The 72,089-nt window shown below is 37.8% G+C and overlaps 1 protein-coding gene across 1 annotated transcript; it reads left to right on the top strand.

The window, feature by feature from the left end:
• Window positions 1–39,588: 39,588 nt before the first annotated feature.
• Window positions 39,589–44,637, top strand: LOC107812580 (wall-associated receptor kinase-like 14). Its single transcript, XM_016637728.2, has 3 exons — window positions 39,589–40,416; window positions 43,047–43,124; window positions 43,247–44,637. Exons 1-3 carry the CDS (start codon window positions 39,693–39,695, stop codon window positions 44,491–44,493), a joined length of 2,049 nt encoding a protein of 682 aa, XP_016493214.1. The 5' UTR covers window positions 39,589–39,692; the 3' UTR covers window positions 44,494–44,637.
• Window positions 44,638–72,089: the final 27,452 nt, after the last annotated feature.

The following is a 72,089-nucleotide window of genomic DNA, read 5'->3' as shown; positions in this document are numbered from 1 at the left end:
TGTATATTAAAAGTAATTTGTGTGAAAAAATAAAATTAAAAGGAATATGAAAAACAAAACTAAAGAATTGAGTCGCCGGTGTTGGCAAATTAAGGCCCAGTTAATGGTTCTACCGGACTTTAAAAATGAGAAAAAATGATATTGTATAGTTGCTTCTTAAAATAATAGCCGAAATATATATATATACATGTTATATACAAAAAAAATATATAAAATTTATATACTTTTTCGGCTATTGAATGTAAATAGTTTTGACTGGGGCTAAAACTGATCTTTGTCCTATACATGAAGCATTGAGCCCAAAAATGCAAAACTGTCAGCTATACGAGCACCTAGGAAGAACCCGAAATTGTGCGAGATAGGTTATCATTAAAAAGATTGTCAAAAAAGAAAAATAAAGAAGAATTAACCTAAATAGTAGTTCATTCATATATAATATGTGTATAATTAAATATAATATATTTATATCAGCTAGGAAAAATAAGCAATGAATCCACCCTGTTATATATGTAAAGATCCAAAAAATATTACGGGACTAAAAAAACATCTTCGTGTTGAATATGGTATTTTAGTTAATATTATTTGAAACGAGTACTAGTTTTGAAATGATGCTGAAGTATAATTAACTCATAGCACCTAATTAATGTGAACGTAACAATCTCTTTAATCTCAGCATTCCGGAATTTAGGCTTCCAATATGGACAAATACATGAATTTATTCCATTTAGCACTGTTCTTCTTGTGGTCAAAGTATCAAAATATTTTGCTAATCACCAAATGTGAGTATGTGACGGTGGAATAAAATATTACGACGAATTTCAGACTTTGGATTACTAGGTAAACCCATTCAATAATGTAATTTACAATTGAAAGTCTCCATACTATCAATGTAATTTAACTTGTTGTACTCAATTGCCTACTTTATCAAATATTTAGTTTCATTTATTTATAGTTATGTTTTAGATAACTTAATAGTGCAAAAATTCTTTCATATGTCAATATATATAGGTGTTTAACACTTATAGTCACTTTTCTTTTCCTTTTTTTCTCCTTTTTGAAATCATTGCTTATTTTTACTGAAAACTAAAGTAAAGGCTAGAGATCTAATTAGATTATTCAACCACATCATTGTTTTCATGACTACTTCCAAGAAAAGTCCAACATAAAATAAACGCCAATAAAAGAACAAAAGAAATCAATGAGATTACATTTGTTGAGATATTTGTCCCCTTACGTTGATTGCTTTCAAGACGTGCTTCCCACGCAAGTTATGAAAATGAAAGGGTTTGTTAAGATTTGATTTAAAATACACTATACAGTAATAGGAGTAATTGTTAATTATAAGTTGAAAGACATAATATATACTAATACAAGAGTAGCAACATTATTGTTCCCATGCAAACGATACAAAAAATCACCACTGCCTATTTCTCTGTGTCTTTATCCAGTCAACATCATAATTTCTTCTCAATCTTGCCATCTTGGTGTTGTTAGAATTTTTTCTGCAATTATGCTAAATAGCATAAAACAAGACAGTCCATCACTTAACTTGTTAATCCAACATTTCCATTTAACCATAATGATATACTTAGAAACGAAATGGATAGTCCTGTGTTGAAGACTTAATACTGTTATAATTGACTAATCACAGTTTAACCTGGTTTGTTGTTAAGTGGGAGAAAGATTTTACAGGTAGGTGTAAATTTTCTATTGTTTTGGGGGTTTGCTAGAAAGATTCGGAGTAAGTTGGTGTTTGTATGATTTTCTATTACTTAGCATCTTTCCTGATCGCTTTTTATTGTTTTCTATTTCTGAGGTTTTCATTTTATCAATTGATAAGAAATACATTCATTCCTAATTTTTATGTTGTAATTACAGTTATAATACTCTATAACAACTATTCTCTATAACAACACATTATATAATTGTAACGACCCAACCGGTCGTTTCATAAGTTACTACTCCATTTCCTCCATTTCTGCGTCTTTATGCGTTGTTCAGTTGTATTATGAGGTATCGGGTTGGTTGGTTCGGGTTCGGAGTGGTTTTGGAAAGGAATAGGACACTTAGTCTATTTTGGGGAAGCCTTAGTTGGAAAAGTCGATCGGCAGTTGACTTGTGAGCAAATGTTCTCGGAACATGGTTTCTATGGTTCGCATAGCTTCGTGAGGTGATTTTGGACTTAGGAGCGTGTTCGAAATTTAATTTGGAGGTCCATGGTAGATTTAAGTTTGAATTGGCGAAATTAAAATTTTGGCGTTTCCGGTTGGTAGTAGAAATCTTGATATCGGGGTCGGAATGGAATTCCGAAAATTAGAGTAGGTTAGTAGTGTCATTTGTGACGTGTGTACAAAATTTCAGGTCATTCGGAGTTGATTTGATAGGTTTCGGCGTCGTTTTTGAAAATTGGAAGTTTCTAAATTCTTAGGCTTGAATCCGAGGTTGATTTGGTGTTTTAGTGTTGTTTTGAGTTATTCGAAGGCTCGACTAAGTTTGAATGATTTTATGGGATGTGTTGGCATGTTTGGTTGAGGTCCCGAGGGCCTCGGATGAGTTTTGGGAGGTTAACGGACCAAATTCTTGTTTTTGAGAGTTGCAGAATTTCTGGTTTCTGTTGCAGAGAATTGTCCTTCGCGTTCGCGAGAGGGCTCTCACATTCGCGAAGGGATGTGGAGTGAGGCAGGTGAGTTACTCTTCGCATTCGCGATATGGGTCCCGCGTTCACGAAGGGGTGAGGCAGAGTGTGCATCGCGAATGCGTGAATGGAGTCGCGTTCACGAAGAGGAGTGATGCAGTTGGGGACCCGAGGTCTTTGGTCTACGCGTTCGCGAGGTGGAGTCCGCGTTCGCGAAGGAGTGAGCTGGTTAAGCATCGCGTTCACGAAGCATTTTGTCACGTTCGCGAAGGGTTAAGCGGAGTCAGTCTGAGTTTGGCCTACGCAAACGCGAGAGGACGGTCGCGTTCCCGACGAAGAGAGCACCTGGGCAGAATGTATAAAAACCTATCTTCGCGATTTTTAGCCCATTTCTCACCATTTTTGAACGGTTTTGAAGCTTTTTGAGAGGGATTGAAGATGGAATCGAAGGGAAACACTTGGAGGTAAGGTTTTGAACTCAATACTCGATTCTTTGTGGATTTTTAACTAATTAGACATGAAATTAGTGGGATTTAAAGTCTAAAATTGGGAAATTAGAGCTTGAAATTGGAGAGTATAAATTGGGGATTTGAGGAGCTATTTGAGGTCCGATTTTTATGTTCTTGGTATATACGGACTCTTGAGAGGATAAGAATTCTAGTGGTGTGATTTTTATAGGAATTCGAGACGTGGGTCCAGGGGTCGGATTTTGCCAATTTTGGGTTTTTTGAGTTAATTTGATTATTTTCGCTTGGTCTTTGTTCCTTTAGCGCGTATTAATGGTATGATACTGAATTTGGTTAGATTTGGAGCATTCGGAGGCCGAATCGAGAAGCAAAGGCATCGCGGGCTAGAGTTTGGACCGGATTGAGGTAGGTAATGATTGTAAATGTTGTCTTGAGGGTATGAAATCCCGAATTTTACATCGTGGTGCTACTTTGAGTTGACACACACGCTAGATGATAAGCGTGGGGTACATGCTTTGCCCGAGGGGCTGTTTACGTTTCTATCCTTTTACTCACTGCTTTCATCACTCGTTTGAAACTATTGAAAGATATTTTAAAAATGTTTTTACTAAACTGAGTTGTTTTTACGAGTTAATTGATTTACTGTATTGTACTGGACATATACTGTTTTGCTATAGTGCAATGACGTGGAATTACTTGTTTTCTTACTGCTCAGCTGCTTTTACTTTTATTACTTACTAAGTTGGCGTACTCACATTACTCCGTGCACCTTGTGTGCAGATCCAGGAGTCTCAGGACGCGATAGTGAGTGTTGATTAGTCTTCAAGCAGGTCTCCGGAGTTGGCTAGGTAGCTGCTTGGCGTTTGCAGCCCTGCACTTCTCCTTCTTATCTTCTCAATTGCAGCCCTGCACTTCTCCTTCTTATCTTCTCAACTTGTCTTAGTATTTTATTTTCGGACTACTTTAGCCTTTCTTATTCCTAGAAGAGTGTGTAGTTGCTCATGAATGGTGACACCCCGATGTCGGGCTTGTGTTATACTTTTGCACTGCTTATTTAAACTTATATTATGGGATTTTAGGTTATTAATGGCTTAAAATGACTTCTTATAAATTTCTGGTTGGTTTTGGGTTTGTGTCGGGTAGCCTAGTTTCATGATAGGCGCTATCACGACTGAGTCAGTTTTAGGGTCGTGACAAGTTAGTATCAGAGCCTAGGTTACATAGGTCTCATTGGTCATAAGCGGGTTTAGTAGAGTCTCGTGGATCGGTAATGAGACGTCTGTACTTATCCTCGGGAGGTTGGAGAACCTTTTAGGAAAAAACTTCATATTTTTGAATTCCTATCGTGCGAATATGTTGATTCTGGTAACTAAACTTTTGTTATTCTATTCTCTTACAGATGGTGAGGACACGTGCTACCGATTAGGACGGACGACCACCAGTACCACCAGTTGGGTCCACCAGAGGTCGAGGACGCGGTCGAGGCTGTGGTAGGGGCAGGGTTGTAGCCCGCACAACAGCTAGGGCAACACCTGTAGATCCACCAGCCGCCCTAGTTCATGATCAAGTCCCAGTTGTGGACGCTCTAGCAACACCAGCTCAGGCACCGGCTGTGCCTATTGTTATTCCAGGCCTTCAGGAGGCCCTGGCCCAGATTTTATCAGTGTGCACTGGCCTAGCTCAGGCATTCTCAATTACTACAGCCGTAGCTACTTCTCAGGCCGGGGAATGCACTGAGACTCTCGTCGCTCGCACACCTGAACAGGTAGTGCAGGGACTTCAGACACTTGGGGAACCTCCAACCCAGCCGATTGCAGCTGCTCAGGACTATGTAGCTCCTATTATGCTAGAGGACGAGAAACGCAAATTGGAGAGGTTTGGGAGACTTCAGCCTCCGACTTTTAGTGGTGTAGAGGGCGAGGATGCCCAGGGTTTCTTGGATAAGTGTCAGAGGATGCTTCGGACCGCAGGTATTCTGGATACCAGTGAGGTCTCATTCACTACTTTCTAGTTCTTAGGGGATGCACTTAGTTTGTGGGAGGCTTACGAGAGGCGTAGGCCGGTTGGCGCAGCGCCCCTTTCATGGAAGCAGTTCTCCATTCTCTTTCTGGAGAAGTTTATACCTGAGTCCCGCCGAGAGGAGTTGCGTAGGAAGTTTGAGCAGCTTTGTTAGGTTGACAGATCTGTTACGTAGTATGAGATGCGGTTCTCCGAGTTGGCTCATCATGTGGTCTGGTTGGTTCCCACTGATCGAGAGAGGATCAGGAGGTTTATAGATGGCCTCGGTTTTCAGCTTTGATTGCTTATGACCAGAGAGAGAGAGTATTTGGTGCTACTTTTAATGAGGTTGTTGACATAGCTCGACAGATTGAGATGGTTCGTGGTCGCGAAAGGATTGAGAGGGAGGCTAAGAGGCCTCGTGGTCTGGGTGGATTCTGTGGTACTCATCAGAGAGGTCAGTTTTAGCACGACAGAGGCCGTCCATTCAGGCATGCTCAGTCACCTCGCCCAGTTTATCGAGGGGCACATCGGGCCATTGTTCTCACGGTTCTCATCGGGGTCATTCCTCACTCAGTGCCCTTCCAGCCCAGAGTTCGTCTCGTGCTCTATCAGTTCAGGGCTCTTCTATGCCAGGTTCTTCTTCTAGTTATCCCGGTGCTAGAGGTTCCCTTCTGTCCCCGTCTCCAGCACCAGAGGGTTGTTATGAGTATGGAGAGTTGGGGCATATGTGGAGACAGTGTCCTCATCGTCTTAGGGGTTCATCTCAGCAGAGGAGTCAGCCATCGACTTCAGCACCAATTACCTCACCACCTACCCACTCAGCTAGGGGTGGTTGACAGTCAGCTAGGGGTTGCCCCAGAGGGGAAGGTCGATCAAGTGGTGGTCATGCCCATTTCTATGTACTCCCAGCTAGACCCGATGATATTGCTTCAGATACTGTGATTACAAGTATTGTCTTAGTTTGCCACAGAGATGCCTCTGTGTTATTTGATCCTGGTTCCACTTTTTCATATGTGTCATCATATTTTGCTCGTTATTTGGATACGCCTCGTGAGTCTCTTTGTTTTATCTATCCGTGTATCTACTCTGGTGGGCGATACTATTATTATGGACCACGTATATCGGTCGTGTGTGGTGACTATTGGGGGTTTGGAGACCCGAGTAGACCTTCTATTACTTTGTATGATTGACTTTGATGTGATATTAGGCATGGATTGGCTATCTCCGTGTCGTGCTATTTTGGACTGTCATGCTAAGACAGTAACGTTGGCTATGCCGGATGTGCCACGGATTAAGTGGCGAGGTTTGACTGATTTTGTTCCTAGTAGAGTGATTTCATTTATGAAGGCCCAGCGGATGGTTAGGAAAGGTTGTCTTTCATACTTAAATTTTGTGAGGGATGTTAGTGCAGAGATTCTTACCATAGATTCGGTCTTGGTAGTGAGGGACTTCCCGGATGTATTTCTTGCAGACCTGTCGGGCATGCCACCGGACAGGGATATTGACTTTGGTGCCAGACACTCAGCCCATTTCTATTCCACTGTATCATATGGCACCAGTGGAGTTGAAGAAATTGAAGGAGCAGCTTCAGGAACTCCTTGATAAGGGATTTATTCGGCCTAGTGTGTCGCCTTGGGGTGCGCCTGGTCTATTTGTGAAGAAGAAGGATAGCACAATGAAGATATGCATTAATTATAGGCAGTTGAACAAAGTCACAATCAAGAACAAGTATCATTTGCCTCGTATTGATGATTTATTTGACTAGCTTCAGGGAGCGAGAGTGTTCTCCAAAATTGATCTTCGTTCAGGGTATCACCAGTTGAAGATCAGGGACTCGGATATTCTTAAGACAGCTTTCAGGACCTGATATGGTTATTATGAGTTCCTTGTGATGTCTTTTGAGCTGACCAATGCCCCAACAACATTCATGCATTTGATGAAAGTAGATAGAGGCGGTTTAGAGTTGGCCCAAACCATCCTCAGCTACAGAGATTCATAGCTTTCTTGGATTGGCAGGTTATTACCATCGGTTCATTCAGGAATTTTCATCTATTGCGTCACCCTTGACCAAATTGATTCAAAAGGGTGCTCCATTCAGGTGGTCAGATAAGTGTGAGGCGAGCTTTCAGAAGCTCAAGACTACCTTGACTATAGCTCCAGTGTTAGTTTTGCCATCAGCTTCAGGTTCATATACAGTGTATTGTAATGCTTTGAGGGTTGGTATTGGGTGTGTGATGATGTAGGAGGGTAGAGTGATTGCTTATGCTTCTCGTTAGTTGAAGCCCCGTGAGAAGAACTGCCTTGTTCATGATCTAGAGTTTGCTGCCATTGTCCACGCGTTGAAGATTTGGAGGCATTATTTATATGATGTGTCTTGTGAGGTGTTTACTGACCATCGTAGCCTCCAGCACTTGTTCAAGTAGAAGGATCTCAATTTGATGCAGTGGAGGTGGTTGGAGCTGCTGAAGGACTATGATATCACTATCTTGTATCATTCGAGGAAGGCCAATGTAGTGGCCGACACTTTGAGTAGGAAGGCGGTGAGTATGGGTAGCTTGGCGTATATTTCTGTTGGGGAGAGACCTTTTGTAGTTGATTTTCAGGCCTTAGCCAATCGGTTTGTGAGGTTGGATATTTCGGAGCTCAGTGGGTCTTAGCTTGTGTGGTTTCTCGGTCTTCCTTGTTTGATCGCATCAGAGAGTACAGTATGATGATCCCCATTTGCTTGTCCTTAAGGACAGAGTTCAACAAGACGATACCATAGATGTGACCATTGGTGATGATAGGGTGTTAAGGATGCAGGGACGGATATGTGTGCCCAATGTAGATAGGCTTCAGGAGTTGATTCTGGAGGAGGCCCATAGCTCGTGGTATTCCATTCATCCGGGTGTCACGAAGATGTATCAGGATCTAAGACAGCATTATTGGTGGAGAAGAATGAATAAGGATATTGTGGGATTTGTAGCTCGATGTCTCAATTGTCAGCAGGTGAAATATGAGCATCAGCGACCGGGTGGCTTGCTTCAGCAGATGGATATTCCAGAGTGGACGTGGGAACGGATCACCATGGATTTTGTAGTTGGACTCCCACGAACTTTGAAGAAGTTCGATGCTATTTGGGTGATTGTGGATCGGCTGACCAATTCCGCGCACTTCATTTCTGTGTGTACTGTAGATACCTGATTTTTTACCCTCCCCGAGAATTTTCACATTTTTAGCGTGAATATGTGAATTTAGGTCTAATATAGTTATTTTGACTATTTTACTTTATTTCGTTACAAAAAGAAAAATTACAAAAATATATATATAAATTTTAGTTTATATATTTCTCATAAACTTGGAAAAATACAAAAATTGTACTCTATTTTGGTACTTTATATAAATTCGAAAATTACAAAAAATAGTACCTTATTTTTTACTTTATATAATTTCGAAAATTACCAAAAAATATAGTCCTATTAATGTTTTGTTGTCATTTTAATTTTTTGAAAAAATACAAAAATATTACTTTATATTTTATCTTTATATAAAAACGAAAATTACAAAAAATAGTTTTGTTAATATTTTTGTAACTATTTTAATCTCGAAAAGTATTAAGAAAATAATAATATAGTTTTGTTTTAAATAATTAGTCTTATTTTAGTAGCTATTTTGCTTACATAATCAGTTGAGCAACGTCGTGTTCCTATTTCTCGGGTCCGGGCAAAAGAATAATATTCGGGTTCAAACTACCCGGTTTTAGGCCTAATTTTCGGACCTAGCCCATAATAAACCGAGTCCATGACACATGGGGGACACACGTGAGGGGACACGCGTGGGGAACACGGACGAAACACGATACACGGGGAACCCCACCACGCGTGGGGGACACAAGTCTCGAACCCCACCACGCGTGGGGCTCATTTTTCTTGGCAGAAGTTTACAAATGCACGGGCAAAAACATTTGGAAGGGAGGACTTTTGGAAATTTTTTAAAAAGAACCATCACTGTTCATCTCCTTCTTCCTGAAGGAGAACCTAGAAAAACCCTAGCTAGACCCTCACCCAAATCGTCCGCAACCTCCCAACGTCTGAACCACCGGTGACCATAACCACCAGCTTCCCCTCCCCCAACGCTTGAACCCAACCACCCGTCAAGCAGCAGAACTGCTACATCGTCCAAAGCCACCGACGACACCAACTCCCTCACCTTCCTTCCATCGTCACTCCTCCTCCTCTTAGCTCCATCACCCCGTCGACCACTGCCCAAATAGCCCCCTCGCATCCCCGGCAGTGAAGCAAACCACCAGCTCCCCGACTCCCTCATCGTCTCACACAACCACCAAGCAAACCCAAACCAGTCGCACCCCCGTCGCAACCAGCTCCCACCATCGTCGTCACTGTCCCGCATGCCTCACGTCCAAACACCACCACCCAAAACACCTATCCAAACTACCAGCTCAGCCCCCATCACCCTCGTCCCCACCTTCCGTCGCAACCAATACCAGTCGCACCACCCTCGTCCCCACCTTCCGTCGTAACCAAACAACCCAGCTCAACACCACCACCAAACGCCACTGCCCAAACGACTCCTTCATGCCGTGAACGACCCTCCCCTCCGTGCCATGACTGACCAGAAAACACACATACACACCAGCTGAGGCTTAACCGAAAACGTTCAAAAATAGCCCAGAAGTTCTGTCCGGGATGAGTTCCGTCGAGGTCGACTTTGGTTCGTCGAGGTCCGGTACGTCAGAGGTTGTTGCTGTCCATTTTTGGCGAGTTCGAGATGTTGAAACTCGACGTTGCTGTTAAACGTGAGTATTCATGTTATTTTTGTTGGCTCAGTGTGTTCTTTGCTTTCACGTCTTGTCTCGGTAAATTTGAGTAATAGTAATATATTTGCCATATTTTAAAGTTTATCTCGTCATGTTAGTTTATCACTGATTATTGGTGTTATGTTCTGTTGTTAATTTTATATTTTTGTTTATCACTAATTGTCAGATGTTTGCCATTTATTGTTAGATTATTAGCTTATATTTCATTAAACTAGATTAAGAGGAAAAAGAATGATAGTTTATAAATAGCGTCAAATTAGTGATTTGTGGCAATATTGTTGTTTGTATGTAATTAGATTAAAGGAACCGGGGGTGCATCTCATGTGACCCGGCTCCAATTTGGAACAAAGTTAAATAGAACTTGTCGTGAACCACTAGTGTGTTACGTATAGCATGGCTTGCAATATATTTTAATAACTTTGAATTAACTCTTTAAATAGATAAAGTAAAAATGTAGTAACTTTAAGTTTACCCTTTTAGAAACAAAAAATAATAAAAATGAGACGAGCCTCGCCAAATGAAAACGCACAGATTGCGGGGCCCTCACAAAATATATGTATTAAACACTTAGATTCCGGGACGGGCCGATTAGCAAATTTCACGGCCCTACTCAAAATAATAATGCGCTAGTTGCTTTAGGCGCGCCTTTAATTTTAATTTTCTTAAACTCGGGTGCACATTTATGTGACCCAAATCCAAATCTCAACGGAGTCGAAATGTGTCTCTAATCACGGGTACTTTGATTGTGACGTGGTTTGAGATGCATTTCCATGACGTTGCAAATTCCTTTTAAAAAATAATGAATGAGACGACCCTCGACAAACAAAAATGCACAAGCTGCGGGTCCCTCTAAATGTATATATTAAATACTTAGAATTCGGGACAGGCCGTTTAGCAAATTTCACGGCCTTTTCCCAACATAACAATACGCTAGTTGCTTTAGACGCGTATTTAATAATGTTATCTTCCTAAACTTGGGTGCACATTTATGTGACCCAAATCCCAATCTCAACAGAGTTGAAACGTAGCTCTAACCACGGGTACATTGATTGTAACGTGGTTCGAGGTGTGTTTTCCACGATGTTGCAATTTTTGATAAAAATAACATTAAATGATAAAAGCGGTTAAAAGATAAAATTGGCACATAAGTTCATATTTGTATAAAATCAGATAATCAAGCCGAATATAACAGTTGAGCGACCGTGCTAGAACCACGGAACTCGGGAATGCCTAACACCTTCTCCCGGGTTAACAGAATTCCTTATCCGGATTTCTGGTGCGCAGACTGTAATATGGAGTCATTCTTTTCCTCGATTCGGGATTAAAATTGGTGACTTGGGACACCCTAAATCTCCCAAGTGGCGAATCTGAAATAAATAAACAAATCCCGTTTCGATTGTCCTTTAATTGGAAAAAATCCCTTGTACCCCCTCGGGTGCGGAAAAAGGAGGTGTGACAGTTCTGGCGACTCTGCTGGGGATGCGAGACCCAGAACCACTGATTCAGGGTTAGAATTCGAGCTTAGACAAATTGTTATATTCGGTTTTATTTGATTTTTACATGTTGAGCCTAATGTGCTAAATGTTGCTTTTACCGCTTTGATATTACTTGAACTGTACATATAAACTGTGTTGAAACCTTTCTCTCCTTACCTCCAGGGAGAAGCTCGCTGGACGAGACTCCCTATTCTGTTAGTGTCAATACCTGAAATAAGAAAGAGGTCGGACAAGTTACAAAGTCGGACGATCTCGCGGGTCCCCGGTACGTAGCCCCCTCCTCGGCTCGAGTTGTCCGCTTGGGTACACAGTCTAGAACGTATACCCAGGTTATAAACCCAGTATGACAAAACCGCTGCTGGAAATTAAACCCAGAACCGCTGGTTCAGGGCTCAAGGATTCGAGCTTAGAATAATTGTTATATTTGGCTTTATTATCTGATATATATTACATGTGTTGACATAACATACTAAATGTTGTCTTTTACCGCTTTGATATTATCTGAACTGTATATAAACTGTGCCGAAGCCCTTCTCTTCTTACCTCGGGGGATGTGCTTACTGGTTGAGACTCCCTATTCTGTTAGTGTCATACCCTAAATAAAAGAGGCTCGGAAAGTTTCTAAGCCGGCTGGCCTTTTGGTTCCCGGAAAGGAGCTCCTTCCTCAGCTCGAGTTGTCCGCTCGGGTACACTGTCTAGAACACCGACCCAGGTTTTTGAACCTAGTATAACAAAGCCACATGCCGGATCCCTAGTAGGAACGTTTATTTGCATCATGTGCATTTGACTTAGGGGACTCAACACAGGGGTTGGGTCCGTCTAGGACAAGCAACCTGAAAATAATAGACCATCTTATGGCATCCTATGTGCTACATGTTGTATTTATTCAAGGGTGAATGGGTCATTTGGCGGACCAATGATATTTGCGGACAAATGACACTCCTTATCATGCTGATCACGTTAAATAAGAAAGTTGCACGATTTTTTTGTAGATAAGCATGCTATTATATTAATTAAGCACATGGGGAACATTGTGGAATTCAAAAAGCTTTGGTATTCCACATGTCCCCCACGCTTCATTTTTGGGAAAAGGCACATGGGGAACATTTGTAGAATCCAAGAAGTCTTGGAATTCCCTATGTCCCCCATGCTTCACATGTTGGGAAAAGCGCATGGGGAACATTTGCGAAATCCAAGATGTCTTGGAAATCCTTATGTTTCCCATGCCACATTTTTGAAAATAATAATAAATATAAAAAATAAAAATACATATAAAAACAAAGCATGAAAATTCAAAAGATTTTGTATGTTTTCATCATTTTTCCACGGATTAAAAAAAACGTGAAAAAATGAGAAAATAACAGTGTAGAGATATAACTACTTATTTTTATAAGAAAACAAAAACGAATGTCCGAATAGTATCGAAACTCTGCCGAAATTTTGAGAAAATGAAAAAAATGTCTTATTAGTTTGTTATATTAAAAGCAAAAGAAAAATAGAGGAAAAAAATCATCATTGTTCTGTCAAAAAATATAGAAAAGAAAATAGTTTGTTTTGCCATGAAAATGAAAATGAAAAAGAGTCTGGTTTTTAAAATGTTTTATTTTATTTTATTTTGTTTGTCTATGAAAATGCCAAAAATAAAATAAAAAGAGTCGGGCGTTGAACGTGATTTTATTATTTGTTCCAAAATAAATATATATATATAATCAAAAAAAAAATTCAAAAATATTTTGATTCTTCTTTAAAAATTCAAGCATTTCTTTTATTAAAGGTAAAAATTCCAAAAAAAATATATTTTCTTTTTCTTTAGAATAGGAAAAACAAATGAATAAAGAAGGAATGTTTTATGTTTTACGTTAGTTAGTTTGTTTGTTATGAATGAAAAATAATAGTTTGTTTGTTTGTTATATAAAAAAAAGAATAGAAAATGGAAAAGGGTCTTCTCAAAAATAGTTTATTGGCCCGAACTACGCGGGTTTGATTCTCACCGGATGTGAGATACGTAGGCAACCCTCATCGGGTCCAACCCCCTTTTGCTAAAAAGCCAAAAACAAACAAACAAATAAATAATAATAAAAAAATATGTCATAAATAAGTCGGGTGATGTCCAACCCCACCTTTTGCTAAAAAGCCAAAAAACAAATAAATAATAATAATAAACAAAAAAAAATATGTCAAATTTTAATTTTGTCATAAAGAAGTCGGGTGACGCCGTTTTATCAAGACATAGTCGAATGTTCCCGAAAGGGACGCCGGAAGGCTGACTTTGCATAAACAGCCACCTTTGGGTCATTTTTTAAGACTTGGTCCAATTGACCCACACAGCCTGAAAAATCTTCGTCCCCGAGACGTTGAAAGGCCGTGTTTGTAATATTGAGTTTTCTATTTTGAAAAAACGATAAAAAAGAGTCATGGATAAGGTAGGTGATGTTGTTTTGTCATAAATAGCCGAATGTTCCCGAAAGGGACGCCGGAAGGCTGAGTTTGCATAAACAGCCACCTTTTGGGTCATGTTTAGGATTTTTTGTCCAGTTGACCCACACAGCCTTAAAAAATCTTCGTCCCCGAGACGCTGAAAGGCCATGTTTGCAACACCAGGTTTCGTTTTAATTTGAAAAAAAAAAAAAGAGTCAGCGGTCAGGTGAATACCGTTTGAATTTTTAGTCAAAATAAGCCGAGCCAGCTTCGGCAGCGTCTTAAACCGTTCTTGCCGAAATAGCCTTAGAGTATCTTTCAGTTGTCGAAAGGCTATTTTCGTAAAAGAACGGACAAGTTTGTAAAGTGTTGTAAAATAATCCTCCCCGGCCTCAAAATTCATGTGAAAGTTGGAAGGGGCTACATTTGCAAAAACAACCATTTGGTTAAAATTAGCAAACGGGGAAAGGAAGCTGGCCTTTTTGTTTTGAGGTTATAAATCTTTTAACTAGAATATGTGGGTTGTTTGATTTTTGAGTTTGTTGGTCATCTTTCAACCCTTGAAACCCAGTTTGTTTTATTATGAAAATTGATAAAGAAAAAAATGTTTCATTGCTGTTACCTTTCATTTTGTCCGAACTACGCAAGGTCTGATTCATGCGGGGTCATGATACGTAGGCAATCTCCATAAGATTCGACCACGACAAAAAAAAAGAGCAAAATGAAAAAGCAAAAAAAAAAAGAATGAAAATGAAAAAAAATGAAAAGAAAAAATGGAAAAAGAAAAAAAGAAGAAAAACATCAGAAAAAAAAAGAAAAAGAAAAAATATGTTGTTAATAATGAGGACCGACTGAGTCCATTCTAACCTGTTTTGTTTTGAATCACAAAGAAAGAAGGTGGTTGGTTTGTGGTAAGCCGGAAATACAAAATCCAAAAGCACGCTTTGCGGGGATCAGACGTGATGACAGAAGCATTTGAGTCCTATTGGGAACTTGTTGACTAAGGGTAATGATATTGAAGTTGGCAATGGTCTGGCAATACTAATGCAAAGCTCAGTGGCTACGATGCCAAGTTTGATAAAATGGGAGGACGCTCCGTTCCTTGGTTAACAAGAAAGAAGCAGTTGGTGGCTTATTTTGTTGTCATTTCTGTTGTCCGGATTATTAAGGTTGTAATTTGGATTTTGTCCTGTGTCAAACCTTCTTATCTTTCCATTTTGTCATAGCAGTTTGTTTAAATTTTGTCCAGTTTGTGTTAGGATTTTATTCTGGTTGTTTTGTTTGTTTTATTATTCAAACCATTTCGCTGGTAGTCTAATACAAAACCGGTCTTTTGTTATTTCCAATCGTCTTTTTGTTTAGTCCTTTTATCATTTCGTTCAATGCCGATTCTAGGGACATGACATGCGCACCCAGTTTGGGCCTAATCTTAAAAGTTAATCATAAAACCCCGAAAAGGCGATCAGACCACTTAAAGGAAATGAGGACGGTTGAGATTATTCAGAGCTCGAGTCATATGGAACTGGGGCAAGTAAAATGTGAAGAAAACCGTTAAAAGCAAGATTCGCCAAATTGGCATGAGGGTCATTCATGATAATGAGAGTGTCGCCCAACGGTGCTTTAGAAATGACAAATGAACAAACAAATGTTGAATATAATTGTCAAGTCCAGCACCATCAGAAGATACTACAAATTTAAATTGTGTTGTTTGCACTTGGCATGTTTTGAAGACTGGAATGACGAAGGCATTTTGTTCTGCTACCTAAACACTTTATCCTTTGTTACCCCTTTTGAGCCTTATTTTTTTTTCATACCCCTCGTTCGGAATCAGTAGCAATGAAAAAAAAAAAAACAAAACGAAAAAAAAAGGAAGAGGAAAAGAAAAGAAAATTGATAACAAAGAAAAAAAAAAGAAAATCAAATGAAAACAGAGGAATTGGGAACTACGTTTGACCTGATTCCTCAAAGAGGATACGTAGGCTCTTCACGGCTCGGTCATAGTTTTGAAAAATGAAAAAAAAAATCAATTAAAATATCCCCAAGCAAGAAACTGGGGCAAAGGTTGCGTTTGTTGTAAATAAATCTAATTCCGAAGGTTGTAACTAATAACCCTAAAATTAATGTATTTTTGAGCCTTTTATACCCTTTCTTTCTAGCCTATCCAAAACCCACATTACGGTCCAAAGAAAGACCTTCTGATCAGTCTTCAAAAGATGTCAAGTCAGACAAATGAAGAGTCTTACTGGCGAACATAACATTCTGTTCCACAGCAGAAAGGACTCTAATCTCCAACAGAAAGAGTCATACCGGCAACACTCCATATCCCCCAGCTGGAGAGAGATATAAAACGAGAGAGTCTTATTGGTGAAAATCTTCACAGGCACCATAAGGCGATGGAAGCTGAGAGAAGAACCAAAAAATGAGAGAGACTTGATAGTGAAAACCCTTCGGGCACTACAAGTCGAATAGGATTGAGAATCAGATGGGGAATTTCCAATTGAAGATCTTGAAAGATGATTGACGGCGGAGGATAGGCCACATATGCATGTCATGACCATTAAAGTCGGTATCTGCATTTGATAGGTTTTTATTTATAGTTTCTTTTGTTAAAGAGTCATCTTTTTCCTTTGTCCTTTTATTCTGGTCCCTTTTATCTTTTTCTTTCATAGGAAAATCCCCAATAGAGTCTGTCTGGTCAGAACAAGTATGAAATGACTTCAAAATATGCCATCAGCTTTCCAAGATGAGATCTGACTAGTACATCCAAATGGTATAGTCAGCGAGGAACAAGCGCGAGGCCAGTGTCAAAAAAAGATATCCCCAGCAAAGGGAATTGACAAAAGGATTGACGAGCGTCAAGAGAGATATCCTTGCCAAAACCAAGGTTATAAACCTCAAGGCCAAGGCCCATGAATAGAGCAAGGAGAGCAGTGAGCATGATTTGGCGAAATCCATACTAGACTAAAAGGTCGGAAAAATGCCAGTTTCCGAGCTATACCACAAAATAAGAGGGATAGCCCCAGCAGAAAGGGATTATCCCCAGCAAATAATATCATCCCCAACAAGTTGTGGAGCACAGAGAAAGGAAGGAGAAAGGAAAAGTCATCCCAATAGGAGTATCACAGCCAACCACCATGTTTTAAACTAACAAATTTTGTTTGATTTGAAGCAGGTAAAGGAAATGACATTGATGCCAGAACTGCATGCCACAAGGGATATTATCAAACTGGGGCAGAAAATTTTCCTTCCATTTAGAAAATTTTCTGGAAGTCAGGTACCCCCAGCTGATAACATTTTACCCAATAGTGTTATCCCTAGCAGGTAAGTAAATAATTCCCCAACAATGTTATCCTTAGCAGTTGCGAGGAGTCCAACACAAGGTTGGAAAATCGGTATCCTCAGCGGTTACTTTCGGGGAAAGGCAAAACGACTCTCAAGGGAGGTAGTCTTCGAAGGAAGAAGCTATGCAAAAACAAAACAAAAAAAAAAGAATAAAAAAAAAGAAGAATAAAAAGATAATAATGAAAAAAAAGAAAAAAAGGGGAAAAGTCATCCCCATCTAAATAATCCCCAACAGTTTCGAGGAAAGACAACACAGGTAAGTAAATAATTCCAAAAAAAAAGCGAAGGTTTCATTAGTAGGAGACGCACTTCCTAGTTTGAAATCATTAGAGTTCTACCCATAGGAGATGTATTTCCTCCTAAGTTCGTTTTAGTTTCACCCATAGGAGATGCATTTCCTCCTAAGTTTAAGTTTTACCCATAGGAGACGCATTTCCTCCTAAGTTTGTTTTAGTTTCACCCATAGGAGATTCATTTCCTCCTAAGTTTGTTTTAGTTTCACCCATAGGAGATGCATTTCCTCCTAAGTTTAGTTTTTACCCGTAGGAGACGCATTTCCTCCTAAGTTTAGTTTACCCATAGGAGATGCATTTCCTCCTAAGTTTATTTTACCCATAGGAGATGCATTTCCTCCTAAGTTGTTGTTAAAAAAAAAGAGTAAGACCTAGTCTGACGAACCTTCTCCTAGGATAGAAATCTTAGTCTGATGAATTTTTCTCCTAAGATAGAGACCTAGTCTGACGAACCTTCTCCTAGGATCAAAATCTTAGTCTGATGAATCTTTCTCCTAAGATACCAAAAAAGAAAAGACCTAGTCTGATGAACCTTCTCCTAGGATCAAAATCTTAGTCTGACGAATTTTTCTCCTAAGATAGAGACCTAGTCTGATGAACCTTCTCATAGGATCAAAATCTTAGTCTGATGAATCTTTCTCCTAAGATACCAAAAAAACAAGACCTAGTCCGATGAACCTTCTCCTAGGATCAAAATCTTAGTCTGACGAATTTTTCTCCTAAGATAGAGACCTAGTCTGATGAACCTTCTCCTAGGATCAAAATCTTAGTCTGATGAATCTTTCTCCTAAGATACCAAAAAACAAGACCTAGTCTGATGAACCTTCTCCTAGGATCAAAATCTTAGTCTGATGAATTTTTCTCCTAAGATAGAGACCTAGTCTGACGAACCTTCTCCTAGGATCAAAATCTTAGTCTGACGAATTTTTCTCCTAAGATAGAGACCTAGTCTGATGAACCTTCTCCTAGGATCAAAATCTTAGTCTGATGAATCTTTCTCCTAAGATACCAAAAAAAAAACAAAAACAAAAAACAAAAAAAACAAAAAAACAACGTCTGATAAGATAGAGACCTAGTCCGATGAACCTTCTCCTAGGATCCAAATCTTAGTCTGATGAATCTTTCTCCTAAGATACAAAAAAAAAGACCTAGTCTGATGAACCTTCTCCTAGGATCAAAATCTTAGTTTGACGAATTTTTCTCCTAAGATAGAGACCTAGTCCGATGAACCTTCTCCTAGGATCCAAATTTTAGTCTGATGAATCTTTCTCCTAAGATACCAAAAAGAAAAGACCTAGTCTGATGAACCTTCTCCTAGGATCAAAATCTTAGTCTGACGAATTTTTCTCCTAAGATAGAGACCTAGTCTGATGAACCTTCTCCTAGGATCAAAATCTTAGTCCGATGAATCTTTCTCCTAAGATACCAAAAACAACGTCTGAATTTGAAAGAAAAATAAACAACGATTGAAAAAACAAAAGAAAAAAAAGAGAGTCATTTTTAGTTTTCTTAAGACTATCAATGTTTAGTTTTCCTAAAACCAGGCGCCCACCTATATAATGAGAGGAATACTTTCAGTCTTTAAATTTCTTACCAGGAGCCCACCTCTATAACGAGTGGAATACTTTCAGTCTTTAAATTTCTTGTCAGGCGCCCACCTACATAACGAGTGGAATACTTTTCAGTTTTTAAATTTCTTGTCAGGCGCCCACCTACATAACGAGTGGAATACATTTCAGTCTTTTTATTTCAAGTGTTGAAGCCAGGCGCCCACCTGTATAACGAGAGGAATACATTTCAGTCTTTTCATTTCAAGTGTTAAAGCCAGGCGCCCACCTGTATAACAAGGGAATACGTTCCATGTTTTACCAATAGGAGGCGCGCTTCCTAGCTTGGCTTTTTCAGGTTATATTTTATTTTAGGAGACTCACTTCCTAAATTGAGATTTTACTCATAGGAGATGCACATCCTAGTCTAGTCTTTAGTTCACTCTCAGCATTGCATCAGTAGTGTCGGTGGGTTACGATTTTGCTAACGACTCACAAACCTTGCCAGTGCAAACTGGGTTAGGAAATTTCACTTGTGTTGTTTATTTTGGTTGTCAGGAGCCTGCCTGTAGAGCGGAGGTTGTTATATGTCAAAGATTGAAGAAGTTAGGGGTCCGCCTGTAGAATAGAGGTACATCGTTCAAGGTCAAGCCGTAACCCATTGGGAGGCAGAAGGCTACAACAAAAATCCCCAGCATTTAATCCAAGTTAGAAACAACAAGAAGCTCGCCTCAAGAATGCGAGTCAACAGTCTGAGATAGTCAACAAAAGCTAGTCACAAAAAAAAAAGAAAAAAAAGAAAAAAAAGAGAAAAATAATCCAAAGTACGGAAGTGGAGAACATATGTGGTCTGCTCAAGAACTAGCACCTACAACTCGCAAGTATCAAGGTTCAAATCCAAAGTCTGTATGAAGCACCATTCAAGACTCAAGATCAAGTTTCAGAAGACTTAAAGATTAGGAATCCTTGTAACTAGTAGCTGATAGGCTTAGTTAGTCTTTTGCAGTTTTCATTTTGTTGTAATGACAGGACCACGGACCGGAACCTCAACGGAACGGCACCTCGATTGGCTCTTCACCTCGGTACACTTTACCATCTCTCTCTCATTTCCGAACTACACGTGGCCTGATTCCTGTATAACCAAGGATATGTAGGCAGCTCAGATACCAGGGCTCGGTCACATTCCCTTCCTTTCCTTAGTGTAGTCCGTCCAAGTAATGGTCGGGTCAAAAACATGTCTAGTCGTTCTTTGTCGGAAAACTCTTCGTGTTTCCAGTCAAAGAGGGGCAGTTGTAGACACCTGATTTTTGACCCTCCCCGAGAATTTTCACATTTTTAGCGTGAATATGTGAATTTAGGTCTAATATAGTTATTTTGACTATTTTACTTTATTTCGTTGTAAAAAGAAAAATTACAAAAATATATATATAAATTCTAGTTTATGTATTTCTCATAAACTTGGAAAAATACAAAAATTGTACTCTATTTTGGTACTTTATATAAATTCAAAAATTACAAAAAATAGTACCTTATTTTTTACTTTATATAATTTCGAAAATTACCAAAAATTATAGTCCTATTAATGTTTTGTAGTCATTTTAATTTTTTGAAAAAATACAAAAATATTACTTTATATTTTATCTTTATATAAAAACGAAAATTACAAAAAATAGTTTTGTTAATATTTTTGTAGCTATTTTAATCTCGAAAAATATTAAGAAAATAATAATATAGTTTTGTTTTAAATAATTAGTCTTATTTTAGTAGCTATTTTGCTTACATAATCAGTTGAGCAACGTCGTGTTCCTATTTCTCGGGTCCGGACAAAAGAATAATATTCAGGTTCAAACTACCCGTTTTTAGGCCTAATTTTCGGACCTAGCCCATAATAATCCGAGTCCACCACACATGGGGTACACGCGTGGGGAACACGGACGAAACACGATACACGGGGAACCCCACCACGCGTGGGGGACACAAGTCTCGAACCCCACCACGCGTGGGGCTCATTTTTCTTGGCAGAAGTTTACAAATGCACGGGCAAAAACATTTGGAAGGGAGGACTTTTGGAAAATTTTTAAAAAGAACCATCACTGTTCGTCTCCTTCTTCCTGAAGGAGAACCTAGAAAAACCCTAGCAAGACCCTCACCCAAACCGTCCGCAACCTCCCAACGTCTGAACCACCGGTGACCATAACCACCAGCTTCCCCCCCCCAACGCTTGAACCCAACCACCCGTCAAGTAGCAGAACTACTGCATCGTCCAAAGCCACCGACGATACCAACTCCCTCACCTTCCTTCCATCGTCACTCCTCTTCCTCTTAGCTCCATCACCCCGTCAACCACTGTCCAAACAGCCCCTCGCATCCCCGGCAGTGAATCAAACCACCAGCTCCCCAACTCCCTCATCGTCTCACACAACCACCAAGCAAACCCAAACCAGTCGCACCCTCGTCGCAACCAGCTCCCACCATCGTCGTCACTGTCCCGCATGCCTCACGTCTAAACACCACCACCCAAAACACCTATCCAAACTACCAGCTCAGCCCCCATCACCCTCGTCCCCACCTTCCGTCGCAACCAAAACCAGTCGCACCACCCTCGTCCCCACCTTCCGTCGTAACCAAACAACCCAGCTCAACACCACCACCAAACGCCACTGCCCAAACGACTCCCTCATGCCGTGAACGACCCTCCCCTCCGTGCCATGACTGACCGGAAAACACACATACACACCAGCTGAGGCTTAACCGAAAACGTTCAAAAATAGCCCAGAAGTTCTGTCCAGGATGAGTTCCGTCGAGGTCGACTTTGGTTCGTCGAGGTCTGGTACGTCAGAGGTTGTTGCTGTCCATTTTTGGCGAGTTCGAGATGTTGAAACTCGACGTTGCTGTTAAACGTGAGTATTCATGTTATTTTTGTTGGCTCAGTGTGTTCTTTACTTTCACGTCTTGTCTCGGTAAATTTGAGTAATAGTAATATATTTGCCATATTTTAAAGTTTATCTCGTCATGTTAGTTTATCACTGATTGTTAGTGTTATGTTCTGTTGTTAATTTTATATTTTTGTTTATCACTAATTGTCAGATGTTTGCCATTTATTGTTAGATTATTAGCTTATATTTCATTAAACTAGATTAAGAGGAAAAAGAATGATAGTTTATAAATAGCGTCAAATTAGTGATTTGTGGCAATATTGTTGTTTGTATGTAATTAGATTAAAGGAACCGGGGGTGCATCTCATGTGACCCGGCTCCAATTTGGAACAAAGTTAAATAGAACTTGTCGTGAACCACTAGTGCGTTACGTATAGCATGGCTTGCAATATATTTTAATAACTTTGAATTAACTCTTTAAATAGATAAAGTAAAAATGTAGTAACTTTAAGTTTACCCTTTTAAAAACAAAAAATAATAAAAATGAGACGAGCCTCGCCAAATGAAAACGCACAGATTGCGGGGCCCTCACAAAATATATGTATTAAACACTTAGATTCCGGGACGGGCCGATTAGCAAATTTCACGGCCCTACTCAAAATAATAATGCGCTAGTTGCTTTAGGCGCGCCTTTAATAATTTAATTTTCTTAAACTCGGGTGCACATTTATGTGACCCATATCCAAATCTCAACGGAGTAGAAATGTGCCTCTAATCACGGGTACATTGATTGTGACGTGGTTTGAGATGCATTTCCATGACGTTGCAAATTCCTTTTAAAAAATAATGAATGAGACGAGCCTCGACAAACAAAAATGCACAAGCTGCGGGGCCCTCTAAATGTATATATTAAATACTTAGAATTCGGGACAGGCCGTTTAGCAAATTTCACGGCCTTTTCCCAACATAACAATACGCTAGTTGCTTTAGACGCGTATTTAATAATGTTATCTTCCTAAACTTGGGTGCACATTTATGTGACCCAAATCCCAATCTCAACAGAGTTGAAACGTAGCTCTAACCACGGGTACATTGATTGTAACGTGGTTCGAGGTGTGTTTTCCACGATGTTGCAATTTTTGATAAAAATAACATTAAATGATAAAAGCGGTTAAAAGATAAAATTGGCACATAAGTTCATATTTGTATAAAATCAGATAATCAAGCCGAATATAACAGTTGAGCGACCGTGCTAGAACCACGGAACTCGGGAATGCCTAACACCTTCTCCCGGGTTAACAGAATTCCTTATCCGGATTTCTGGTGCGCAGACTGTAATATGGAGTCATTCTTTTCCTTGATTTGGGATTAAAATTGGTGACTTGGGACACCTTAAATCTCCCAAGTGGCGACTCTGAAATAAATAAACAAATCCCGTTTCGATTGTCCTTTAATTGGAAAAAACTCCCTTGTACCCCCTTGGGTGCGGAAAAAGGAGGTGCGGCGTGTACTACCTATTCTTCAGAGTGGTTGCCAGAGATCTATATCAGAGAGATTGTTCGCTTGCATGGTGTCCCAGTCTCCATCATTTCAGATAGAGGTACCTAGTTTACTTCGCAGTTTTGGAGAGTCGTGCAGAGAGAGTTGGGTACTACGGTTGAGTTAAGCACAACTTTTCACCCTCAGACAGACGGGTAGTCCGAGCGCACTATTTAGATATTGGAGGACATGTTGCGCGCTTGTGTCATTGATTTTGGTGGTTCTTAGGATCAGTTTCTACCACTCGTGGCGTTTGCATATAACAATAGTTATCAGTCGATCATTCGGATGGCTCCATATGAAACTTTATATGGGAGACGGTGCAGATCTCCAGTTGGTTGGTTTGAGCTCGGTGAGGCTAGGCTTTTGGGTACAGACTTGGTGTAGGATGCTCTAGACAAGGTGAAGGTGATTCGGGAGCGGTTTCGTATAGTGCAGTCGAGACGAAAGAGTTATGTTGACACGAAGGTTCGTGATGTGTCCTACATGGTTGGGGAGAAGGTCTTATTGAAGGTTTCACCCATGAAGGTTGTTATGAGATTTGGGAAGAAGGGTAAATTGAGTCCTCGGTTCATTGGGCCGTTTGAGGTGCTTCGGAGGATTGGGGAGGTGGCTTATGAGCTTGCTTTGCCACCCAGCTTATCGAGTGTGCATCCGATATTCCATGTTTCTATGTTTCGGAAGTATATTGGTGATCCGTCACATGTTTTGGATTTCAGCACGGTTCAGTTAGATGGTGATTTGACTTATGATGTGGAGCTAGTAGCTATTTTGGAGCGGCAGGTCCAAAAGTTGAGATCAAAGGATATAGCTTTGGTGAAAGTGTAGTGGAGAGGCTGGCCTGTGGAGGAGGCTACCTGGGAGATCTAGCGGGAGGTGCGGAGCAGATATCCTCACTTATTTGAGGCTTCATGTATGTTTTTTGACTCGTTCGAGGACGAACGCTTGTTTAAGAGGGGGAAGATGTAACGACTCGACCGGTCGTTTCATGAATTACCGCTCCGTTTCCCCCATTTCTACTTCTTTGTGAGTTGTTTATTTATATTATGAGGTATTGAGTTGGTTGGTTCGGGTTCAGAGTGTTTTTGGAAAGGAATGAGACACTTAGTCTCTTTTTGGGAAGCCTTAGTTAGAAAAGTCCATCGGAAGTTAACTTATAAACAAATGATCTCGGAACATGGTTTTTATGGTTCAGATAGCTTCGTGAGGTGATTTGGGACTTAAGAGCATGTTTGGAATGTAATTTGGAGGTTCGTGGTAGATTTAGGCTTGAATTGGCGAAATTAGAATTTTGGCGTTTCTAGTTGGTAGTGGAAATATTGATATCGGGGTCGGAATGGAATTCCGGAAATTAGAGTAGGTCCATAGTATCATTTGTGACGCGTGTGCAAAATTTTAGGTCATTCGGAGTTGATTTGATAGGTTTCGATGTCGTTTGTGGAAATTGGAAGTTTCTAAGTTCTTAGGCTTGAATCAGAGGTTGATTTGGTGTTTTAGTGTTATTTTGAGTGATTCGAAGGCTCGACTAAATTTGAATGATGTTATGGGATGTTTTGACATGTTTTGTTGAGGTCCCGAGGGCCTCGGGTGAGTTTCGGGAGGTTAACGAACCAAATTCTTGTTTTGGAGAGTTCCAGATTTTCTGGTTTCTATTGCAGATTATTATCCTTCGTGTTTGCGAAGGGATGTGGAGTGAGGCAGATGAGTTACTCTTCGCGTTCGCAATGTGGGTCCCGCGTTTGCGAATGGGTGTGGCAGAGTATGCATCGCGAACGCGTGAATGGAGTTGCGTTCGCGAAGAGGAGTGAGGCAGTTGGGGACCCTAGGTCTTTGGTCTACGCGTTCACGAGGTGGGGTCCGTGCTCGTGAAGGAGTGAGGTGATTAAGCATCGCGTTCGCAAAGCATTTTGTCGCGTTCGCGAAGGGTTAAGCGGAGGCAAACTGAGTTTGGCCTACGCGAACGCAAGAGGACGGTCGCGTTCGCGATGAAGAGAGTACCTGGGCAGAATGTATAAAATCCATCTTCGCGATTTTTAGCCCATTTCTCACCATTTTTGAACGGTTTTGAAGCTTTTTGAGAGGGATTGAAGAGGGAATAAAAGGGAAACACTTGGAGGTAAGGTTTTTGAACTCAATACTCGATTCTATGTGGATTTCTAACTAATTAGACATGAAACTAGTGGGATTTAAAGCTTAAAATTGGGGAATTATGGCTTGAAATTGGAGAGTGTAAGTTGAGGATTTGAGGGGCCATTTGAGGTCCGATTTTGATGTTCTTGGTATATATAGACTCGTGAGAGGATAAGAATTCTAGTGGTGTAATTTTTATCGGAACCCGAGACGTGAGACCGGGGGTCAGTTTGGCCAATTTCGGGACTTTTGAGTTAATTTGATTATTTTCGCTTGGGCTTTGTTCCATTAGCGCGTATTAATGGTATAATACTGCTTTTTGTTAGATTTGGAGCATTCGGAGGCCGAGTCGAGAGGCAAAGGCATCGCGGGCTAGAGTTTGGACCGGATTGAGGTAAGTAATGATTGTAAATATTGTCCCGAGGGTATGAAACCCCGTATTTTACATCGTGGTGCTACTTTGAGGTGACACACACGCTAGATGATGAGCGTGGGGTCGTGCACCATTGGGGATTGTGTCTTGGTCCGTCCCGTATGACTGTTAAGTCGTGTACTTGATTGAAAACTGTTTGATATCATTATATTTTGGAAAGTATTGCTATGTTTTGGGCGGAATGCCATATTTGGGCCTCGTGCCAACTATTTTGGACCCTTAGGGGCTTTTACTACTATTCCTCACTATTTTGACTTAATACTTGTACTCAGTCATATTGTATTCTACTATTTTTATAACTCAACCGTATTTATTCCGTTTTGATATTTAAATAATATTTTGGGCTGAGCATCATGTTTTACTGTTTTCCGAGGGGCTTGAGAGATTTATGATTGAGTAAGGCCGAGGGTCTGTGTTGTGAGGATATCATGGGATCGGGCTGTGTGCCACAGCAGGTTGTACTGATTTGTGATATATGAGAGGCCGAGGGCCTGATTTATTATGCCACGAGATGGCTTGTGATAGCGCTTAGGCTGTAGGAGACCTCCGAAGTCTGAACACCTCTAGTGAGCGTGGGTACCCAGTGTGAGAGATGTGATATTGCCCGATGGGCTGTTGTTGTTTTATGTTGTTGCCCGAGGGGTTGATTACGAGTGATTTTGAGGTAGCCCAAGGGGCTAGTTCTGTTGATATTTTGCCCGAGGGGCAGTTTATGGTACATGCTTTGCTCGAGGGACTGTTTACCTTTCTATCCTTTTACTCACTGCTTTTATCACTTGTTTGAAACTATTGAAAGATGTTTTAAAAAGGGTTTTACTGAACTGAGTTGTTTTTACGAGTTAATTGATTTACTGTATTGTACTGGACATATACTATTTTGCTGTACTGCAATGACGTGGAATTACCTGTTTTCTTACTGCTCAGCTGCTTTTACTTTTATTACTTGTTGAGTTGGCGTGCTCACATTACTCTCTGCACCTTGTGTGCAGATCCAGGAGTCTCGGGACGCGATAGTGAGTGCTGATCAGTCTTCCAGCAGGTCTCCGGAGTTGGCTAGGTAGCTGTTTGGCGTCGCAGCCCTGCACTTCTCTTTCTTATCTTCTCAGCTTGTCTTAGTATTTTCTTTTCGGACTATGTTAGCTTTTCGTTTTCCTAGAAGAGTTTGTAGTTGCTCATGACTGGTGACACCCCGATGTCGAGCTTGTGCTATACTTCCGCACTGCTTATTTAAACTTATATTATGCGATTTTAGTTAATTAATGGCTTAAAATGACTTCTTATAAATTTTCGGTTGGTTTCGGGTTTGTGTCGGATGGCCTAGTTTCACGATAGGCGCTATCACGACCGGGTCAGTTTTAGGGTCGTGGCAATAACTATGAAATTTTTTTGGAACTAATTTTTCATGTTATATTAAAATATGTGTTCTACAACATTTTTTGCTATAGCAGCTAAAAGAAGTTCGGACCAGCAATGCCATTATTAGGGGTGTACAAAGGAAACCGATAAACCGCACCAAACTGATAATCCGAGTCAAACCGAGAAAAAAAAACTCGACGATGGTTCGGTTTGATTTAGTTTGGTGTTGGGAAAAAATCCAACCATAGTTGGTTTGATTTGGTTTTAACTAAAAAAAGTCAAACCGAAACAAACTAACCCGATATTATATGTATATAAGTTTTTTAATATATTTGATACATAAAAATAATTATTGCAATATAGTTTATAAATATTTCCTAAACTTTTTTATAGTTTTATCTTTTAACGAATTACTTCAAGCTTGGACTTATAATTTTTGAATGCTCCAATAAGTATTATAGTCCATAAATGTTAGTAACTCAAATAAATGCCAAATTAAAATTAAATCAATACTAATGCTGACAAAAGACATTCAACAATTGTACTAAGAATGACAAAAGTGTTGAATATCTATTTTTTAGTTTTTCCATGATTTAGATAAAATGCATAACTTATTTTTTTTAGTGTTTGGTCATGTAAATAGTAGTACTTATTATGTTCATTTTCATTATGGCTTATTAATAATATTTATTTTATGCGACTTTATTAATTTTATTGTTGAATATTTTAGTATGATGCCATGACTCATCTCACATATTATGTTATTTTCTTGAAAATACCTTATATAGTTATGTCTTACTATGATTAAATAAATATTTGGAGCATAAAATTCGATGTTTTGTGCTGCGAAGACTTTATGAAAGAGAAAAAGCCGAAAAATCTAAAAACCTAAAAAACCGGAGAAAAATCGAAATAAAATATCCAATTTTTGTTGGTTTGGTTTGGTCTTTAGATTTAATAACCCGATACAATGATTTAGTAATTGAAAAATCCGAACCAACCCGACCAATGTACACCACTAAGTCATTATCAAAAGGTTTGACTGTATCAGAAATAAATCTATGATTTTGATTTAGTGAGTTTGAACATTTCTCTACCTACTAATTCTTTGTAGCACTTGCATTAACAGAGTATATTTTTCAGTAGTTAAAAGTGTGATATAGTGTAAAATGAAGTTGATGAAAACTATCAGAGATTAAAGTTTAGATTTCAAGAGTAAAAAAAATATTGTGGTGTCTATGTTTTATCTTATCTATTTTAGTTTTGGTGCGGAGAAGTTGATGTGATACAACACTAAATACATGTAATTTAGTTTAATAATTAAAGTGCAGGCAAGCTAATCCGAATGACTTTTATTTTGACTATAAATGTGTCTGCACTCCTTGCATTATAGTTGTTCTTTCCCAGAACCTGCTTGAACGCGAGATATTTTTGTACACTGAGTTTCCTATCCTTTGAATGTGCCCCACTCCTTGCATTACAATTGCCCAAGCATAGACGAGCTATTGATGGACGAAATAGGATGGAATGCCGTGTGTGTGTCATTGCAAATTTGTCACTATTGAATCGACATTTTCCATTTTCTACATATGTTTTTTATATTTTATGTGTTTGATAGTGAGGTCTGAGGTCCAAGTCTTAACCATTACTGGAAAATTTGGTACATTTGTTCAAAAAAGGAAGAAGGGACCCACCTTAACGACTTCCATTTGTTGAACACAAAAGCAGGATCTGAAGCTTGACTTAATTGCCTACTTTATTTTTCTGAATTAAGAAATTCCTAAGACGCAATTAGGAGCTAAAGCTGCTAGGATTATCCTTTACGTGTACTTAATTAGGGTTAGAGAGAACTTTCTCCAAACCAATTTTCAACTTTTCACATGGCTATGTACCTGACCTTTTCATAGAATAAAAGAAAATTTTAGAGCTATGTCAGAAATATACCATTAAAAATCATCTTTCTTGTTAAATTTCAACGGCTACGTTATTCACGAGATAAAATATTAAGAAATTACTATGCATTTTCTACATATGTTCCATAACGGTGACAATTTTCTAATGGCTGGACAGCTGGTAATTATATATACTATGTATAACTCTATTACATTTCAAACAACTGAAAATTATACAGATCATTAATTAGTTAATTAAAAGGAGGAAAACATGGGAAAATGGTCATACCAAAATGCTACTACCTCTCGTTCATATTACCTATAGCATTTGTCTAAACCAATGTTTTAAAAGGCGGGGTGAGGCGAGGCGTTTTACCTCTGACGAGACGAGGCGTAAGCCCTGAGACATGGGGCGTAAGTCCTCCGGATCTTTAAATTTTACTAGTTTCAAGAATTTTAAAATAGTATAAAATAAAAAAATAATTATTAAAATTACATTTAAATCACAAAATTATAACAAATAATCTATTTAAAATATTTGTAAAGTATAATTCAACTATGAATAATACGAAAAGTATGACATATATCATAATATGCAAATTAGCTGCAACGTCATTACAATCAAACATCAAAAGTAATGTATTCGATACAAAATCTTATATGTATCTCTTAAGCAGTAATGAATCTTGAAAGAATTTCGATATTATAATTTGATATTTTCTTAAAATAGTCCTTTTATTTATTATGCTTTCTATTTGAAAGAGAATTAATATAAAAACATAATTCACAATTTCAATACGATTCTCTAGCATCATTTATTTTTTAAGTTTCAACAAGTTAATAGAGTGACACATAATTCACCATACAATACTATGATAACTAATTATTACTAGCTAATACTGAGCTATTAAATTAATAATTATTGTATCTCGTAAACGTGAAAAAATAATATTTAGAAAAATAATTATAAAAAAATTATGGACTATTATATATTAAAGACATAACAAAAGTTAATAAATAATACTTTTTAAAATGAAAGATTTATTTAAAACTAACTATCATAGCAGTCTTAGTGGATAATGTACAATAATTTTTATTTTAATTGTGACATAAAATACTCTCAATTTAATGATTTATGATAATAAAAAAAGTAATTTTGAATACTTAAGGATTTATTAAGAAAATTTGAAGATTTATTTTACAAAAACAAAATGGGTGAAAATGGCGTGTAGTAGCCACTAAATAAGGGTGTATTTAATTTTTATCCACTATTTAAAATGCTTATCAAAAATAGCCACTACTAAGGGGGAAAAGACACAATTACCCTTTCTCTATTTCTTGTATAATCCCAAAATCGACGAAAACCCTTATTTCATTCCTTCATCTTCTCCGTCATCTTCCGTCATCTTCATCTTCATCTTCTCCGTCATCTTCTGTCCTTCATCTTCTCCGTCATCTTCCGTCATCTTCATCTTCATCTTCTCCGTCATCTTCTGTCCTTCATCTTCTCCGTCATCTTCGTTTTTCTTTATTTGTAAGTTGGTTCAATACCGTGTGAAGTATGTGTGAAATTTCAAAAATTAGCATTATATGTTGATTCAGTGTAGTATATTTTGTGTGATTCTGTTTTTGATAAATTTTTAGTGTGTGAAATTTGAAATGTGTTTGTGGTTGATTCAATATATTTGATTATGTAGGTATATTTCATAAAAATAGTCGTAGAAATTCATAAGCTTACTGATTATGAATTTTCAGTTAACTGTGTTCATTAAATGTAAAGAAGAAACGACATTAAATTTTGTAATTGGAATTCAAAGTTAAGGACTGATTGTCCTTAACTTTTGCACATGAAAGTGTCCTTAACTTTGGATGTTGAAAGTATAAGTTAAGGACTGTATTTTCTTAACCTTTGCATTTACAATTTAAAATTAAGGACTGATTGTCCTTAACTTTTGCACATGAAACTTGAAGTTAAGGACAAAGTGTCCTTAACTTTGGATGTTGAAAGTATATGTTAAGGACTGTATTTCCTTAACCTATGCACTTACAATTTAAAGTTAAGGACTGATTGTCCTTAACTTTTGCACATGAAACTTGAAGTTAAGGACTAAGTGTCCTTAACTTTGGATGTTGAAAGTATAAGTTAAGGACTGTATTTCCTTAACCTTTGCATTTACAATTTAAAGTTAAGGACTTATTGTCCTTAACTTTTGCACATGAAACTTGAAGTTAAGGACTAAGTGTCCTTAACTTTGGAAGTTGAAAGTATAAGTTAAGGACTGTATTTCTTTAACGTTTGCACTTAAAATTTAAAGTTAAGTCCTAATCTTTGTTTGTTTTTTCCTTCTTTTCTAGTGTTATAACGGAAGGCGATCATTTTTTTGATTTTGACGATTGGCGTAATTTTCTGGTATATTGGAAAGGAGATTTTCAATATAAGGAAACAATTAAAAGTTTTCTGACGAATGGCCAATGGAAGAAATTGAGGGAAAATATTTTTGGCAACTTCTTCATATTACAAAGTGTGAAGTTCTCGGGTAAACTTATGCACTGTGTATTGCTTTCTGAAATTGTTAGTAATGAACCTGATTCGATGACCTTCAAGGTATTTGACCGCGATATTAAGTTTACTCGTGATGCATTCCATATTATTACTGGTTTGAAGTCTTATTCGTCGCTTGACATGAAAGGTTTAAATGAGAAAGAGAATAGGCTTTTAAGAGTCTATTTCCCTGGAAAGGACAAAATTGAGTTGGCTGATTTGTATAGTTTTATTTCTAGTTGCCCACATGGTACAACTTCATCATTTGCTGGCTGTGATGATGATGCTTTGAAGTTGGCAACACTCTATTTTGTTGAGTCGGTTTTGATGGGCAAGAGTAAAAATAGGAATGTGTCGGAGCAAATAATGAAAATTGTTGACGATGATACACTTTGTGCTTCCTTCAACTGGGGCTCTCTTGCTTATGAAACGCTATTAAAATCATTGAAGAGTTGCTTGAAATCAAATGAGAATGATGTTCAGAAGGAGAAAGAGAAAGAAAAAGATATTGATGTGGAATTGCATGGACTGAGGTTGACAAAATCTTTTTTCCATGTCTGCTTCCTTCAGAAGATGATGAAGCTGTGACACACTTTTTGTTGGGAGTATTGGACTTGAATCAAAAAAAGATTGATGTATATGATTCCATATACAATGAGCCATATGAAGCAGGAATGAACTACATGCAAATGTATGCACGCATGATCCCCCATTTGCTAAAGTTCTCACAGTTTGACAAAAATCACAAGTCTTTTGGGAATGTCTTCAACAAATTTGATATACAGTGGCAAAGATCACCACACTAAACTGGATCATACGTGTTATTATTTGTTATATTATTTATATGTACTTAAGATTTATTGTTTAATTCACTGCATATCTTACATTTCTCTTAGGACTGATTGTGGTGCATTCCTGATCAAATTTGCCGAGTTGCTGATGATTGGAAAGGACGTGCAGCAATTCCAACCCGAAGACATAAAAGACTTTCGAAAAGAACTTGCTGCAAATCTTTGGGCACATGGTGAATGGAAAAGAAATTCTGGTTATGGTACTCCACCAGAAAATGTTGGTGATGATTATGAGAGTAAAAATGAAACATTCTGTCCAAAGGAGTTGTAAAGAAATTGTGGTCTTATTTTTGTATAAAATTGTTGTAAAGGTGACATCTGAATTATGCCAGTTTAGGATAGTTCTGAAATATTCTGTAAATTTGTGAAAAAGCACTTATATTTTGTTTTGTTGGCATAGCGTAATTTTTTGTAACAGCTATGCAAAATTACAATTTCAAAAGTTATGTCAAGGCATTTTGTTATTTATTTTGTTATTTCTCTCAACTGTTGATTTGTCCATTGAGTTTGTTAGTATTTGTTCATGACTAAGTGTAAGTGAACTTCAAATTCAAAGTTAATGACCAAATGTCCTTAACTTTTGAACTTGAAATTCAAAGTTAAGGACCGACAGTCCTTAAGTTTTGAACATGGGACTATAACTTAAGGACCTCATGTCCTTAACTTTTGAACTTGTATTTCAAACTTAAGGACTCCTGTAGTTAATGACAAACAGTCCTCAAGTTTTTAACATGGGACTATAACTTAAGGACCTATGTCCTTAACGTTTGAACTTAAAATTCAAAGTTAAGGACAGACAGTCCTCAAGTTTTTAACATGGGACTATAACTTAAGGACCTCATGTCCTTAACGTTTGAACTTAAAATTCAAAGTTAAGGACAGACAGTCCTTAAGTTTTTAACTTGTATTTCAAACTTAAGGACTCCTGTAGTTAATGACAAATAGTCCTCAAGTTTTTAACATGGGACTATAACTTAAGGACCTATGTCCTTAACGTTTGAACTTAAAATTCAAAGTTAAGGACAGACAGTCCTCAAGTTTTTAACATGGGACTATAACTTAAGGACCTCATGTCCTTAACGTTTGAACTTAAAATTCAAAGTTAAGGACAGACAGTCCTCAAGTTTTTAACATGGGACTATAACTTAAGGACCTCATGTCCTTAACGTTTGAACTTAAAATTTAAAGTTAAGGACAGACAGTCCTTAAGTTTTTAACTTGTATTTCAAACTTAAGGACTCTTGTAGTTAATGACAAACAGTCCTCAAGTTTTTAACATGGGACTATAACTTAAGGACCTATGTCCTTAACGTTTGAACTTAAAATTCAAAGTTAAGGATAGACAGTCCTTAAGTTTTTAACATGGACTATAACTTAAGGACCTCATGTCCTTAACTTTTGAACTTGAAATTCAAAGTTAAGGACAGACAGTCATTACGTTTTTAATATGGGACTATAACTTAAGGACCTCATGTCCTTTAATGTTTGAACTTAAAATTCAAAGTTAAGGACAGACAGTCCTTAAGTTTTTAACATAAGACTATAACTTAAGGACCTCATGTCCTTAACTTTTGAACTTGAAATTCAAAGTTAAGGACAGACAGTCATTACGTTTTCAAAATTGCAAGTTGAACTTACTGACTCCTGTTAATAACTTTTAATTGTTGAACTCAAAAGAAATTAAAAGAAGGTAACAAGATATAAATATTGAAAATCTAGGCATCCGCTCAAATTAGAATAATAATGAATACAATCTATAGAAAAAACTTAAAAGAGTCGATAAACATAAGTGTATATTTCTACTCTTCTCTATGCTTTCTTGAAAATGGATGGAGTGCCGGAGAATATATACAAGCTGTTCTATTATGACCAATTCTTCTGCAACGACCACATTTGAATGTTATTTTTGATGGCTCGGTAGCAGGAATATGCCTTTTCTTTTTCCTTCTACCTGGTGGCACTTTGAAATCTGGAGGTTTAACAATTTGTGACTTAACACTCTCTGGTACAATCCATGAATCAGTATGTCCTACAGGATGTATTTGTCTTTCATATGTTTTCAGCCAAGATTCCTTTAAGTACCAGTGCGAACAAAAGTCAGACTTCTTGATGTTTCTCTTCTCGATAGCTGCAATTGCATGTATGCATGGTAATTCATCAAGTTGAAATTGAAAACAATCACATGTTCTTTTGTTTAAGTCCACCAAGAAAGTTATTCCTTCTTCTTCAACTCTAGAACGCCATGAATCAACAGGGAAGACCTTCAATGTTGAAAAATTATAAGTGAGTACATTATGTTAAAAAATGTCAAAATCATAATATAAACATAAAACATAATACTTACGTTCAAAGTAAATGCTAAATCTATTCTGTTCTTCAATTCCTCCTCTACCCAACAAGAAACATCATAAAATGTTCCTTCTGCTTTATTTCTTCTTTCATAAAACCAATGTTGTAGCTTCACTTGAATGAAATCCATCATTCTTAGTATAGGCAGCTCCCTTGCTTCTAATAGCACTGAATTCATCGACTCAACTATATTTGTTGTGAGCATGTCATATCTTCGTTGTGGACTACAAGAACGTGCCCATCTTTCCGGTGGTTCTTCCATCAAGTAGTCATAAGTTTTCTTATCTACATTTGCAATATCTGACATGTATATGTCAAATTCTTTACGCTTGTATACTCTTGCAGCACTTTGGAAAAGTTTTATGACCTCACTTTTCACCTTTCTTCGCTTTAGGTTCTGCTCCAAATGATAGATGCAAATCCCATGATGGCTTTCAGGATATACCTTTACAATGCCATTTGCAATAGCTTGATGCCTGTCTGATAAAAAAATCAAATTCTCACGGCTCCCAATTGCATTGCGAAGCTGACTAAAGTACCACTCATAGGAATTGTTGTTTTCAGATTCTGCTATTCCAAAGGCTAATGGGAAAATTGGGTTATTTGCATCTTTTGAAACTGAAATCATTAAAACACCACGATATTTTGACTTCAAAAAAGTCGCATCAATAGAAATCACTGGTCTACAATGATTCCAACCAGCTATCGATGATCCATATGCGTAAAACATATAAAGAAACCTGAAAATACAATATAAAACAAGGTTAAAATACTCGAAGTTTAGGACAGTCAGTCCTTAACTTACATTTACAAGTTATAAAGTTAAGGACATGCTGTCCTTAACTTTTATTTCAAAGTTCAAAACTTAAGGACTGAAAGTCCTTAACTTTTAATTACAAGTTCAAAACTTAAGTATAGGCAGTCCTCAACTTCTGGTTATAACTCAAAAGTTAACAAGGCTAAAGACAGCATGTCCTAAATTGTTTACCTGTAGTTGTCGTCTATCTTTATGTTAGTATAAGTTCCCGGGTTTTTACTTGTCATCATATACAAGTATGAACACAATAATTCATAATTTTCTTCGGGACTTCCTCTTATTAAAGCGGAAACATGTTGAATAGCACGCCACGCCTTGTGATATCCAATGTCTAGTCCATGCAATTTTTGCATCTCTGCCATGACAAAAGTTGGTGTAACTTCAAATCTTGGGTCCCGAAGATTATCAATAATGTAACCACTAATCAACTTTGAAGTAGCATGCCTTTGATCTGCTTTCCTAGTGTTAACAGAGCAGTCATGATTTTTCTCAAGCTTTACTATCTTGAATAATGTTGAGTCTTTAATTCTGAAAGCACGCACACACCAACGACACCTATCATCATTGCATGTCAACGAATATCTTGTTGAGCTTGATCTAACAACTTTGAATTCAAAATGTCCTTTGATTGCTACATTAGAAAAACAATTAATTATGCTCTTCTTCTTGTCAAATACTGATCCGACTTTTATTTGATCCAAAGAAGCATTTTCTCTTAATATCGTAGTTGGGGATTCTTTTTGTTTCAAATTTGATCTTCGTTTAGTTATTTGAGTGCAGGTTTTGTCAGCAACTACTTCGATTACCGGTGCACTCTCTAAGACTTGAATACCCAAAGCTTGTTCGTTGTCAATCTCTATAATGCTTTGTCCTTCTACTTGAATAGAATCAAATGTTTGATGCACCTCTTCATTTAATGGTTGAGCTTCAACCATATCTACTTCAACTATCTGTTGGCATCGCTCTTGATTGTCATGTTGAGTTTTTGTGTTGGCATGTTCATTGCTTGTTGATGCAAAAACTCTTTCCGAAATATCAACTATGAAACGACAGCTCTTGAAGAGTGAATGAGTTTTTAGCAACTCTATACATGTGTGAAGATCTAAATCTTTGGATACAAGCATTCCTTTGCTTGTTCCAAGGTTGATATCAAACCATATCAATATTTCAAACTTTTCACTATCCAATTCAATAAGCTCAAAAATCTGTTTAACGAAATCTTCAAACTGAATTGACTCAGGTGCTAGGAAAAGCTTTGTTTGATGATCAAGATATTTATAGTCTTCAGTCCATCTACCATTAAAAGCAACTATTATGCATATTGTTTCCATCCTACAAGTCAAGAGAATGGGAAACAAAGGACATACGTTATAAAGCAATCCTTGTAGAATTAAGAACAGGTGTACTGTAAGTGCAAGACCAAGTTAAGGACTGTCAGTCCTTAACATTTAAACATGTAATTAAAGTTAAGAACTGTCAGTCCTTTAACATTTAAACATGTAATTAAAGTTAAGAATTGCCAGTCCTTAACATTTAAACATGGAATTAAATGTTAAGGACTGCCAGTCCTTAAGTTTTAAACATGGAATTAAAAGTTAAGGACTATCAGTCCTTAACTTTTGAACAAGAAATTAAAAGCTAAGGACTACAAGTCCTTAACATTTAAACATGGAATTAAAAGTTAAGGACTGCCAGTCCTTAATTTTTAAAGATGGAATTAAAAGTTAAGGACTACCAGTCCTTAACTTTTGAACCAGAAATTAAAAGCTAAGGACTGTCTGTCCTTTAACATTTAAACATGGAATTAAAAGTTAAGGACTGTCAATCCTTAACATTTAAACATGGAATTAAAACTTAAGGATTGCTAGTCCTTAACTTTTAAACCAGAAATTAAAAGTTAAGGACTGTCTGTACTTTAACATTTAAACATGGAATTAAAAGTTAAGGACTGTCAGTCCTTAACATTTAAACATGGAATTAAAACTTAAGGATTTCTAGTCCTTAACTTTTGAACCAGAAATTAAAAGCTAAGGACTGTCTGTACTTTAACATTTAAACATGGAATTAAAAGTTAAGGACTGTCAGTCCTTAACATTTAAACATGGAATTAAAACTTAAGGATTGCTAGTCCTTAACTTTTGAACCAGAAATTAAAAGCTAACGATTGTCTGTCCTTTAACATTTAAACATGGAATTAAAATTAAAAGTTAAGGACTGCCAGTCCTTAAGTTTTAAACATGGAATTAAAAGTTAAGGACTACCAGTCCTTAACTTTTGAACCAGAAATTAAAAGCTAAGGACTGCATGTCCTTTAACATTTAAACATGGAATTAAAAGTTAAGGACTGTTAGTCCTTAACATTTAAACATGTATTTAAGAGTTAAGGACTGTCAGTCCTTAACATTTGGACCAGAAATTAAAACATACAATTTGAAACTCAAGCTACAGGTCTTTGTATACAGAAGAACAACAACAAAGTGAAGGACATTTTGTCCTTAAGTTTTTTTTATTTAATTTGCAAAATGAGGCCGGTAGAATCAAAGTTAAGGACATATTGTTCTTATTTTTTTGAATTCAATTTCCAAAATGAAGACACTATGTCCGGAATACAGAATTATCATAGGAGGCGGTGTCTATAAATTTATCAATCCAGAAATTCAAAAAAATCAAATTCTTATCTAATATATAATCAAATCAATACAGATCTAAAAAAGTATAACTATAGCGAAATAAAAATTGATAGAAACACATGAAATTACAACTTACTGTTTATCTATGTTGTTTTTTTGGATTAGATTGCTGAATTTTTGAAATCGGGAAGAGAAATGGTGGTTCGTCCTCAGTTGATCGCCGTTGCTGCTGTTGCTCGCTTCTTCTCTTTGTGTAACTGCTGCTTGTGTTGATAGCGTAGGTATAAGTTATACCAAAAGGGTATTTTCGTCTAGTCAGGTATAAGTTTTTTAAAAGGAGTGGCTAAAGTCTAAATACATTGAAAACAGTGGCTTTAAAATAAAAGCCACAGCTTTTAGTGGCTATTTGTGTCGTTCGACCTAAAGTTCTATTAGGCGAGCCCAGTACGTTGGGCGTTGGGCATGTCCGGGGCGTAAGCCCCGATGACCGAGGCGTAAGTCTCACGGAACTAAGCCCCACACATAAACCCAGGGGAGTTTTACGAGTGCTCCGCCCTAGGGCGAGCCCCGGGCGAGTCCTAATTCTGCCTTTTAAAACAGAGGTCTAAACTATTGTCTTTTTTAAATATGTTAATTAATTAATATTACACTAATTTGAACATAAGGGTAGAGCAAAAAGAAATAAATGACTTCTTATTTTTCTAGAAACATCAAATATTCAGAAATAAATTAAATTTTCATAAACGGCTAATTTCTTAGACCGAAGACAGTACTATATTCAATTTACTGACTAAACTGTACGCTTAAATTAATTCAACACTTCCTATACAAACTAGACCTGAAAATATAATAAATGCAGGGTAAATATTGCTGGTGGGTCAATGGCCAATAAATCCTCGATTCGTACATATCCTTTTAACATTTAACTATAACATTTATAGTAATAAATTATTCTGATGTTAGGTTTCCAACTTGCAGATAAGTCAGGTCAATGACCAAATAAGTGTTCGTTAGAGACATATCATTATGCTGTCCCACATGTTTTTTCATATTTCACATAGTAAAAAATGGTAAACAGATATATGTCACATTAAAAAAATCTACATTAAAAAGTAGTCTATCTTTAATAAGTAAAATCATTATATGTGTTTTCATTACTTTATTTCTTCCCCCTTCCCCTATTCAATCAGTTCTCATCAATTTTCAAACTATTCTTCTTCTTATTATTTCTTCTCCACCCTTTATCACATGCGCTGTGAAAAATGAATTTATCTCTCTATGTTAGAACAAGAAGAATTCTATGTTTGTTTATACTTATTATTTCATCGAATATAGTTCTTGGATCAACCAATTGTACACATTCATGTGGAAAAAGTTTTCTTCAATATCCTTTTGGTTTTTCTTCAGGCTGTCCAATTCAATTAAATTGTACCTCACATGGGGCAATGGTCATTAACAAATTCCCAGTTCAGGCTATAACTTCTGAGACCATTTTAATTAATCTTTTAGCCAAATGTAGCCGTCCATTTTCTGCAATTCACAATCTTTTTAGCTCAAATTACGCACCCACTTCACGTAATGGAATACTTTTCCAAAATTGTAGCTTTTCACAGTCTAGTTGTTTGATACCTTCAACTATGATTCAAACTCATTTTGAGCTTCTTGACTGTGGGAAAGAAAATATGAGTTGTTATTCTGAACCAAATAGTGAGAGTAATTTTATTGACTTGAGGAATTTGTCAAGAACTGGGTGCCACTCTTTGTTTTCTGCAATATCTGTTGAGTCAACGTTGAATGGTTCGGCAGTTTCTTTGGATGTTCAAGTGGTTCAATTGGGATGGTGGCTTCAAGGAAATTGTCAATGTTCTTCTAATGCAAATTGTACTAAAATCTTGTCACCTATTGATGGGAAATTGGGATATAGGTGCCAGTGTTCAGAAGGTTTTATTGGAGATGGTTTCTTAGCTGGCTCCGGCTGCCGGAAAGGTACGTCTGATTAATTACTTAATTATGTAATCAACGCACCTGCCAGATTGACTCTTTCTCTTGGACCTCATACGTGTAAATTCATTTTGATTATGGATAACGATGAGACTTGAAGTTAGTATTTCTGTGTGATCCTACAGTGAAATGCAATGATCATTTCATTTGAAAGTTAAATTGTTAATAAAATACACTTTTAATTACTTAATTATATCTTCTCGCCAACTTTCAATGTAAAACTAGATGTTTTAGTTTTCAGAAAGTAATAATTATAGAGAAAATTATATACGACCTCTGGAAAGTAGAAATTAAAGGTCATATATGCAAAAGTGTGATGTTATATCTTCAAATTTCTCCAAGCTACTTTGGTTATAAGCCAAAAGTTTATCGGAACAACTCCTCTATATTCACAAAATAAAGATAAGGTTTGCGTATACACCCATCCTAATATTCTATTTGTAAGACTATTGGGTATGTTGTTATTGTTATTGTTAGGTTTGAGTTGGGAGGTTTAACTAATAAATTGAAGTAGATGTATGATGAGGAAGTTTTGACCAACTTGGAGAGAGAAGAACATCATAATTGGATGAGAAAACATGGGTCCAAGTAAAAAGATGACATACCGGGGCGGCTAAAAAGAAAAAAAGTACCATAGTTGACTGTATAACTCTTGTTCAAGTTGAAATTTTTATTCTTTACTAAATCTTAATTTCTCTAATCTGAGACGTGGATTGCATGTTAAGGCACTGTAAAGTCATAGTCTTACTAAACTTTTCTCATGTTCATACTAAAGTCGGAACAAGTTTCATAGAAATTGAAGATAGAATCAAGAAAAGAGCAAATAGTGACTATTATCAGATCAACTTGGTGATTGTCACCTTTCACAAACTAGGTAATAATGACAACCTTAAGAAGACAATAACCGTATGTGTTTGCTTCATCAGCGGAGCAACTCGTGACTAGCTAGCTAGGTAGGACCTAGGAATGGTGATGGTTGTTGCCTTTCAATGTCGCTTATCAATGCCAATTAGAGGCAAATCTATATATAGACTTAATTATATATTTTAATTATTTTAGATATTTATATACGTATGCATAATTAGAGTCGATAGCATGTTTTAAGTTGAACCAAGTGATAGCTACATATAATGAAAAGGTCTCAATTGGTAAATTTCCTTCGTTGGAAAATTATGCTGTGCAAATAGGATAAAAACATATATTCTTGAATGTATATGAATTTTTGAATCCCAATGATACATACGAATCTTTTTGCGATTAAGGTGATTCAAAATGTTTGTTAGGTTTAGATTCGAATACTGACTGTAACATTTTTTGCATTTTTTATTATAGTTTTTATTCCTTTGCTAATTGAACTTACAAAATTCGTCTTTTTAACTCCATGCAAAATGTTAAGGCATGGGCTTTTACGTGTTGTGGATTGGTTGGTGTAGTGTCCATTCATGATATTCTATCAAGATGTCCAGCCAAAATTTGTTTCATCATTAATTCAAGGAAGGTTTTTTTTTTCCCTTGGTTTTCTTCATTTCCTATATATCTCCATTTGGCTGCGAGTAAGCAAGGAAAATGGAGTCGCCATCATATTGTGTGGCGATAGTAGTTCAACAATGTCAGTGGACCCCTCCACGCATTAATTTCCTTCCTTTTCAATAATGCTTAAGAAAAAAAATGTTTTTGGTGACTAATTTGGATTTTGGATAGGGAAAGATTTAAACTAGGGAGGGGAGCCTTGCCATAATATAATTGGTAAAGTTATTGTTATGTGACCAGAAAGTTACGAGTTTGAGCCGTGGAAACAACCTCTTGCAGAAATATAGGATAAAGTTGCGTATAATAGACCATGTGGTCTGGCTTTCCCCCAACCCCGCACATAGTGTGAGCTTTGTATGGGTCAAAAATTACCTTTGACATGATCAAACCATGTTAACATTAAGGAGGCATTCACGAGCTGCTACGTGTTGCCAGTATGACTTCGATAAAGGCTTGCCCGATGTCGAAGTGATCTATTAAGAAGTGATGGGCAGGGCCGGTGAAGCTATTGAAGAGACACAAGGATAGGGGACTTAAGGCATTCACTTGTAAAAAAACACATTGACTTTATAGAGAAAATTTGGCTTTACTGCAAGCACACGAGAGATGCATTTTTACAAATAATCGTGCATAACTTTCCACTTGATCCAAGAACAACCTGAATATTCAAAGGCTTATCAATCATTCATCATTGTCAGAAGGAATATCCACATATCTCACCCCTTTTCGAGTGACTCGCATGTTCTTATTTACTTAGATGTCATTCATTGCTATTTATTATTATTTGATGCTATCCTCGAGGGGAAAAAATGTTATCCTCCTCCTTTTGAGTCATTGAATATTGTTAGTATTGTCCACATTTATTGCTATTCGGTCAAACATATATATTATCTACTGCAAAATCGGTTAACATATCTTTTGGATATTAATATTAGCTAAGATTAACTCTACTTTATTTAAATCTAATTGGTTGAACCCGTATCTAAATTTTGGGTCAAACAAACTTAGTGCACCGGTCTTTCCTTCTAGTTAACGTGAAAAATAGATGTGTCATAGCTAATTCCAAGTGTTTCTTATGAATGCAGATGACACAACATGCAACCCTTCAAATTACCTTTCAGGCAAATGTGGAGGAACCACCAGGGTTGGCGTACTTGTTGGAGGTAATACTCAGCTCGATTTAAGTTATATACACCGATAGTGTAGAGTCTCATAGCGTATAGTACTAGTCGAAATGAAATCCTTTTCTTGTCCTTTTACTTATTGAAAACCATTTTTTCTCCAGGCATTGCAGCAGGTGCTTCATTAATGGTAAGTATAGGCCTAATATGCTGCTTTATTCGACGAAGATTGAATTTCCAAAACAGAAGCAGAAGAAGCCGCGAGCTATGTGAAACAACGGGGATTACTATCCCGATTTATCCATACAAAGAAATGGAAAAGGCAACCGATTTCTTCTCTGAGAAGCGAAGACTAGGAAATGGCGCTTATGGAACAGTTTATTCAGGAAAACTTCAAAGCGACAATTGGGTAGCAATCAAAAGAATTATGAATAGACATACTGATAGCATTGAACAAGTCATTAATGAGATCAAGCTCCTTTCTTCAGTAAATCATCCGAATCTCGTTCGACTCTTGGGCTGCTGTATTGAAAAAGGTGAACAGATTCTTGTTTATGAGTTCATGCCTCATGGAACTTTGTCACAACATTTACAAAGAGAAAAAGGAAATGCACTTCCGTGGCCTGTTCGCCTCACGATTGCAGCAGAAACTGCTCAAGCTATAGCTTATCTTCATAATGCAATGCACCCTCCAATATATCACAGAGATGTTAAGTCTAGTAACATACTCTTGGATTATAATTACAAGTCAAAAGTCGCGGATTTTGGACTTTCAAGACTTGGTATTATTGAATCATCCCATATTTCTACCGCGCCACAAGGAACTCCAGGATATCTTGACCCTCAGTATCATCAGAATTTTCAGTTGTCTGATAAGAGTGATGTTTATAGCTTTGGCGTAGTTTTGGCAGAGATCATAACAGGACTAAAAGCAGTGGATTTTGCTCGTCCACAAGACGAAATAAACTTGGCTGCACTAGCAATTGACAGAATAGGAAAGGGTAATTTAGATGAAGTTATCGATCCCTCAATCGAGCCACATATGGATGCTTGGACGCTTTCGTCTGTGCATAAGGTAGCTGAACTGGCATTCAGATGTCTTGCATTTCATCGCGATATGAGGCCATCGATGATGGAAGTGGCGATTGAATTGGAACAACTTAGATTAAGCAAATGGGCAATTTCAGAAGATAATATTACAGCTTCATCAGAGGGATCTTCTATTTCATCAGCTTCAGATGTGAGTGAGAAACCATTGAACCTTTCAATTAAGAAGAGAGAAATGGATATAAAAGCTATATTTTCGACGGAAAAAATAAAGGATTATTCTCCTGTTTCAATACAAGATCCATGGAAAAGTGAGCAAAGCTCTCCATCTTGTAGTAGTTTGCTCAATCATATAGTCAAGTAATGTTAATGTAAAGGCTTTTCTATTTTTTTGTAATTTACTTACAGGAACATGTAGCTGTTGACAGTGTAGTATACTAGCAAAAAATTACTAGCGAGAATACTGCATATGCCATATTTGTGTGTATCTCTAAAGTTTTTTCTCTTCTTTTGTGTTCTTTTTTATGTATTTTCCTCTGTGGATACTTGATAGTATAACTATGCCTTTGTTGCTGCCTGGAGTTAGATTCTGCCTTGACTGTTTATGGGCTTCGTCTCTGTTTATAGGGAGAACGACACAACACAAATAGGATCATTTGGTGCCACCATTAAAATTTTGACCCCAGTAAAAAAGTCTTGTGTTTCCGATCAAAATTTTGAAGTACGCTGGTCAAAAAATTTTGGGCAAGTCTTATGCTGATTTGCTAAAATTCTAAGAGTTTCCCATAATTTTGCAAGTTGTGGTGATCAAATCCCGATGGTTACCATATTTTAGTACAATTGAAAGTATTTCTTACGGTTGCCATATATATATATTTTTTTGCAATTGGCCACAAAATTCTAATCGATCACCATAATTTTTCGCATTGTGGTTATATATTCTGGTGCTTGTCATCTTTGGTGCTTCAAAATTCTGACCAACGTATTTTAATTCTGACACAAGATCAAAATATAAATAATGGTTTTAAAATGGTCCGTCCAACGTCACTTCCAGCTGTTTTAAGTTCTTTTGTTTATTAAATCTCTTTTGAATTATACTTATGGGAAATTTAAAGAGCACCTATACTTTGGGTTTTGTGTAAGGGTGGCAAGTGGGACGGTTAGGCTCGGAACCGATCCAGGACCGCGAGCCCATATGGGTAGTAGGCATAAACGGTCCTACCCGTTTAAGCCCGGGACCAGGGAGATATACAGGCCCATGTGGGCCGGTTCACAGTAGGGGACCGTTAGGATCGGGACCGGGTCCTAAGTGGGCCAGTTCAACCGGTCCCAAACGGTCTCAAACGGTCCCCAACGGCTATATTTAAAAAAAAAATCCCACTTAATTTTCTGACCATTACCCATTTAAAATGTAACCGTTATTGTTGCCAAAATAGTTGTTGGCTATTTTATAAATAGCCATTTAACCCCTCCAACTTTGTTTTAACCCCAAACTTTTTATAATTACACTTTTTTTCCTATTTTCAACTATAAATACCCCCTCATTCTTTCATTTTTCTTCACCAAATCATCAATCTCTCTCTAATTTTCTTCTAAAATTGGTTACTTTGTTGTTGCAACTTGTGTGAAAAATTGTGAAGTTGGTGAATTGAAGTATTCAAGTCTTCAACGATAATTAATTTTCAACAAGTTATTCGTCAATTTGGTAAACTCGTTCCAACTCTTTAGTTTTAATATTATAGTTTTGTTTGTTTTATTTAATTACTTTGTATAATTATAAATAAGATGGAATATTCCTTAAAAAAAATATTTAGTAAAAATAAGGAAAAATCCAAGAGTGGTAAATCTAGTGACCAATCTATTCCTCCTCTAATTCCCCGGCCTCCCCTACCCAAACCCGATATCCGCCCTCCACCTGCTCCTATTCTTGATAGTGATAATACTTTATTACAATTTACGGAGAGTTAATATATGCATAATGTTGGAGGTGGTGAAAATTTAGATCATGAATATATGAATTCTCTTTATGGTAATCCAACTATTGATGAAGAAGATAAGCAGGTGTAGACATGTAATTTTGACCCGCGCATTAGAATCACCTTTAATAGTCCTAGTATATTTATGATATTACTTGAGTTTATTTCTATATAGTTCATTCTATTTTTTAATTTTAATTCTATTTTTAGGCACAAAAAAAAACAAAAAAACACAAAAAAAAGTAGTTTCATTTTTCTATTTAATTCAATATTAGGTATTTTTGGAAAGATATATTATTATTATTTTAACCTATTTTTATTCTAATATAATCATTGGAAAAAATATACAAAAATAGTTTCATATTTATTTTATTTCTATTTAGTTTAGGTTATTAACGTTTTTATAGCAATATACTTTTTGTTTTCACTTTTATTTTGAATATAATAATTTATAAAAGAAAAATATATATAAAAATATAGTATCATAGTATGATATATTTTGCTTTAATTAATTAGAATTAATTTTAAATTATTTTAAAAAAAAAGAAAAGTTCAAGTTTCTAATTATTGGATCTAAAAGAGTTAGAACCCACTAAATTTGAGCCCAATTGCTCCAAAATTACCCCCCCCCCTCCCAAAATCCGCCCAAGTAGCCCAATCCGGCCAACCCAATCCCCTAACCTAAGTCCCAACCCAAACGGCGCCCCCTCCTTCTTTTCACCTCTGTCGCGCCCAAACACCACAACCTCACCAGAACTCGTCCAAACCAGCGAGTCACTCACCCAAACTCGCCTCATATGGTCCCCTATAGTCCCCTCTCTTCTCCTCTCCTTCTTCCACGTCACTCAAATCGTACAATCCTCATCATAACAATTAGATTCATGCATTTTTCCTTTCTTTTTCGTTCGATGTGAAGCAAATCCGAGACCCTTGAATAAATCTTGGAATAATGGGAACTGTTGGATGAAGATTTTTATCCAAAGTCTCCATTTTTCTGATTTTTGTTTGTGAAAGGGGATTTTCGGAATTTATTTGATGGCAAATTCGGGTTTTTGGGGGCTTTCTTGGAGAAGAAGGAGGAGGAAGCTTCTAGGGTGCCTATATATTTGGGGATATTCGGACAGAGGAAGGGGGAAGAAAACTTTGGTAGGAAAATTGGGGTTCTAAGAGAGTATTCTTCTTTTACTCAATTGTTCATCTTCATTTTTTATTTCCAGAAAAGAAAAACGAAAAAAAAAGAGTCTCATTCAACCTTTAATTTTCTTTTTCATTAAATTCCAAAAAAAAAAAGACTCTGTTTTGGATGTTATTTGAGTTTAAATTCAGAAACATATCAGCTCCTTTTCTTGGATTTAGATTTTTGGTTTCCCTTTTGAGCGAGACATAGCCGAGTGAAGTTCGCTTGCCGATTCGAGGTCGGTCCATGATTCCTACTCAATTTGCACCTGCTGTTTTTACGAGTTTACTGGTTGGGTTACCTTGTCGGCCTTCTTTGTACGTCCAAAAACAGAGTCTAGTTGGAAGAGCTTGAGGTTCAATCCCTTATCCTTCTCTTATTTATTGTGTTAATGGTAGTGATAAGCATGATATTAGTTTTTGACTTAATTATGTTTGTTTCTTGTCTGAGATTTGTGAATCACTTTTGCGTATTTTTGTTTTAGTTGCCTTCGTAAGAATTCATCTTAGCTATATTGAGTAGTTCGTGAATATTGTGTAAATTCTATTTAGGCTTTGAAAGTTCTGTTCAATCTCAGTCTCGTGCCTCACAGTAGTCCTTTATCTAATTCTTGAAATTTCAAATTCTAGTGTAGTTAAAGGAGGTTACTGTGTTTGTAATAATATTCTTCTTCATCAATTTAGAAAATAAAAAGTAATTGTTTAAGTGATTGTTTGGTCTAGTGTTATTGAAGTTAATTAGAATATGTTATCATCTTCAGCAGGTCATAGTTTTCAACTTAATGATTTTCGGAGAATATTGATTTTTGAGAAAGTCTAAATGTTTCCTCACAAAGTGATATCTCTTTGTTAGATTGATTTGGGTGTTAATTGATTAGAGTAGTGTTAGTTTGTTAATAGATCATACTATTATATTTGTGAATTATTTAGCTTCGATTGAATTTTTGAGGCTTGTTGGTCTTTTTAGTCTTATTGGTCCGAGATGTTCCTGACAAAATAATTAAGAACGTGTCAAACATTTTTTGAAGGCTATGTGTCAAATCTATATTTAATTAATCAGAAGATCATTCCCTGATACTCTAAGAAGTTATAGAAAGGACCCTTTTATTGAACCTATTTTATTGAAATCTTAGGATGTTTGAAACCAGATCAATTATATAAATCCCACCAGTTCTTGCTTATCTAGGTATCCTGATTTTAGATTCCTTTTAGTTGTCTTGATCTTTGTTTAAACCTAACACTATTTTTTCATTGTTTGTTTTCTTAAGAATTGATTGTTTGAGCCTAGTACTTAGTTGAACTAATTATTTCGGTGATATTAATGCTTAACTGCCAGTTTATGCCTTTAGTTTCTTCATGAGTTGATGCTTGACATGAAGTCGCGTACTAATAGAAGAAGATTAAGAAACGAATTGCATGTTGGACTGTGGGAATGGGAAAAGACAACGGAAAGAAAAATTTACTATTCTATTTACATATTTTAGTTATCTTTCATTTATTTACTTTTATTACATTGCCTGCTAGGAGCATGTTTTAGGCCGACCACACTAGGGTAGGCAAACTTTAGGATTTTTGTTAGTTTTGGGGCGAGAGGTCGTTCCCTTAGTTAAATTTATCCGGGGAATGACCCGAATGATTTGTACATATTTTGTTCCGGGGAATGCCCCGTAGTACTTGTATATGGAGGCCAAAAATAGTGCTTGCAGTATTTTATTTTTATTTTTTTTATTTTTATTTTTTTTATTAGGTGGGGATGACCTCGAGCCCTTTTGCGTGTTTATTTTTCTATGTTTGTTTTATCTTAATTCGAATATTCTAAAAGCCGACTAGATCAAGTATGCAATCGTACTTGTTACGGGACTCGGAGAATACCTAGCACCTTTTCCCTGAATTAAATGAACCTCTTTACCCGAATCTCTGGTGCAGACTTAGTTTTGGAGTCTCAAATGTTTTGAAAGGAAAAAAAATTATTTTAGAAAAACGGAGACCTGACACACCGAAATCAAATGTCAGGTGGCGACTCTGAGTTAATCCTTTTGAACACAAATTTTTGTCACTTTTTAATTAAAAACCCTTTGGAGCTTTACAAATCTTTTTTATTTATTTAAATGGATTAAGTGAGAGTTGGTAAAAAAGGGGTGTGACAGCTCTGGCGACTCTGCTGGGGAGTTGCAGGTTCGAGCTGATACTTGATCTTGTTGGCTTTTAGAATATCCTGTTGAGGTCTTTATGTTTTTCTAGCTTTATCTGACTTTTATGTTTTATACTTTGTTATTATTTGCTAGTTGTTTATATGTTTACAGTTTTTTTTATTTTTTTATGTGTTTACTGCTTTATAACTGTCATCATTTGCATAACCCCGGATCTTCTTTCTGCAACAAGTATTTCAGAGTACGTTTGAGTGTACACGACCTTTTTGTGAGTCACCCGTGTATTTAGGGGGTGGCGTGGGAGCGTGGAGTGGGCGGACAGCTAGAGCAGCTGCCATCGACCACGTGCCGCCCCGAATTGCCTTGTGAACCCCAAACGTAGGTCAGCCTTTAGGTCATGCTTGTTTGCATCATATCATTTAAACCTAGCAGGGTTCAGTCCCTGGCACCATATCTCGTTGTAGGAGGCCTATCCAAATTATGCCAAAATGGGCTTATGGCCCAAAAACACATTTAATCATCCTTATGTGCTACATGCTGCATTTCTTCAGGGGTAGAAGGGTCATTTGTCAGACCAACGATATTTGAGGGTGAAGTAAAAAATGAAGCAAGTAGGGCCCACTCGCATTTTTCGTTCATAGTTTTCCAAAAATTCAAAACAAAAGGAGAAAAAGAAAAATCCAAAAAAGATTTTATATTTTCCATCATTTTCCAAAATCAAAAAAAAGGAGAGAAAAAGAAAATCCAAAGAGATTTTACATTTTCCATCATTTTTCAAAAAGACAAAAAATAGTTTTTCCAAACTAGTTGCATTTCATTTTAAAGCTTTCTTCCATGTCCGATCTTCCCGAACTACGCATACCTGATTCTCGTCTTTCTGGGCGGGATACGTAGGCAACTCACATATGGTCCGGTCTTCCTAGTGAGTCTTAGGTTCTTAACTTTGCGGAGTCTTAGCCATATCTTGCATGTCTAGCCACTTTTGGCCACATCGGAAATGGGGTCATTTTCGCAAAAGTAGTTCAATTACCCATGTCTTCGAATCTTGAGTTCACAACTAGGGGTCATATTACTTTAAAGTCCGTCCTTTTCAAGTTTGCATCTTTAGCCACTTCTGGCCATATCGGTCGTTCATGCAAAATGGGTCATTTCTGCAAATTAATTTTGGGCCATGATTATTGGGAGTTTGAACCCATATAAGCTTTAGTGAGGTATTCTCATGTCTTTGAGGTCACTATTTGTTGAGTTTGCACTTTTAGTCGCTTTCGGCCCCTCAGGCCATTTTGCAAAAATAGCCCAACCATCCCCTAGGAAATGTTGTGGTGTCACATAATATCTTGAGTCATTAACCATGTTTTCCCAATTCAGGTATGGATCCATTTACCAATGCTATAGTGTCAATGGTGGTCAAAGTCCCTATAGGGCTAGTAAAATGGTGGAACATGTTCACATTACTTGAGCAGCGTGATCTGATGGGTAAATTAGGGATTCTTATTTCTTTGATGGACATCACTCCCCGTACCGACCTTGTAGAAGCAATGTTGACATTTTGGGACCTACAGGGAATGGTATTCAAGTTTGGGGATCTTGAGATGACACCCACCTTAGCTGAGATAGCCGGGTTAACTCGCCTGGCCATACCTAGATAAGGATTTGATTTACACAAGGGCTAATTCAAGCACCAAGTTCCTTAAGATCATAGGGATGGATTTAGAAAATCACATGACATGTTTAGATCAATCTTGGGTACCTTTGGACTTTTTATTCGAGAGGTTTGCTCGTCCTACTGGGTATGAGTCTTTCATAGATGAATTTTCCATATCATATGATTCTTGGAAGAAGAGGCGTCCTATGTTATTCACTATTGCATTGTTGGGTCTCCTGGTATTTCCTTTGGAGGGTAGACATATTAGCACGCGTCTATGGTCAATAATCTTTGCACTTTTCAATGATAAACACAGTACTGAAGTCACCTTAGTTCCGACAATTTTGGCAGAGATCTATCGTGTTTTACCAGGATTCGAGAAAGTAGGAGGTTCTTTGAGGAAAGCAACTTGTTGCTACAGCTGTGGATGATGGAACACTTACATCCCGCTGCCATGTTTGAGAAAGATGTGATTGACCATTATCTGAGAGATCGAGTGAAGTGCATTGAGCATAAAATGACGTTCGATAAGTTTGCCTTACCACTCGGAGTTCAGGCTTGGGTTGATTATTTAGGATCCTTGACTAAAGAGAAGATTTTGTGGTCATACCTATGGATTGATTTGGACGTGATCTTAGCAGGATCTCACGTGCAAGACTTCTTGGTACTGATTGGACTTTGGTGTACTAGACCATATACCCCTGCTAGAGTGATGCGTCAGTTAGGGAGGCAACAAGAAGTCTCCTACATTCTTGATTCTCGTGACTTCACTAGGGAATTTGACACTATGCCTCACAGGGAGATCGACATCCAGACCTATTGGCGTCATGCAATGAAGATGGGTAGAGATACTTTAGCAACTGACCCGCATTCACCTGGGTATACCCATGAGTACTTCATATGGCTACAGTCTACTCACCGGGGGGGGGGGGGGGTAGGCCATTGCCCTGACGTGTTAGAGGAGTATTTGACGAGGAGGTCACCTCGCGGATATTACTTAGATAGTTGATGGATCGATTTACCCAGGCAGAGGAGGCCCATGCAGCATAAATGGTTGGGATTCGAGCTACACTTCAGTCATTGAGATCACAATTGGCAGGGTTGGTAGAAAATATGGGACAACACCGTGAGTACCTTACGAGAGTTAGCCTTCCAGATGCAGGCGCACATTCCAAGATTCTCATTCCAGATAGTCTCATGTTGTCTTTTACTTTCGTGTCTTGTCTAGGAGTACCGAGTCCTTTAAGTAGTGTCAGATTCTATCGTAGTGTAGTCGAGCCCGTCATGTCTTTCATTAGCGTACTTCCCATTGTATTTTAACAGCGAAAAGTTTTTAAATGAAAAATCCCAAAAATATTTTATTTTTAGTTTATTTTCTATCACTCTTCCAAAACTATGCTTGGTCTGATTCATAAGGGATATGATACGTAGGCAACCTATAACGGGTTCGATCAAATCATTTTTGGTTCCAAAAAAAAAGAAAAAAAAGAGAAAGAAAAGAAGAGAGTGAAAAGCCAAAAGAAAAGAGTGGGAAGAAAATGATGTGCAAGGAAAAGAAAGAGAAGGAAGGATTGAAATGAGCAACTTGGAATGATGCCATATGACCCTGCGATCTTCAAAGCCATTTTAGAACCGTTAATTGTTGCTAGGTGCATTGCACGTAACGTGATATTATTATTTGATAAATGCCCTAACGCTAACATGGTGGTATTGTGTTGTTGTCCTCTGTTATCGTTATTTAATTTCAGGAAGGTGGTTAGTTTGTTGGCATCCTGGCAAGTCATCCATACAACACCCGATCAAAGCATCAAACAGTTATGGCTAGCAAGGAAACAGACACTGGAGTTGTAGAACTACCAAGGGAGATTGTTGAGTCGGAATCTGAATTGCAAGAGGAGGTCCGGAGGTTGAAGCATCAGATGGCAGAAATGTATCAAGCCTGGATTAAGGGACACCCTCCACCCTCGTTCCCTACCAACTACACAGAAAACCCTGCTTCCATTCCACCACTCTCTCAATCCCAGATGCCCAATACTATTGATCTTTCCCCACAACACGCACCTGGCTTTACCCCTTACCACAACTACCCCGACACTTTAGCCCAAACTTTTCATGCTCCGCCAGCCAAAACAACCTCGTACCCTGCTCCGACATCTGCTCCTATTTTTGTACCCCTTACACAAGCTACCGTCCACCGATCCTCTAGTGAGCTCACATTCCTCGCTACAGATGCCCACTACTATGCATCGGAGCCCATATTCAAATCCCAGATCCTTACTCTTACACTCCCCAATTTGAGCCTCATATTGAAACTGACAAACCACCCAAGAACGCAGAGTAAGAAGAGATGTTTAGGAAGGTACAGAGTCTGGAGGAATCATTAGATATATGCAAGAGTTGGGAAACCAAGTGAGTGTGGCCTATAAGAATTTGTGTTTGTTCACCGATGTCTAACTGCCTGCCGGGTTCAAGATGCCCAAGTTTACTTGTATGGCGGACATGGAGATCCTGTATCTCATCTGAGGGGTTATTGTAGTAAAATGAGAGGCGACGTGGGAAAAGAAGAATTACTAATGGCATACTTCAACCAAAGTCTTAGTGGGGCAGCGTTAGAATGGTACACCCGCCAGGACGCTAGCAGGTGGTACACCTGGGACGATATGGCTCAGGCCCTCGCCCAACACTTTTAGTACAATATAGACATTGTTCCAGACTGCCTATCTCTGACCAAGGTTGAAAATAAACCCAGTGAAAGCTTTAGAGAATATGGGTTCCGATGGAGGGAGCAAGCTGCACAAGTCAATCCTCCGATGGAAGAAGACGAGATGGTTAATACTTTCTTCAAGCCCTGGAGCCCACTTACTATGGCCACTTGATCTCAGCCATTGGTAAGTCTTTCAATGATGTGGTAAAGATGGGAGAAATGGTGGAAGGGGGTCTCAAGTTGAATAAGATCATGAGCTATTCTGCTATAAAAGCAACCACCCAGGCAATCTAGAATAGTACCAGAAGTTTGCTAGGCAAGAAGAAGAAGGAAGATGTCACTATGGTTGTCTCCGGATCATGGCATGGCCAGAGGGGTTCACCTCATCAGTACACCCATCCTGGACCCCGACCTCAAACCTACACCCAAGCTCCATATAATCCACCCCAACATTACTTTTCCCCGCAAAACCCCCAATACTCAGCCAGGCTATCCAAATACCTTGTTCACCATGCACAGGCATATGCTCAACCCCCTACTTACCCACAATGGCGTGCCCCAGTCCCATATAATACCTACCCAACTCTACAAAATGAATATCTACCCCCACAACCTTACCAAAACCCTAATGGTTCAAATTTTCGATCAAGGCCAGCGTATAGAAGAGAGAGGCAGCAACGAAAATAGACTTTCACCCCGCTTAGTGAGTCTTATGCTAGTCTGTTTCAAAGGTTAAGGCAGTTGGACGCCTTGAGGCCGATTGAGTCAAAGATACCAAATCCTCCTTCAAAGAACCTCGATTATGCCCTGAGGTGTGCCTATTGTTCTAATGCTCCAGGGCATGACATAGATAAGTGCTGGCATTTGAAAAGGGCAATCCAGGAGCTCATTGATACAAACCAAATTGTAGTCCAAAGCCCAAACGCACCAAACATCAACCACAACCCTTTGCTAGCCTATGAAGAGACACATATGATTGAAATAGTTCACAAGGATGGGGAGCCCAAGAAGTCTTCTAAGTTCGTCATGATGATTTGGGCCAGTGAAAGTAATTTGGTTAAAGTTCCAAACTCTACCAAAGCAAATCCCTTGACAGTTGAAGGGGCGACAGAAAAGCCGAGCTCGCTCAATTTGAATCCATATGTGTTGGTCGTGAAAGGGCCCTCAAAAGATATTGGGGCAAGTCCGAAAAGTTCAAAGGTTTTAGTGCCAGGGATTCCAAGTAAGTCTGTTATAGTTGTGAAGGGGGATCCTATCACCCCTATCATCATTAAACCAGTGACTCAACTGCCAGTGATCGATGCCAAGGATGTTCCGTGGAACTACAAACAAGTGATAGTGACATACAAAGGAAAAGAAATAGAGAAAGAGGTTAATGAAACTGGAGGATTGACTCGTTCTGGGAGATGTTTCACCTCAGAAGAATTAAGGAAAGCCAAGCCATTCATGGATAGCCAAATGCCAATAAATAAATCGGTCACCGAGGAAGAGGCTGAGGATTTCCTGAAAAAGATGAAAGTGCAGGATTATTCCATTGTGGAGCAATTAAAGAAAACACCAACTCATATTTCTCTTTTGTCTTTGCTGATACATTCAGATGAACATCGTAAGGTCTTGATGAAGATTTTGAATGAGGCACATGTTCCTGATAAGATCATAGTGAATCACTTAGAAAAGATAGCTAGCAAGATTTTCGAAGTAAATAGGATCACTTTCTCGGATGATGAACTTCCTATGGAGGGTACAAAACACAACCGAGCTCTTTATCTCACGGTGAAGTGTGAAGATTCTATCGTCTCAAGGGTTTTGGTTGACAATGGCTCTAGTGCAAACATTTGTCCCCTGTCTACTCTGCAAAAACTAAAGATTGGCACCGAAAGAATCCACTTGAACAATGTGTGTGTTCGAGGCTTTGATGGGGGATGTAAACATTATGTTGGAGATATAATGCTCGAATTGTCGATAGGGCCAGTTGAGTTCACCATGGAATTCCAAGTGTTAGATGTGGCTGTCTCCTACAATCTATTATTGGGCAGGCCCTAGATACATGTTGCTAAGGTAGTCTCATCATCTCTGCACCAAATGGTGAAGTTCGAATGGGACAGGCAGAAAATAGTTGTGCACGGTGATGAGGACCTGTCAGCTCGTAATGGAAGGAAAATGCATTTCGGGTCCTAAGTTATCTTCTGCGTTCATCATGGTTGCGAATGAAATGTTGAAGAATGGTTTTGTGCCGGGCAAGGGTCTGGGCTCATCTCTGCAGGGTATTGTGCATCCAGTGCGCACCAGTGGGAATCTTGATACATTTGGTTTGGGATTCACGCCTACCGAGAAGGACGTGAAAAGGGTTAAAAATCTGAAACATAAGGTATGGTCGCTCCCCAAGCCCGTCCCACACATATCTAAGTCTTTTGTCAAGCCAGGTGACGAAAAACCTCCAACCTCCTCAATCCCAAAACCTGTGATCGATGTTGATGAAGAGCTGATCATGAGGTTCCAAAGTCTGTTCGAAGAGGTCAATATGGTAGAAGTTGGTGAAGGCTCTAGTAAAGCAGATGTGCGGCTCGTTGGCCCCAACTTGAAGCTTAGCAATTGGGAAGCTACTCCTCTCCCCACCAGGAAGGAGTTTTGGTAGTTTGCTTAGTTTTCCTTTCTGTTATCTGGGTTATTCTGGGGTTGTAATCCAGATTTTTAGTTTTTGCTTGTTTTGATGTTCAAACCCTTCTATCTTTTTATTTTCAATGAAATGCAATTTCCCGTTTTCCGTTATTCTTAATAGTATTTTTCTTTTGTACAGTTCTTTTTATGCTGGTTGTAGTGACATGATGTGTATGAAGAATTTTCAGCCAAGTCTTAAAAGCCAATCTAATTCTAAAATAACAATCGAAGAAGTAGAATATGATGATGAAATAGAATATGATGAAGAAGCAGCATTTGAGGAAATTAGTAAAGAAGTAAAACAATTTGAAGAAAAAACAAAGCCTAATTTGAGTGAGACTGAAACAATCAATTTAGGGGATCAGGATGATGTTAGGGAAACCAAGATAAGTGTGCATTTAGAACCGCAAGTTAAGGAAGAAATAATCAAAACATTGTTTGAGTACAAAGATGTCTTTGCATGGTCATATGACAATATGCCGGGACTGGGCACTGATCTGGTAATTCATAAATTGCCGACTTATCCAAAATTCCCTCCTGTCAAGCAAAAGTTGCGAAAGTTCAAAACTGATCTGAATGTGAAGATCAAAGAAGAAATCACAAAGCAGCTTACTGCAAAGGTCATTCGGGTCACTCGATATCCCACTTGGTTAGCCAATGTTGTGCCAGTACCAAAGAAGGATGGTAGGACCAGGGTATGTGTTGATTACCATGATCTTAACAAAGGGAGCCCAAAGGATGATTTTCCATTGCCGAACATTCACATTCTGATCGATAATTGTGTCAAGCATGAAATTGGGTCTTTTGTGGATTGTTATGCGGGATCTCACCAGATCTTGATAGATGAGGAAGATGCAGAAAAGACAGCGTTCATCATGCCATGGGGAACATATTGCTACCGGGTAATGCCATTTAGTTTGAAGAATGCTGGGGCAACTTACATGAGGGCAATGACCACCATATTTTATGACATGATACACAGGGATATCGAGGTTTATGTAGATGATGTGATCATAAAGTCAAAGAAGTAGTTTGATCATGTCAAGGACTTGAGGAAGTTTTTCCAAAGGTTCCGTAGGTACAACCTCAAGCTCAATCCAGCGAAATATGCGTTTGGTGTCCTGTCAGGGAAGCTGCGGGGATTCGTGGTTAGTAGACGCGACATTGAGTTAGATCCGTCGAAGATCAAAGCCATTCAAGAGTTACCGTCTCCAAAGAACAAAACAGAGGTGATGAGTTTGCTTGGAAGGTTAAATTACATCAGCAGGTTTATTTCTCAGCTCACGACAACCTGTGAGCCCATCTTTAAGCTGTTGAAGAAGAACACCACAGTCAACTGGACTGACGAGTGTCAAGAAGCTTTTGATAAGATTAAGAGGTACCTGTCAAACCCACCTGTGCTGGTCCAACCAGAGCCTGGGAGACCTTTGATTCTCTATTTGACAGTCTTGGATAATTCTTTTGGCTGTGTATTGGGTGAACATGACATCACGGGAAAGAAGAAGCAAGCAATCTATTATCCCAGTAAGAAGTTCACTCCCTATGAGGTTAAGTACACTCTACTTGAGAGGACCTGTTGAGCCCTGACTTGGGTGGCATAAAAGTTGAAGCATTATTTGTCGTCCTACATTACTTACCTCATTTCTCGCATGGATCCTCTAAAGTACATCTTTCAGAAGCTTATTCCCACGGGAAGACTTTCAAAGTGGCAGATTTTACTTACATAGTTTGACATTATCTATGTGACTCGGACCGCGATGAAAGCCCAAGCCTTGGCTGACCACTTGGCCGAGAATCCGGTGGATGATGAATATGAGCCACTGAAGACTTATTTTCCTGATGAAGAGGTCATGTGTGTTGACGAGGTTGACCATGATGAAAAGCCAGGTTGGAAACTCTTCTTTGATGGAGCTGCTAATATGAAAGGTGTTGGAATAGGGGCTCTACTTATCTCTGAAACAGGGCAACACTACCCTGTAACAACCCAACTTCGATTTTATTGCACCAACAACATGGCCAAGTATGAAGCATGCATTCTGGGTTTGTGGTTAGCTGTAGACATGGGAGTCCAGGAAATACTGGTTTTGGGAGATTCATATTTGTTGGTTCATCAGATTCAAGGAGAATGGGAGACTCGCGACTTGAAGCTTATACCATACCGATAATGTCTGCATGATCTTTGTCGACGATTCAGGTCGGTAGAATTTAAACATATTCCAAGGATTCACAATGAGATTGCCAATACTTTGGCTACTCTGTCATCAATGTTACATCATCCGGACAAGGCTTATGTCGACACCGTGCATATCCAAGTTCGTGATTAACATGCTTATTGTAATGTGGTTGAAGAGAAAATTGATGGCGAACCTTGGTTCCAGGATATCAAGGAATACATGACGTCTGGCTAGTGGATATTTCTTGAGTGGAGGAATCTTGTACAAGAGGACTCCAGATTTAGGACTACTGAGGTGCACAGATGCTAAAGAAGCTTCAACTATCATGGCCAAAGTACATTCTGGAGTTTGCGTGCCGCATATGAAAGGGTATGTGTTGGCAAAGAAGAAACTTCAAGCAGGTTATTATTGGCTCACCATGGAACGGGAATGTATCAGTTTTGTTCGCAAGTGTCATCAATGCCAGGTACATGGTGAGTTGATTCATTCTACCCCATATGAGTTACACACAATGTCTGCACCTTGGCCTTTTGTTGCCTGGGGCATGGATGTCATTGGACTAATTGAGCAAGCAGCGTCAAACGGGCATAGTTTTATTCTGGTAGTCATTGATTATTTTACCAAGTGGGTCGAAGCTGTAACTTTCAAGTCTGTGACCAAGAACGCAGTGGTGGATTTTGTTCATTCAAATATCATTTGTCGATTCGGAATTCCCAAGGTGATCATCACAGACAATGCTGCTAATCTCAATGGTCATTTGATGAAAAAGGTATGCCAATAGTTCAAGATCATCATCGAAACTCTACCCCGTATCGCCCCAAAGCAAATGGAGTTGTTGAGGCTGCCAATAAACTTATAGAAGATACTTCGTAAGATGGTTCAAGGTTCTAGGTAGTGGCATGAAAAGTTGTCTTTTGCCTTACTGGGTTATCGCACTACTATTCGCACTTCAGTAGGTGCAACTCCTTATTTGCTGGTATATGGAACTGAGGCAGTTATACCTGTGGAAGTTGAGATTCCATACCTTCGGATCGTTGCAGAAGCTGAAATTGATGATGATGAGTGGGTCAAAACCTGGCTTGAGCAGTTGAGTTTGATTGATGAGAAAAGATTGGCTGTAGTATGTCATGGTCAATTGTATCAGAAGAGAATGGCAAGAGTGTACAACAAAAAGGTGCGTCCTCAAAAATTCAAAGTGGGTCAGATGGTATTGAAACGCATCCTTCCTCATCAGGTGGAAGCTAAAGTCAAGTTCCCCCCAAACTGGTAGAGGCCATTCATTGTGACAAGAGTGTTGCCCAATAATGCTTTGTATTTAATAGACATAGAAGGCAAATGTGTAGATATGGTTATCAATTCTGATGCAGTTAAGAGGTACTATGTATGATTTCTTTGCTTACCTCCAATTGTATTTTGTACTTGGCATGTTCAAAGTTGAAATGACGAAGGCATTTTGTTCCGCTACCCAAATACTTTCATCCTTTGCTACCCCTTTTGAGCCTTATTTATTTTCTTTCATATCCCTCTTTTGGAATCAGTAGCAGAATTAGAAAAAATATGATGAAAAAATGAAAAATAAGAAAAATGAAAAAAAAGGAAAAAGAAAATAAAAAAAAGGAAAAGAAAAGAAAGAAATAAAAAAAGGAAGAAAGAAAAGAAAAGAAAAAGGGAACAAAAACAAACAACTTTCTTTTGAACTACATCCGACTTGATTCTTTTTAAGGATACGTAAGCAGCCTTACAGTTCGGTCCCATCAAAATAAAAATAAAAATAAAAATTCCCCAGACCAAAAGAGACTAGGGCTGAAGTTTTGGTTTTGAAAAGGTCTGATTCCAAAAGTTGTAATTTTGACCCCTTTTCATCTTAAGTTAGTTTGAGCCTTCATGCCACCCTTTCTTTCTAACTCCGTTCAAAAGCCTACATTACGGTCCAAAGAAAGGCCTTCCGATCAATCTTTGAGGATGCCAGATCAAGCAAGATAGAGGTATGATTTACATCATGGGTAACACTTTGTTCATGGGCGCAAGAGAGAAAATTTAAAATGAGAGAGTCTTATTGGTGAAAACCCTCGCGGGCACCGTAAGGCGATGGTGAGTTGATAGATGAACAAATGAGAGAGGCTTGTTGGTGAAAACCCTTTAGGGCACTACAAGTCAAATGAGGCTCATGACTTTACAGAGAAATTGGATCAGTAAAAGCCCAGTTTTAAAGTATGAAGACATGACATGAACTGAAAATATGATTGGTTGGACGGATTAGGCTGATCAGTCCGAAATGCATGTCATGATCATTGGAGCTGGCTGCTTCCCTTAGATAAGTCTTCTTTTTCTCATTCTTCTTCATATATTCATCTGTGTTCAAAATTTTCCTTTGTTCCTTTTGTCAAAAATCATTTCACTTTGCTCTTTGAGTCTATTTTTATGGGTCTCTTTCTAGTCAGCCCTTGTTGAATAAGCAGGAAAGGATTTCAAAGCCTACTACCAGCTTCTAAATTGCACAAAGCGGAGTCCGGCCAGGCACATCACAATTGACTTGATTTAGAATAAGCAGTATGGTGATAACTGAGGTTCAGGCAATCAAGTGAATCTTGAATTTTGAGAAAATACAAGGATTCAACAACTTTCAAAATGAAAACATAATGCAACAAGTGAGTGTGAGAGATTCAGGTCATGCAGAGGTTTTGTGGTCCAGTTCCAATCAAAAAGTCAAACAACTCATTGCTAGCCCAAAGCAGCTAATCAGAATGAAGCATGGAAGTGGCGGAAGCAGACACTCAGCAATAACGCCACAAACTAACCACCACGTTTTCAAACTAACAAGATTGTATTTGTCTGAAACGGGGGCAAGATTTTTTTTTAATCCACAGGGACCTCCCATGGAAAAGCATGGTTCAGGGAGCAAGAAATTCTGTTCAGAATCCTCCAAGACGAGAGCATGGCTTAGGTAAGTTCATTCTCAATTTTCAGGACCCTCCTGGATAATGAGATTTAATTTAAAATTTCAGGACCCTCCTGGATAATGGGATTTAATTTTAAAAGTTCTCAGGACCCTCCTAGATAATGAGATTTAATTTAAAAGTTCTCAGGACCCTCCTGGATAATGAGATTTAATTTAAAATTTTCAGGACCCTCCTGGATAATGAGATTTAGTTTTTAAGTTTTGAGGACCCTCCTGGATAATGAGATTTAATTTTAAGTTTTAGCGTAGGTTCTCCCTTTAGAAAATATAATTTAGCTTTAAAGTTATCACTCTTAAGATGAAATTTAATTTGAAGTTTTCAGGGCCCTCCTGGATAATGGGATTTAGCTTTTAAATTCTTAGAGCTCTGTAGGTAACATGATCCGATTTACACTCACAAACATGCCCAGATCCCAAACTGGGGCAGAAAAATTTCTTTTGTTTTGTCTGTTTTGTTGCAATATCAGGCGCCCACCTGGATAACGAGGGAATACAATTCAAGTTTTCGGTAATCAGGCGCCCACCTGGATAACGAGGGAATACAATTCAAGTTTTCGGTAATCAGGCGCCCACCTGGATAATGAGGGAATGCAATTCAAGTTGTTGGAAATATCAGGCGCCCACCTGGATAAGAGGGAATACAGTTTCAAGTTTAGCAATCAGGCACCTATCTGGATAACGAGGAAAGACAATTCAAGTTGTTGGCAATATTAGGCGCCCACCTGGATAACGAGGGAATACAATTTCAAGTTTAGCAATCAGGCGCCCACCTGGATAACGAGGGAATAAAATTCAAGTTGTTGGTAATCAGGCACCCACCTGGATAACGAGGAAATACAATTCAAGTTGTTGGCAATATCGGGCACCCACCTGGATAACGAGGGAATACAGTTCAAGTTTAGCAATCAGGCGCCCACCTGGATAACGAGGGAATACAATTTAAGTTGTTGGTAATCAGGCGCCCACCTGGATAACGAGGGAATACAATTCAAGTTTAGCAATCAGGCGCCCACCTGGATAACGAGGGAATACAATTCAAGTTTATTAATCAGGCGCCCACCTGGAGAATGAGGGAATACAATTCAAGTTGTTGGCAATATCAGGCGCCCACCTGGATAACGAGGGAATACAGTTTTAAGTTTTAGCAATCAGGCGCCCACCTGGATAACGAGAAAATACAGTTCAAGTTTTGGTAATCAGGCACCCACTTGGATAACGAGGGAATACAATTCAATTGTTGGTAATCAGGCGCCCACCTAGATAACGAGGGAATATAATTCAGGTTTTGGAAATCAGGCACCCACCTGGAGAACGAGGGAACTCGTTTTATACCAAATTCAAGCTATTGGCAGGCGCCCACCTGGAGAATAAGGGAATTCATTTCAGAGTTACTTCAATTCGCAAATTCAAGAAGCATCAGGAGCCCGCCTGAATAACAGGGTTCATTTTTCTCATGTTGAAGATCAAGTAGAGATTCAAGGAAGATTCAAGACAAGAAGTAGATAGAATCTTGTATTTTTCTTTTATTTTGTTGTAATATTTCCTTTTATTTTTTATGTGACGGCAGGAACTGCGGACCGGAACCTCGACGACACTTCACTCGGCTTTCCACCTGGGTACTCCATCGTCCTTCTCACTTATGAACTACATGTGGCCTGATTTTTTTTATAGGCAAGGATATGTAGGCAGCTCAGATACTAGGGCTCGGTCGCATTCTCTTCCTTTCTCTTAGTTTTTGGGTCTTTCTAAATAAGGGTCGGGTCAAAAATATGTCTTCTTGTTCTTTGTGTGAAAACACTTTGTGTTTTCCGTCAAAGAGGGGTAGCTGAAGACATGTAATTTTGACTCGCGCATTAGAATCACCTTTAATAGTCCTAGTATTTTTAGGATATTACTTGAGCTTATTTTTATATAGTTCATTCTATTTTTAAATTTTAATTCTATTTTTGGGCACCAAAAAGACAAAAAACAATAGTTCCACTTTTCTATTTAATTCAATATTAGGTATTTTGGAAAGATATATTATTATTTTTTTTAACCTATTTTTATTCTAATATAATCACTGAAAATAAATATACAAAAATAGTTTCATATTTTATTTTATTTCTATTTAGTTTAGGTTATTAACATTTTTATAGCAATATACTTTTTGTTTTCACTTTTATTTTGAATATAATAATTTATAAAAAAAGATATATAAAAATATAGTTTCATAGTATGATATATTTTCCTTTAATTAATTAGAATTAATTTTAAATCATTTTTTAAAAAAGAAAAGTTCAAGTTTCTAATTATTGGATTTAAAAGAGTTAGAACCCACTAAATTTGAGCTCAATTGCCCCAAAATTACCCCACCAAAATCTGCCCAAGTAGCCCAATCCGGCCAACCCAATCCCCTGACCTAAATGCCAATCCAAACGGCACCCCCTCCTTCTCTTCGCCTCTGCCGCGCCCAAACACCATAACCTCACCAGAACTCGTCCAAACCAGCTAGTCACTCACCCAAACTCGCCTCATATGGTCCCCATGGTCCCCCTCCTCTCCTCTCCTTATTCCACGTCACTCAAATCGTACAATCCTCATCATAGCAATTAGATTCACGCGTTTTTCCTTTCTTTTTCGTTCGATGTGAAGCAAATCCGAGACCCTTGAATAAATCTTGGAAGAATGGGAACTGTTGGATGAATAATTTTGTCCAAAGTCTCCATTTTTCCAATTTTTGTTAGTGAAAGGGGATTTTTGGAATTTATTTGAGGGCAAATTCGGGTTTTGGGGGGCTTTCTTGGAGAAGAGGGAGGAGGAAGATTCTACGGTGCCTATATATTTGGGGATTTTCGGACAGAGGAAGGGAGAAGAAAACTTTGGTAGGAAAATTGGGGTTCTAAGAGAGTGTTCTTCTTTTTCTCAATTGTTCATCTTCATTTTTTATTTCCAGAAAAGAAAAAAAAAAGAGTCTCATTCAACCTTTAATTTTCTTTTTCATTAAATTCCAAAAAAGAAAAAATAATGACTCTATTTTGGATGTTATTCGAGTTTAAATTCAGAAACATCTCAGCTCCTTTTCTTGGATTTAGATTTTTGGTTTCCCTTTTTGAGCGAGAAATAGCCGAGTGAAGTTCGCTTGCCGATTCGAGGTCGGTTCGTGAATCCTGCTCGATTTGCACCTGCTATTTTTACGAGTTTACTGGTTGAGTTACCTTGCTGGCCTTCTTTGTACGTCCAAAAACATAGTCTAGTTGGAAGATCTTGAGGTTCAATCCCTTATCCTTCTCTTATTTATTGTGTTAATGGTAGTGACAAGCATGATATTAGTCTTTGACTTAATTATGTTTGTTTCTTGTCTAAGATTTGTGAATCACTTTCGCGTATTTTTGTTTTAGTTGCCTTTGTAAGAATTCATCTTAGCTACATTGAGTAGTTTGTGAATATTGTGTAAATTCTATTTAGGATTTGAAAGTTCTGTTCAATCTCAGTCTCGTGCCTCGCAGTAGTCCTTTATCTAATTCTTGAAGTTTCAAATTCTAGTGTAGTTAAAGGAGGTTACTGTTTTTGTGATAATATTCTTCTTCATCAATTTAGAAAATAAAAAGTAATTGTTTAAGTGATTGTTTGGTCTAGTGTTATTGAAGTTAATTAGAATATGTTATCATCTTCAGCAGGTCATAGTTTTCAACTTAATGATTTTCGGAGAATATTGATTTTTGAGAAAGTCTAAATGTTTCCTCACAAAGTGATATCTCTTTGTTAGATTGATTTGGGTGTTAATTGATTAGAGTAGTGTTAGTTTGTTAATAGATCATACTATTATATTTGTGAATTATTTAGCTTCGATTGAATTTTTGAGGCTTGTTGGTCTTTTTAGTCTTATTGGTCCGAGATGTTCCTGACAAAATAATTAAGAACGTGTCAAACATTTTTTGAAGGCTATGTGTCAAATCTATATTTAATTAATCAGAAGATCATTCCCTGATACTCTAAGAAGTTATAGAAAGGACCCTTTTATTGAACCTATTTTATTGAAATCTTAGGATGTTTGAAACCAGATCAATTATATAAATCCCACCAGTTCTTGCTTATCTAGGTATCCTGATTTTAGGTTCCTTTTAGTTGTCCTGATCTTTGTTTAAGCCTAACACTATTTTGTTCACTTTTTTTTTCTTAAACTTTGATTGTTTGAGCCTAGTACTTAGTTGAACTAATTGTTTCGGTGATATTAATGTTTAACTGGCAGTTTATGCCTTTAGTTTCTTCATGAGTTGATACTTGACATGAAGTCGCGTACTAATAGAAGAAGATTAAGAAACGAATTGCATGTTGGACTGTGGGAATAGGAAAAGACAACGAATTTTTTTTTACTATTCTATTTACATATTTTAGTTCTCTTTCATTTATTTACTTTTATTACATTACCCGCTAGGAGCATGTTTTTTGACCAACCACACCAGGGTTGACAAACTTTAGGATTTTTGTTAGTTTTAGGGCGAGAGGTCGTTCCCTAGTTCAATTTATCCGAGGAATGCCCCGAAGGATTTGTACATATTTTGTTCCAGGGAATGCCCTGTAGTACTTGTATATGGAGGCCAAAAATAGTGCTTGCAGTATTTTATTTTTTATTTTCATTTTTCTTTTATTAGGTGGGGATGACCTCGAGCCCTTTTGCGTGTTTATTTTTCTGTGTTTGTTTTACCTCAATTCGAATATTCTAAAAGCCGACTAGATCAAGTATGCAACCGTACTAGTTACGGGACTCGGGGAATGCCTAGCACCTTCTTCCCGAGTCAAATGAACCCCCTTACCCGAATCTCTGGTGCAGACTTAGTTTTGAAGTCTCAAGTGTTTTGAAAGGAAAAAAAATTATTTTAGAAAAACGGTGACCTGACGCACCGAAATCAAATGTCAGGTGGCGACTCTAAGTTAATCCTTTTGAACACAAATTTTTGTCACTTTTTAATTAAAACTCTTTGGAGCTTTACAAATCTTTTTATTTATTTAAATGAATTAAGTGAGAGTTGGTAAAAAAGGGGTGTGACAGCAGGAAATAAATTTAAATGAAATGCAATCGGATGATGATTCACCCACTAGTCATGTTGTTCAAGTTAACCCAACTAATCCAAATGTTGCCCCGGTTGACCCCCTTGTTACTACCACTACTTTTTCTAGACAACCTTCTAAACGGGCCGAAGCATCTCTTGTTTGGACATTTTTTATTCAAATAAAAGAAAAAAATAAAGCTAAATGTAAAATTTGTGGCAAAGAATTAGTTTTTCACTATGTTGATCGGGGGAACGAGAAGTTTGAGGAGACACATAATGATACACCCTCAAGATAAAGCTAAATATTTTCAAATGAAAGCTGCGGCCGGGGAGTCAAGTCCAAATAGTTAGCTCGACCCTAGTACCCGGTCAAATCAATTTCAACCGGGAATTAACACTGTTACCGGTAGTATTTTATATTATGACCCAAGAAAAGATAGGGAAGAATTGGCAAAAATGGTTACTGTTATGTGCTTACCCTACAGTTTTCCGTCTAACCCCCACTTTGTGCATTATATTAGAAGAGATTTTAATCCTACTTATAAAGGATGGCATCGCACAACCATAAAGAGCAATATTTATAAATATAAACATGAATATGAATAATATTTGCGCTATCTATTTACTCATATTAATTATCATGTTGTGATTACTATTGATATTAGTAGAAATGGTAATGACTGTGATTATCTTACTGTTACAAGTCATTGGATTGATGAGGACTGGATAATGCAAAAGCGCATTATTGTTTATAGAATAATTAATTCACGCCACACATGGCAGTTTATTTCTAGCACGGTTATAGATATTTGTAGATATTTTTTGCATTAGTGATAAAATAATGTCAATTTCAATGGATAATGCTACTAGTAACACTAATGTTGTAGCCTTGCTTACCACTACACTAAATCTTGCATTTAGTAGCATTTTACATGTTAGATGTATTTGTCATATTTACCATTTAATTGTTGGTGATAGTATGAGAATTTTAAATGTTGAAATTGAAAAGGTTAAAATGGCTTTTAACTGGCTTTTTTATTCAAACCGTAGAAGTAGACTTAGAGAATATTTTAAAAGATGCGATGAATCTGGCCAAGGTTCCTAAACCTTGTCCAACTAGATTGAATTACATATATGAAAGTTTATTTATTGCACATGAATATAGAAACCCCATAAACTCAACGTTTAATGCTCATATAAGTGATGACGATGAGCACCTTACAAATGCGGATTGGGCTAATGTTAAAATGCATGTAGATTTTTTAGAAAGATTTCATGTTGCTACGAATGAATTTTTTGGGCAATATTATCCTACTATTTCGAACTGTTTAGTTTATCTTGCCGATCTTGCAAATTTTTTTGCTTATTTTTCACAGGGTGGAGAAATTTATGAAGTAACTATTGATTCTATGAGAAAGAAATTTAAAAAATATTTTTACCCTATCCCCCCCTCTATTTATGGTATTGCTACCTTGTTAAATTCTACTATGAAATTAGGTGGTCCTCAATATTGGTATTGATCTATTTATAATGGTTTATCACTTGAACCTGAGGAGTTGTCTACACTTTCGTACACACAAGCCTCAATTAAAATAAATGCTCTAACTATTTATAGTGCTTATCAAATTGCACTAGATAATGCTAGACCAGATATTTCAAATCCTTCTTCTTCTACTTCGCAATCATCAAAAAGAACTGTAGGAGTAAGAACACTTACTGCTTGGACCGAGTTCAGGGGTTCTCAAGGTTGTACCACTAGTGATTGTTCACAACTAAATGAGCTTGAAGTTTATTTGTCACAAGGACTTGAGGAAGTGAATCCCGACGACTCATTTAATCTTTTGGAATGATGGAAGGACAAATAAAAATACTTTACGATCCTTTCAAGGATGCCCCGAGACATTTTAACCATTAGAGCTTCAATAGTGGCATCGGAGAGCGTTTTCAGTCAAACAAGACTTCAAATCGGTGATTATAGAGCATCTATGAGGGAGAGCTTGGAAAAATTAGTACTTTTCAAAGATTGGATCCGTTCGGAACGAAGAAATTTTGGACTTGCTGAATCACAACCAGAGGTAGACGAAGCTTACGAAGAAATGCTAGCTGAACTTGTGGAGGATGCAGCTTCGCCCGGAAGCGGTGATGAACAAGCTTCTTTTCCGCCACCACCAACGAAAATTCCTCTGAACCTTGATGGATTTATTAAATTTGTAAGATATACCATGTAAAATTAATATGTAACTTGTATTTTGGCACATCTTGATTAATTTTCTTTTCTTTTCAATGGTGGTATTAGCACCTTGGTTGTGCTCACTCCATTAGGGGTGGAGGAGGGGGGGAGCTAAGAAAGATTGGGTCATATTTTCTTAATGTCATAATAATAAAAATTATAATGCATTCCTTTGAATATCTTTTTACAATATATATAGTTTAGGACCGGGCCCGTCCCACATAGCTCGGGACCATTAGTTCGTGGTCCCGGTCTGGATACACCCAAAAGCCCACGAAGCCCGAGGCCCACGAAGCCCGGGCCCACATAGACCCGGACCGTTTAAGTCCGGACCGCGAGGCCTGTTTAGGACCGAGCCTGGACCGTTTGCCACCGTTAGTTTTGCGAAATGAAATTTTTTTAAAGTGACAAGAAGGTAAATTTTGCAACAAATTAGAGTATGGCCACTAATGTAAAAACTTTTAACATTGAATGTTTGACCTATAGTACTGATCAGCTATGCCTTTTATTACAGGGGCGGACCCACGTAGGTTTAAGGGGTTCAATTGATCCCGGTTCGTAAATAATATTTTACAATTTTTATGTGGAAATTATGTTTCAAAGAAACAAACCGGTAAAAAACTAATGCAGCTGAACCCTCTTAGTTGAAATTGTATGGTGATCGGATGGTTTAAGCGGGGTCAACTCACCGAATTGTCGTGTGTTCGAACCCATGCTTCAACACGTTTAGTTGTTTTTTCAGTAAACTAGAAAATTCCATGTTTTCTCGTTATACTTATACACTTCATCTTCGTCTTCCCATAGTTAGAAAATTCCATGTTTTCTCGTTATACTTATACACTTCATCTTCGTCTTCCCATAGTTTTGAAATTTCTAGTCAATTTAACAATTACTTCATCTACTTATACACTTCATCTGGTTAACAGTTAGTGCAAGTCAATTTAAAAATAATAAATAAATAGAGTTTAGTATTTTAATATACATCAAACTTATGTTTGTTACAGTAAAATTTGTAAAAAAAAATGGAGTTCAATAAATTAGTTTGTTAAGGTAGAATTTTTTTTTGTTAGAAACAAAATAAAAGGCACTAGGTAACTTTGTTATTTGTTAACTTAATATCGTTTTTATTGTCGATTATTTTTATGGACTTCGATCTATATATATTTGCACCCGCTTGTATAAAAATTTGGGTCCGCCACTGCATGCGTATATGATATTAACGCACTCTATTTCATTCTCGGGAACATATCTTACATTTATTCTCGAAGAATATTATGTGTTTTAACTGTTGCAGAATTGCACTACCTTGCAAGTTTTTTCATTATTGGGAAAATATGTTTAATTCATAATATGAGGAAAGCCACTTATTAAAATTGTCAGCATTAACAGATATAATTGGGCTTTCACTTGTGATATTCGTTAAGTTAAACGTGGTGAGATGTACTATTTGCAATATAGCCCATATCTTCATTTTCATGCTTGTTTGGGGTTGCATGTTTGGTAGAAAGTGTTTGACTCAAAAGATATTGGGATCTTTTTGAATAAATAAATTTAAGAAAATGAAGAGGTAAATCTTAACTAAATATAATAATAATCTCTAGGACAAAAGATATACGAGATGAATACAAAGGATAATATTTCTTGACCTTCTCAAGAATGATCGAACAATACTGATATTAGTCGTTTTGTAAGCAAGTGTACAACAAGTGTTCTTAGTTGGGAAAAATGCAGCAGAAGCCCCTTACAAGGTTGTCTTTAAGCTATATATATAAGGGACAAACCCCTTCTAAGCCTTAAAAAACAAATCATAGAGAATATTCGAAAGAATATTCTTAATGCCCCCTAATGGTCCTACACTACTGCAAAGGTAGTGCAACTTGGTGCGTCCTCGATAAGAGGACACCACTCACTCTTATGGAGAAATTTGGTCTTATGAGGCATTACGGCTTGGCCAATAACGGGCGGTCAGCGTGCTCAGCAAGACACCGAATAGTGTATTTTATTGGGAAATGACGTCATCTCCACGTGTGTCATCATTATGTGTGTTTTCGAGACAGGGGTTGAGGGCTTGTCGCTTCGTTTTTGGTGCCACTCTTCAACCTTCCGCTTCGATTCTGGAACCACTCAATCCTATAAATAGATGGAGGGTTTGTTTTTTCAAAAACTCTTGGCCATTTCATTTCCGGTTATCCTTTCTCATCCCTCCCAAGTTTGTTCTAACAACCTACAGCTTCTTTTTTTCCCATTCTTCGTTCACAACTTTCTCTACTGTCTTAACACCGTTTTCATCGAAGAAATGCCAAGAACACGTCGATCTCGTGAGGGGGTTTCTAAGGCCGCCCCGTTGTCTGTGGCACTCCCTTCTAGGAGGAGAGGGATAGTTTCCCCACTATGGAGGAGTTGCTGTCGAGACACCCCATGTCTCGAAGCGACTTTCTCAAGGATCTTCCTCCTACTCCTTCCCCTCTGCTCTCTGAAATGGAACATGTTCACATTGACGCTCTCCGTACAAAGTATAACATCCCCGCTCATGTTGACATGGTTCCAGCGGGAAAAGACTTCGTAGAAGTCCATAGGCATGGGTACTGCACTTTTTATGAGTACCCTTTCGTGATTGGTCATTCTTTCTCCCTCCTTCCATTAGTGGAAGAGTTCTGTAGATTCTATCAAGTTTGCCCGGCGCAACTTTCACCATACACGCTTAAGATACTTCTGTTGTTGACAAAGTAGACGGAGTTGGCAGAATGCGAGGTTACTATCCACCACCTCTTGCACCTGTTTTTGCCCAGCTTCCACAGGGGCACTATAGTGCATTTGAGGCACCGTGGAACAAAAGGGCTGGTGGTTGGGACCAACGGCCGAGCAAGTCGCAAGTTTTGGCATTAGTACTTTTTTTTCAAAACTGAACACATTGTTTCTGACCCCGCCAGGTTCCCGGAGCGATGGAACGAGACTCGTAAGTGTCGCCACTTATTTTACTCTTTCTTTTTCTCTTTATTCATTATAAGGTTTGTTTACTTCTCGCTTGCAGCTATAGGGCGTCCATCCCGCCCTATTGCGAGTATAAGAGATTGGGTAGCTTGTCTGTTGTCCCATTCAGCGGAGACCCGAGATTGGCCCGCCTTTGTAAAACGTTATGGCCTAAGAGTTTCATCAGGTAAAATGTTTTCCCCTATATCACTTCGTTAGTTATACACCGTCATCTATTGATTTGACTCTTCATGATGACAGGTCGAGGAGCTTCCAGGAAGAGGG

Source organism: Nicotiana tabacum, chromosome 16 (genome assembly GCF_000715075.1).
Source record: "Nicotiana tabacum cultivar K326 chromosome 16, ASM71507v2, whole genome shotgun sequence".
Lineage (NCBI taxonomy): Eukaryota > Viridiplantae > Streptophyta > Magnoliopsida > Solanales > Solanaceae > Nicotiana > Nicotiana tabacum.
This window is presented reverse-complemented; position numbering and strand designations above follow the sequence as displayed.

Coding starts and splice junctions, on each gene's coding strand:
- LOC107812580 (XM_016637728.2), top strand. CDS start 39,693: ATGAATTTATCTCTCTATGTTAGAACAAGAAGAATTCTATGTTTGTTT. Junction 40,417..43,046: donor TGGCTCCGGCTGCCGGAAAG/GTACGTCTGATT, acceptor TTATGAATGCAG/ATGACACAACATGCAACCCT. Junction 43,125..43,246: donor GGTTGGCGTACTTGTTGGAG/GTAATACTCAGC, acceptor TTTTTTCTCCAG/GCATTGCAGCAGGTGCTTCA.